Raw genomic sequence first — 55040 nt, 5'->3', positions numbered from 1 at the left:
GATGTGGGAGGACACAGCTGATGAGTCCCATCAAGGAGCACAGAGAACAGTCCCAGGCCCAGGCTCCTTTGAGTGAATGGTCCTCACTCCGCAGTTATGTAGGGACCACAGGCCAGTCCCACAGCGCCCCCTCCTGTTGTCAGGACACACACCTCCCCGTGGCCCAGAGTCCTGAGAGCCCAGCTGCTTTGTGCAGTTCACTGTCACTGTCACTGTCACTGCTTTGTGCAGTTCACGCATCCTTGGTCTGGTCCCTAGATGCTGCGATCCTGATACACTGTGTCGATATTGTAGTTTATTACTCCCAGACTAAGCTCCATGGGACTTGCAAACATGTACATATATAACTATTTAAGGTGTCAGAGCACTTAGAGTACATTCTAGGAGAAACTAAATGACCAAGGTGTGCATCAGGTCCGGGATCAGAGCCAAAGGGACAGTTGATGTTTAGAAAGGCTTGAAGGGGCTCTCCAGGGAAATGGTATAGTAAAGAAGTTTCCAGGAAAACACGCAGTGGCATTTTCAAAAGACCATTCAGCAAATATTTCAGTCATGTCATGTGTGAGCTGTTTCATAGAGATTCCATTTGAATTAGTGCTTGGTAAAATAATAATGATGATGATGATGATGATGATGATGATAATAATAATAATGTCTTGGTCAGGCTTCACCTTTACCTGTGGAATGTGTAACACTATTTAGGAACTGACTTACAGTCTCACACTGTAGATTTCAGGATCTCTACTTCACAGATTTCTTGTCAGGATTTTGTCTTAGGTGTCATACGATTGGCTTACATTTTAAATAAACATTTTCCCTAGCTTACTCTCTTACACATTGCCTTATTTTACTAAAAAGCTAAATGTGAGATTGCGATGTGTTTGCAGATGGGGTGAATGTGTGTGAGTCGCATAAAGAAACCATCACGTCCTTTGGGAGCGAGACGACGTCTGATGCCAGCTCCCAGGACACAGAAGAGGAAGGTGACGGTGATAGCACCCCCTGTGATCAGGATACTGTGCGGTGGGGACTCTCAGAAATGACCCCAAGGTGACCTGAGAGGGCAGAGTCTCGAGGTTGAGAGCAGAAGGGACCTGGACTAAGGTGTAGGGGTCAGAGGGTCATGAGCTGGGCCTCTGGAACATTCCAAATGTATTAAATGGAAGAGAAGCACCCAGGTTGTGGGGGCACTGGCGCTACTGTGGTCTCTTGAGAATCCTTCACTCTTCTGACTCTGCCAGGGAACAGAAGACCTTGAAGATAATTTTTGCAGCTTTCTACGTGTCCTGAGACTATTCAGTTTTAGATCGATGCCCACAGATGGAAGTGGGTGCGATGTTACCTGAAATTGATCTTTTACAAGATATTAAAAAGGTCATGGACAGAGAAGTGTGGTTTTATGTGACAGGAGTCACGTGGCCAGTGTCTCCTGCTCGGGTCCCAGCATCCACAGAACAATACCCAACAAGAACTACCAGTGAGGGTGGAGGGCAGATAATGCTCATGCTGGGATGAATTAGGGAAAAAAATTGTGTCTTTCCTCTCCACCTGGACCCAGAATTCCTCAGCCATGTGGTTGGCATGCAATTGACCAATTTCCAAGTCCAGGGTCAGGGACTGTGTTGTCTAAACCAAATCAGACCATCTTGTCTCTGTTTGCCACGGTGGTATAGGGGGGACGGTGTGAGTGATCGTGTCTGGTCATCCTGAAGGCCGGGGTTCCTGACCAATGGGCCAGGGAGGGAGAGTCTCTAATTCGGGAGGGTTTGCTGAGTGGATGGATGCCTGAGACCACAAAGGCATTCTGTCCCCAAGTGAGAAATCAGGCCGGGACACCGTATTTTGGTTTGTTTGTCATCTCCTCTCCCGGACAGTGTCATCTCCATGAGTGTGGGATACTTCCTGTCTCTTCTGGAGTGTATTCTTAGCTCCTAGACTCAAGTCAGGCACATAGTAGGTGTACAGTAACTGGTGTGGATGCACATCATCTGCATAGAGACTCTCCTGAGTCAGACACAAGAGGACTCTGGGTTCTGGGTTTTGTTTTGTTTTGAACCCTTGATACAGACTCAACTGTGTCCCCTCAAAATCCTACATAGAACTCTTAACTCCCAATGTGATAGTCTCGGGAGACTAGGTCTAAAGGAGGTAACTAAGGTTAAGGAGCTCAGGCGGGTGGCGCCCAATCAGAAGGGCTGGTGTCTTTATGAGAAGAGGAGGAGAAACCAGGGGTGAGCGCACACAGAGAGAAGGCTGTGTGAGGACTCGGGGAGAATGCAGCCGTCTGCCAGCCAAGGAGCGAGGCCTCGGGAGAGACCCACCTGCCCACACGTCTGCCTTGGACTTTGAGAATGCAGAACTGTGGGAACATACGTTTCTGTTAGTTAAGGTTCCCGTCTGGGTATTGTGTTATGACAGCCCCGGCTCCAAAACACCTCTCATGGACTCTGTCCCTAGGTCCACCCGCCCCACATCCAGGAACTTCAGGTCACTTAAGAAAATCACACAATGTGGACAGATTTAGCAGACAGGTTTGCTGGCGTGGGTTTCAGACCTCAGATTTTCCAAACAGAAAAAATAACATGCTTTCCTGTAAGAAGAGTAGGGCTGCTCAGGGAAGCCCCGTTGCAGGGGGTCAGCAGGTTTTTGTCTCACTTCCCCACAGGCCTGGAGCACTGTGTGAGCACTGAGACTGCTGTCATATGTCTGGCAGTAATAATCGGCCTCGTCCTCAGCCTGGAGCCCACTGATGGTCAGGGAAGCTGAGCTGCCAGACGTGGAGCCAGAGAATCGGTCAGGGACCCCAGAGGGTCGTTTGTTATTATCATAGATGAGGGTTTTGGGGGCTGTTCCTGGGAGCTGTTGGTACCAGCCCACGTAGTTACCAATCCCGATGTTGGAGCTGCTTCCAGTGCAGGAGATGGTGACACTCTGTCCCGGGGCCCCAGACACTGAGGACGGCTGGGTCAGCACAGACTGGGCCCAGGATCCTGGAAGAGAGAGACACAGAGATGGTGATGCTGGGTCTAGAGACAAGAGGAGGGAGCAGGGTCCCGTGTGGCCTCCCTAGGTCCCCTCCACTGTCCCTGTATCCGGTCACCTGTGCAGTGAGTGAGGAGGATGAGGAGGAGAGGGGACCAGGCCATGATCACCGTGTCCTGCCCTATTTGACCCCACGGCTGAAGCAGAGCTTCCCCTAAGTCTCTCTCTCCCTTTTTCAAGCTTTGACAGAGGGAGGGTCCCCTCATGCAAATGAGACCCCCAGCTTTCTGATCCCTCACTGGGCCCTTGTTCAGACCCTTCTCACTGACGGTGTAAGGGGTAGGCAGGAGCAGGGCTGTGTGGGGCCTGTGGGGTGAGGTTGTCACAGCTGCAAGCCCTGAATAGGGGACTCTAGGGAGTGCCAGGTGGTTTGTCTCAGCTGCGGTCCCCCAGACTCCACAGAAACAGTCACTGAGAGCCCCCTGGTGCCCAGTCTGAGATGCATCACTCTGTGACATGGTGACTAGAGCCCATCAGAAACAGGTCCTGCTCCCTAAGGCTCTGTTCACCTCTCCCTGACTAAGGGCCAGGCCTTGTGTCCCCTTATGTGGCCTCCCATCCCCTGAGGGCAGTCTCTGTGCTCTACTCAGAGTCCTCAGGGTGAGTCTGACCACAGGTTCCTTAGCTGTTCGGTGGTCAGGACAGAGGTGGTGTGTCTTATACAAACTCCTCATGGATCAGGACAATACAGAGCAGTGACCGTCCCCGTGGAGGCGAGTCCCCTTCTGTGCGGGACGCGGTTCTTCCCTTCTGTGTGATTCCTCCTTGTTAGATCGAGCCGTGTGTCTCCAGCACACGAACTGCTGGTTCCGTGTCCCCCCCAGGGACTCACGGCACTTTGTTTTACACTTGCTCCTTGATCAAGCTTCACCTGGCAACCGGTCTCCTTGTTAGTGTGTGAACTGCATAAAACACGGCACACGAGTCTGTGTCGTATGTGTATGAGAGTCAGGTCTCTGCATTTCTGAATCAGGCTCACGCTGATCTCAGCCTCCAGGACACAGAAGAGGAGGGTGACCGTGACAGCACCACCTGGGACCGGGACCCCTGCCATGGGGATTCTCAGCAATGACCCTGAGGTGACCTGGGGGAGCACTTGCTTGGTGATGAGACCAGAAGGGACCAGAATCAGTATATGTGGCCAGGGGTTCACGAGCTGGGCTTCTGGGACGGTCCCCCCTGAGGGACGGGCAGATGGAAGAGAGGTGCTCAGGTGAGGGTGGACAATGGTGTCACTGCAGCTAATAAACCTGTTGCACCCATGTTGCTCCCCGTGGCAGAAGGCGGCCAGACGTGGAAGTTACGCTGCATTCGACCTTTTCTGAGACTACTGAATTTTAGATCATGGCCTCACTGATGGAAGTGTGTGGACTTTTTCGGAGGCTGATCTTTTGCAGAACAATGCAATGGTCAGGGAGGCAGATCTGGGATTTTGTGAGACAGGCGCCAGCTGGCCTGCGTGCCCTGCTCAGCTCCCAGTGTCCACAGTACCACACCCAGCATGAACTGAGGAAGAGGCTGGAGGGCAGAGCGATGCACATGGAGGGGCCAGTTAGGGAAACCGTCTTTCCTCTTCTCTCCTCTGTGGACCCATATCTCTCAGCCATGTGGTCAGCATGTGATGGACCCCGCTACAGCTACAGAGACAGACCTTGTTTTACCCAGACCATTGAGATAGTCCCTGGTCAATGACCGTGCCACGGAAGACGCTGTGAGTGACCCGGTCTGGTGCTCGTGAAGGCCAGGGCTCCAGATCAATAGGTCAGGAGGCTGAGTCTCTCTCACCTGGAAGGGTTGTTTGGGGGATGAGATGCCCATGACTGCACGGGCATTTAGTTCCCAGGAAGGAAATCACTCTGGTGACATGGGTACCATAAAGAAGGGACATCTCAAATAAAGCTCAGAGAAGAAGGGGGAAAACCCAGCAAGATCCTCTACTTGTCATCTGGAAAAGAAACATTCCTGGGTCACCACTGATCAAGAAGGGAGACTGAGGTCAAGGTTTACATCACAGACATGACCTTGGGTCCTAAACCTCACATCCTGACCCGTGAGCCTTCTTCAAGGAGGGGCAGCTACTCACCTCCCACCCTGTTCCCAAGGACCAGCTCTAAGCCTTTTCCCACCCCCCATTCTCTCCCTCTTCCCTCCAAAACCACGCAGAATGGGACCTTTCTTCTCTACCTCACCTGCACCATCCCTTACCCAGGACTCGAGCTTCATCTTTGTACCAAATCCACAGAACACTCAAGGTCCCTGACTATATTCCCACGTCCCCCTCATTCATCCTCTGCAGCAGCTGGACTTCGGAGACTTAATCAGATTCTGTATCTTTCTTGTCACATCATCTAGGTTTCCGGCCCTGACCTGAGCCCAACATGTAGCAAGTGCTCAATAAATGGTGTAGACGGGTGGGCCCCTGAATAGTCAGCTCTCCTGAGTGAGACACAGCTGGACTCTGTCCCTGGTTCTGTCCTGACTCATCATGGATTCTTCCCAGGGCAGCTGCCTCTGACATTGGGGACTGTCTACTGGGTGTGAGACAATCAGATCACGTGCTGCTGCCAAGGACAGGATTTGGTGGCCTAAACTGAGAGCACAGGGCTATATGTGCTAAATTATGTTCCCTGAAATGAGAGTGAGTTCCTGGATTTGACTAAATAAACAAACAAACAGGGATGTGTAAACTCTAAACTTCGGCATGGTCACAGATTGACCAAGTATCCGGGAGAGATTGGAGCATTTTCCATGTTGGCCTGTCCCAGAAATCTTCTCCTCTCAGACCAGACCAACCTGACCACACCCAGCACCCTGGAAGGGCCATCTGATTTTGCACGTGGATCTCTGTGATGCCACCATCCACAGCAGGAGAATGAGTAAGTCCCTCCATGGTGTTGGGGACTGAGACATTAATTGTCTCTACACAATGAATGGCCTCCTGGCTGCTAAATGTAGGATGTGATCACATTTCTTATGTTGCCAGGTGTGTCTGAATGACCTGACAGTTTGTTTTGCTTCTGCCATGACTGTGAGGTCATCGAAAGTATAGGACCATCTTAAATCAAGTTTGAGTGGAAAATACTACTGGGTACCCTGCCGGTTCATACTGACAATAATTCTACATGAATTACCTTACAGGCCGCCTTATTTTACTGCTGTTGCTGTTGTCATTGTCATGAGGGACTCCTGTTAGATCCCCACCGCCATTCCTCCCATACTGACATGGGATGTCTCTCTGGCCACTAGAATTTAACGATGTCAGAGAAAAGTGTCCTCTCCTCCTGATTACCACTCTGGGCTTTCATTTGTCTTTCATTGCTAATCTGAAGGTTCATGCTGTCATCTTTTGAATCCATGATAAGTTTTTGATTCTTTTTCCTTATTTAGTCTAATTTTAAACTTGTTTTATTCTTAGGATTGAGAACTAAGCCGTTAGTATAAACATTTTTTTCCCGTCCTAACTTAGTGGCCTCCAAGGTCTATTACTCATCCCACACTGAGCCCACAGTGATTAACTTTATTGGTAAATACACCAATATTGTCACTGAAGGAACAACCGAGCTTTCTGGAAACTTTCCTTTAATATTGGGGTTCTCAGACGTAATAAGATTTGGGTCATACAGTCTGGACTCCAGTCACTGAGATGTGTTCAAACATCTTCCTACCTGAAAAAGGGTGTGAACACAATCAGGGTCTGTGGCATTAAACTGGGGAGGGTGAGCAGGTGATGGGCGTGAGAGCCACATCCTTAATGGGAAGGGGTCCTTTCAACTCCAGGATGGAAACTCTGGAGAAAAAAAAGAAACCCCACTTAGCAAAGATTCTGGAGCTCAGGGAATGATCAGCAAAGCCTGGGTGAAGCTCATGGGAAACATAGAGGAGGAGCAGAAGGGACCCAGGTCCCTTGGGTCACACAGGCTGGACTTCCGTTCTCCATGTCATGTCCACCCAGCATTGTTGGAGATATAGAGCATGTACAGGTCCCAGGCAGGGACAGGAGAGTGATGGGTCTGACTGAGGAGTGGAGGGCAGATTTATCACATGACCCCACAAACAGGAGATCCTCGAGCATTGGAGTTGTTCTCAGCTCTGTAACCGTGATCATCAGCCTCGTCCTCAGGCTGGAGCCCAGAGTGGTCAGTGAGGTTCTGGTAACAAACCTGGGGCAGGAGATTCAGGCTCAGTCACACCCCTGGAAGGTCCCTCACTGCTGTCCGAGGTCGCAAATGTGAAGGCTCTGCCTGGGAGCCTGTGGGACCGTTGGTATGGTGACTCTCAAGATGTCTGCTTACCCCTGTGCAGGAGAAGGTGACTTCGGATCTGAGATTATCAAGAGCCTCACAGTAGGAGTGACACAGGTGGGAAGTTCCTGCTCTTGTTGTCCCAGAGGCCACCCCACACCCTATATTGTTGGAAAACTCCAGTGGGATCTGAGGATACAGGAGGGCACAGTCGGTGCCTGTGAGCTCAGGAGAACCACTCGCAGGAGTCTTCACGGTCCCCAGTGGTGTCACTGTAGGAGCACGTCATCCATGGACCAACATCACTCCATTCCCTGGAGCAGAGTAAGCAGCTGTTTCCCAGTGGCTGTGTGGCACCCCACCCACTCACGGCCCATAAAGATGGTTCCTCAGACTCCAGTTTTCCCCTTTGCTGACTCCCCACCTTGAAACCGACTCTGCATGCTCAGGTGTCGGGCCAGCTTTCTGTAAGTCAGTCCTCCTGGGCCTGGGTCCTCACCATCATCTCACATCTCAGTGCATCGTCTCTTGAACACTCTGTCCCTCGGTCAGCCCTGAACTCAGGAGCCCGGGTGGGATGGGGACATTTCTGCTGTGACCCCTGAGAGAGCAGAGTCCATGCTGTGGAAAAGGATCTATGTGCTGGGATGTTCCTGGGCTCTGATGAAAGTGAATCTTGGGACAGGTGCATCTTCCTTATTTCAGGATAGAAGGGCAGCTCCTCAGGCCCTACTTTTGTCACATGAACAACTGGCTAACCTTTCTGTGTCATCACAGATTATTTTGGTTTTATTTTTCCTGAAAAATCAGAAATGTTGAAATGGATAGTAAAACATTATGACCAGGAAGGGTTCCTGAAAAATCAGAAATGAAAAATGGATAGTAAAACATTATGACCAGGAAAGGTTCAAAGTAGAGGCTACAAAGGCCCGAGTTTTTAAAAGACTTTTAATTGTTCAGAACAAAGGCCTGAGCAGCCTGAGGTTTTTGTCCCACTTCCCCATCTGCACGTGTCATGGTGCGAGCACCACTGTGCCAGACTGAACAGTAATAGTCGGCCTCGTCCTCAGGCTGGGCCCCCGTGATGGTGAGGGCGGCTTTGTTCCCAGAGATGGATCCCGAGAGGCGACCAGGGATCCCAGAGGGGCGGCTGTTTGTGTCGTAGATAAGTGTGCGGGGAGCCCGGCCTGGGGTCTGCTGGTACCAACCGGGATAGTTACTGGTGGAGACTGAGCCAGAGCTAAGGCCACAGGTGAGTGTGACCGTCCCTCCTGTAGACACTGAGAGTGATGGCTCCTGGGTCACCACAGTCTGAGAATTCGCCCCTAAAAACAACAGGAGAGACGCGATCAGCCTCAGACCCTCCTTTTATGTGCCCCCCGAGGAAACAGAGTCTATTCTCCTGACCTGAGCTATACGCGAGGAGCCCCAGCAGAAGCAACATCCAGGCCATGGTGGGGACACTCACAGGTCACGGGCTCCTCAGGCTCCTGGGCTGGAGTGTGGTGTCCTCGGGCCTTTTTATGTTTCCCAGACCCATTAGGAGGAGAAGGTGCCTCATGCAAATCAGCTTCTTCTGTCTTCCTGAATGATGCCTGAGACACTGAGAAAGATCGGTTGAGGTTTTTCACCAAATCAGCATCCTCATGTCCCTGGTGACAGCAGTCCCAAATTTCATCTCTGGAAATGCCAGGGCTCAACGATGAGATGGGTCTGTTCACATTCTGGCCCCATCGATCTAGCTCATGCCAAATCGAACCACATTTCTGGGAACATTTCATCCTCCTCCGTGAAATTCCTTCTCATCTTCTTTGACAGAGATTTGCAGTCACTCCTCCCTCCAGCAGTGAGTCCACTGGGAAATCACAGAGTTTATGTCCCGGTGTGAAGATACAGGGTCTTTCCACCCCCGGTGTTAGTTTTATGGGGACCAGAGTTCAGTGTGCTGTCACCAAGAGCTGCAGTGTCAGGCTTAAAAATGTAAGCTCTAAAAAAAACCATCTATGCTATGGATGAACTTGAAAATAAAGAGTTTTTGAGGAGAATGGCTCAACTGTCATCATAAAATTATGATTTTCTTCACAACATTAGCTGTAACAAAATAGGAACACATATCCCATTATGAGAAATGGAAACAGCGCTGCGTGTAAACGAGGTGCTGAGAACACCATGGAACATTCTAAAACTCCCTTTCTCTTCACCTCCTGCTGTGGAGCAGAAGGAATGGGAAGGGTGAGAAGGGGTTTGGGGTGTCAGGGGGACGGGCAGGAGGATAAAATGTCTGTAGTCTTTGGTGACAATGAGACACGCAATTGGTGTTTTTCAAACTGTGAAATAAAGCTGCGATTTATGATATTCATTTTGGAATCGCTAGTAAATTGTCTGTGTATTAAACTTGCGTTGTTATTTTCCTTTCTCTTCATATGGGTTCGAAAGTCACAACTCATATCATAGAACAATATTCACAATAAATTACTTTTCCTATTATACAAATACATAATCTGATAGTGTAGATAAATACAGGTATTTTCACATGTCTCAAATATGGAGATGAGGACTAACTATGAACACACAAGGAAAAGAAATAAATGGAAAACTGAAAACCAACAATATCAGTTTAGGGTGGTCCATCTAAAATATGAAATCAATGACAACTTACAGAAGAGGAAGAAATAACAACTGAAATGGGGACACAGACAGGACTAACACACTCATGACACATCTCGCCATGAATCCACTGGGAGTCCTGTGAGCAGCAGGGCTCCCTGAGGTTTGCTACGTACACACTGTCTCAGGCGTTCTCTAGGCACCGTGGGTCCCATTAGTTTCCCCCCTGGGGCAGATCTGGGTGAGGATTAGGAGCCAGTGTGGAATGGAGGGGTTGACAGGCTGGATAAGGGAGACACAGCCAGGGCCCCAGGAGCCCCTCACATGCAGGAAGGAGACAGAGCAGCGCCCCCTGGGGGTCCTGAGTGACACTGCCTGACTCAGGGAGGAGCTTCCTCTGGGAGGAGCTTTTCTCTCTGAGGGAACATGCTGATGCGGGCTGACCACCACCTCTTCACGTCTGCTGTCCCCCAGAATGCAGGCGCATGGACCCTAGTCTCAGCCCAAATCCTCCCTGAGGGCTAAGGTGAATTTTTCTTCTGATACAATGGATTCTTCTTGTTCTTATGTCGAGTCCTTTGTGCAATGATCAGCTATGAATATAATGTGTTTAGACTATAATTTTTAATCCTGATATTCTTCATAATAAATTGGATTCCACGTTTTTTCTAAAATAAGAAAAGGAGTTCAGGCTTCATGCCTGCTAATTTGATATGTATTTTAAATCATTTTTAACCAAAGACTTAGGCACTGCTGATGGCAGAGCCAGCACCCTCTGACCCAGGACCCGGTTGGGAATTAGCCTCTGGTAGAGAATAGATAACAACCACCTGTGCCCAGATGCCAGGAGTAAAAGGCCGTGCAAATGCCCTTCCTCCCCAGTGTCCTTTCCCTGTCCCCTAAAGAAAACTCCTGTCCAATGAGTGAGGAGGAGAAGAGAGGAATCTGGGCCATGGGGGAGAAACCCCAGAGCTCTGTTTGCTGAGGCCTAATTTTTGGCATTGAGACACCCCCTCCCCAGGCGTCTCCTATCCTGTGTCCAGGTAGCACTGTAGGTCAAGTTTCTCAAGCAAATTTATTTCCGTTGTGCGACTGTGCATTGACCTTTGCCTGTAAATCAGGTCTGGACAATGACTTCATGTGAGGAGGATGATACATGAGGAAAATGTGTGTGTCAGAGCCGAGTGCTCATGTGGTTCCCAGTGGCCCAGGTGCAGGAAAGTCACACTTCAGCGGGGACAATGCCTGCTCAAGTGTGTAGAACCAGTGGAGCATTCTCCCAGCCTGCCTGGCCCAGACCCTGAGCGCTCAGGACCGGTCCACCTGCGCCCCCTGCTGGTCTCCAAACTCAGTCCTCAGCCCATTCCATCCACCTGGCTCTCCTGGAAGGGCTTATGAATTCTGCAGGTGCATCTTCCTCATGTCGCTTCCCAGAGCAGTAGAAAGAGACGACGACCGTGTGCAGTCTGGGGCGAAGACGTTCCGTTCTCAGGTCCCTAACGACCTGCAGACAGATAAGTGGATGCATCTGTTACCAGATGTTTCAGGATTTCCTGATACTTGATTATGCTTCTGCCTTGGCCCTGATTCATTATGAGCGCATGAGGACCTTGAACTAAGAGCCAGGCTTAAAGTTCTCCAGGAACCCCGCTTGCTCCTACCTGGTCATAATTCTCCTTGGGTGACCCTTGCAGGGGGAAATATTTGATGGCGGTGGTGGTTGTTGTTTTGTTGTTATTGTTGTAGTCGTTGTTGTAAGGGGCACCTGACAGGTTCCCACTCACATTACACGTGTGTTTGTAATGAGAGCAAAATGTCCTCAGGGAAAATGTGTCTTTTTCTTTGATTACTTCTGTAGGTTCTCAGGTGCCCTTGGAAATGACCCTGACAGTACGTTTTATTTTGACTCTGATATATTTAAGCTTCTTTTACTCTAGGTCTGTAATTTTTCCCATCTGCGGATTGAGAGGGAGAGAACATTACTGTGAACATAACTCCTATTCTTTATAGCGGTTCTTCCTCCATTTCTGGCCTAGGAAACTCTCAGGATGTGTCCCAGTCTGCCTCGGGCCTGCTCATGTCCATTTGTTAAGAAATCTATGGATTTAATGGAGGTGGGATTGATAAGGATTAGGTCTAAAATACTGACAGCTACTAAATCTCATCCCAGACAGAGAACCGGAGAGGTTGCAAAACTACGAGAAGTCCCGGGTTGAAGTGGGGAGAGTGAGCCGCTGAGGGTCTGAGAGTCGCGCCCTTAATGGGGGGCGTCTCCCGGGGCCTAGGGGACAGGATCCCCTCAGAGGGTGATCTCAAGAGAGAGACTCTGCCTTTCCTGACATTTCGTGGCTCAGGGAATGAGCAGCAAAGCCTGGCCAGGAGCAGGGAGGAACATGCACGGGCTGGACAGGAGGACACAGGGGGCTCCTAGGTTATAGATGCTCACATTCTGCTTTCCTTGTCACTCAATCCAACAATTCTAAAGGAAATTTTGGACTCAGGGGGACAAGAAGAGGACCACCAGGCATGGGTGGAGTGCAGACATGGAAAAGTAATCATCGCTTTCAGTTCTTGACAAAGACCTGAGATTGAATTACATGGGTTCCTTGTGGTCAGATCCTGAGCTGGGTTTTGGCATCAGCCTCCTATTGACCCTTCCATTGATTATCCAGAAGAAATCTGTGCCATCAGGCGAAAGGTTCCACCTGTGGATAGGTGACCAGGCTGAGAACATGCTGTGAAATATAGTTCATCCTTCCTCAAAGCCTCAGACCCTTGGAAACTCTTTAGATCCTCAAAGCCTGGTGACCATTTTAGCAGGAGAGTCAGCCCTGATGTGAAGTTAGATGCAGGAAGGGACCAGAGTGTGAAGATCCCACAGGAGGAGAGGGAGGACGGAGACTCCATTCCTCTGGGGTCTGGAGCACTGTGCCAGGATCACCCACGTCTGGTCCTAATGAACAGCCTCTTCTTAGGACAGGATCGAGGGCCCCTCAGAATCAATTTCTTGCCAGCGAATTTTTTCACGTGGCTCTAAGACAGAACTCAAGGTATCACGTCTCTGGGGCTCCTCCCTGGATGTGCTGTTGCTGGGCCGTACTGTGCTTCTCCATGAAGCTGCTTTTTGTGCAGTTGACGATGTTATTCCTGAGACCCAACCCCACACCATGGATGGATGTGTCAGCACACCCTGGGTGCAGGAGGCTAAACAATCTAAAATATCCAGGGAGGAGAGATTTTGGGTCTCTGCTCATTTTATCCTCAGCCTAACAGACTTGAGCATCCAGAGCATAGAATGTGGGTTTGCCAGAGAAGTTGGTAAATGAAGAGGAATTGCAAAAGAATAAAGCCACCAAGTATGGGAGCCCCGGCATCTGAACACAAACTGAGAAGGAAGCCCCTCTATCCTCGTGTGAGGTGAGGTGATAAACTATTAGGAAACGAGCTACACACCCATTTCTCACATCCGCACTTGATCACATGAGCAGACACTCGGTGCTCCCGTGAGCACTGCTGCAGGGGAGACGACTGTGGGTCTGGGGTGCTGACTCTCATCTCCCGGGCCTGGTGCAGTGAGGAGGACGGGGACCTCGCATGGTGGTGGTCAGTGATGTTTGGCTCCATCCTCAGGTTGTAACGAGGAGCTTCTACTGTAGGTGACAACAAAGAGAAGCAAAGTTCCAGAGGACATCGCTGTTTCAATGTGTGCAGAGCTTTGATGATGTGAAGAGACTCTGATTCTGATGTGTCAGAATCACACTGTTCTAGCCACCGTCATAGCTATTCCCAGGGCAGTAGTTGTTCTCTTTCTGTCCTAGGTTCCAGTCCCCTAAAGAAGGTGAATCTGCAAGGAGAGAGACAAGGACCTATGAGGACAGGACAGTGTCCACTCAGCAGGAGGTGGCAGAGCTGGGGAAGGATGCTGCATGAGCATGAACGTCAGGAGCCTTCACCTGTGTGGCTAAGATCACAGAAGAAAGGGGCGTCCAGCACGTGGTGTGGACAACCCACAGCCCTGTTCCCTGGGCCCCAGAACTGAGGCCCAGATGCCTCACATCTCTTTCTCTGCTCCAACCACATCGGCCTCTTTGTCTTTCTGTCCCCTTTCTCGGTCCTGTCCTGTGGAATAATCTATGGTAAGTTTTGGAGGAGGGAGAGTCTATGTCCTGGATACACCAAGGCCCTGAGAGAGAAGTAGAGGTCAGGGAATTCGAGATTGCTCAGCAGGCATGGCTTCCCACGATATCCACACTCACAAGATCAGGCAAGGGACACCCCGTGTGTGGCAGGGACATTACCAAGGGCTTTCTGAGACAGACTGAGGCAGCTATCGGAGGACACTCGTTTACTGAGAAGGGTCTTCACATTGTCTTCCCAGGAATTACGGACACAGTTTCCATTTCTAATACAGTCGGAGTCAGAGCCCCTGAAATCATATCGTACACTTTTCCATACAGAGCTTTTGGGGTCTTCATTCTCCTTGAACAGGGTGCAAGTCACAGGGTCCTTCACTGGGATGAGGTTACATTCACAGACATGTCACCGCAGTGCACATTACAGGTGACAGCACACACTCAGCACTCAGGAATACTCAGCCCAGGCCGGCTGCACCCACACTCTGCCCGTCACCCCTCAGGGCAGCGTCTCCCCTCCTGCTCTGTGCCCCTCAGTGACCAAAGCTGCTGTCTCTGCTGCACCTTGATGTGTCTCCTGTGACTTCTCATCTCCCTCCTTCCCCTCCCTGTCCTCAGACTCAGACAGGTCATGTGGACACGGCTGAAATTCCTATCACAGATTTTCTTAGATTTTCTCATATTATATTCTGAAATCCAAGACCAGTTCAAGTATATTACACCCAGAGTCACTGCAATGATCATAATGATCAGTTCGAGGAGAACTCATCTTAACCACACTGAATGTTTCGGCTCAAAAGCTTGAATTCTTTGTGCATTTATTTAAATATTTAATTTGTCTCAAAAGTTTCATAGTTTTCAGTGCATAAAAATTTTAAAACCTGTCAGATTTTTCCTAAACTATTACATATGTGTGATGCTATCGTAAATGTATTATTTTTAACTCAGGTTTAGGGGGCCCATCACGTCGCCACCCCAGGTGGAAGCACTCAGACCTGGAGCAGCACCGAGTCACCCCTTCTGCTCCCTCAGGAGGGCAGGGCCTGACCCAAGCCCCTCAGGCTCCTCCCGTGTCCCCTCTGAGGGCTGTTGACCTCGGACACGGGGTTACTGCGAGTGGACACGGTGACAGGGGGAGGATATACTAGCAACGGATAAACGTGAATTTAAAGTGAAGAGAAACATGTGATATTGTCAGATCAAGCGGTCTGAGGAAAATCGGGTGTTAACAGAAGGAATGAAAAACAAAGTCACCTCCTGTCTGACTTGGTCAGAGCCCCTCCCATGAGTGCTGGCACCAGGCCAGGAAAGTGAGGGAGAGGTTTGTGTCTCGCTTCCCCATAGGTCTGGAGCAGTGTGTGAGTGTTAGATTTGCCATCCCAGGTGTTACAGTAATAGTCGGCCTCGTCCTCAGGCTGGAGCCCGGAGATGAGCAGAAGCCCTGCGTTGGCCGAGGCGTCTTTGAATCCAGAGAAGCGGCTGGGGACCCCGGAGCCCTGGTGCTTATCGGAGTCTGAGTAGAAACTCAGGAGATACCGGGGAGGGCTCCCTGTTTTCTGCTGGAACCAGTTTATCCTGTACTCACCAACACTGAATCCACTGCTCAGGGTGCAAGTGAGTCTGGCTGATGCTCCCGGAGATGCAGAGAGGGAGGGCGGCTGAGTCACCACAGGCTGGGAGAGGGAACCTGCAAACACAGACAATTGTCAGGGTTGGGTTAGGGACCAAGAAAAAGTTTCTGGGGAGACTGAGCATGAAGGGAATGAAATTCGAACCGAGATCTGGTCCTGAGGCCTGTCTGTACCTGTGCACTGAGAGAGGAGCACGAGGAGGACGGGGGTCCAGGCCATGGTGCACGCAGCCCCTGAGCCCACAGTGGGGCTGGGCTGCCCCAGGCCTCCTTTTCTTCTCCACCCTGCGCCAGAGGAGGGGCTGTTCATGCAAATGTGTGTCCATCCAGTGACCACCCAGCCCCTCCCTGAGCCCTGGTGCAGGAGCTCAGCTCACACCCAGACTGAGGAGGTGGAGGTTGGCTTCACCCTCTGAGAGAGTCCTGGGAGGAAACACCTGCTGAGACCACGCAAAGGTCCCTGCTCAGGGGACTCTGCCAGGCCAGAGAGGACACAGCTGCTGAGTCCCATGTATGAGCACAGGGCCCAGTCCCCAGGCCCAGATCCTCTGAGTGAATAGTCCTCACTCAGCAGTTGTGTAGGTAGGATACGGCAGCCCCACAGCTCCCCCTGCTGGTCATACATGTCAAAAGTGAAAAGAAAATATAACGAGATCAACTCTTGCAAAAATTGATAAAACACATACTTTCCTAAGAAGATACTAAATTAGCTCCAGTACAAATAAAATAATTAAAGAGAACAATTTTAGTAGAAAAACTAGAAATGTTATAGAACTATTCCTCCACATAGCATAAGAAATAAGATGATTCCAATTTCTTTGTTTTATATTTTTTCATAATATGTAAAAGTAAGGAGAATTTCATAGTTCTTAATTGTAATTTTGATAAAGATACCTTACAAATAAATTACTCATAAAGGAAAATTACAGAGTAAATAGATTATATATTTATACTAATAATTATAATGAAATCTTCACAAATAGAGCCTAATAGCAGATACATAATTTCACACACTGTTAGGAAGTGATTTATTTCAAAGATACAAGTTATAGTTCAAATAAAGTAAAATTTTTATATATCACAACATATTAACACAGCAATAGATGTCATCATAGTATCTCAATAGATCCAGAAATAACCTTTGAGCAGACTTAACACCAAATTCTAACACATAGCAGCAATTTTTAAAACAAAATATACAAACCCACATATTTATAATGTGGGAAGAAACCCTCGCTGTCTCACACGTGCATAACTCAGAACTTAAGCCAGCTCCTTAGCCATGGGATGGGGTAGGGCGCGTTTCCACAAAGAGCAGGAACAGGCAAAGGTAATATTTATCTTCATCATTAATCACACAATTCTGCATTAGATAATGCAATTAAAAGTAGAAAATCGAGATTAGGTCTTAGCTTTGGAGAAAACAGCAAAGTGAAAACATCAACATCCGAATGTGTGATGCGGCTTCAGAAACTCCGGTGCTGGTGCAGAAGTGACACTGGACGCCTCACTGGGACCAGTACCGGTAATAATTAGTGACAGGAGTGACAGGAGGAACAGGAGGAGCAGAGGGGAGGTGTTGGCGCACTGCCCAGGGCTGAGGACCACCTGTGAACTCTGCAGCCTCACCCCAGGTGGGAAGTCACACTCTGCCTCTCGCTCAAGCTGCATCACATTTTTGGGGCTTCTGTCTCGGACCCAGAATAACTCCTCTCGAGTCTGTGTACCTGCTGGCTCGAGCATGAGGCACGGCAGGCAGAGGCGACATGCCGGGGAGGGCTTGGCCTGGCTACTTGGTGTGGATGTGCTCCCTGGGCATTCCAGGAGCCTCAGGTACCAAACACGTGGGCAGGGCTTAGATCCAGGTCCAGATTGTTTATGGTGGTGACAGCAGCAGCTGCAGCCTCAGGTATGAGGAAGGGACACTGCATGGGGCAGTGTGGTGACCTGCAGTGGGAAACCATGAGAGATGAGCCCTCTCTGATTTAAGATGTGAGGAATGGGACTCATTCCTTTTTTTTTTTTTTTCTTGGTAGCCGGGCTGGAAGTTTATCAATTTTATTGTTCTTTTCAAGGCTTTTGCTTTTTATTAATTTTATAGTTGATTTCCTCTATTGAGTGTCATGCATTTTTGCAATAGTTTTTATTGTTTAGTTTTTTTCTACTTGCTGTTCACTATACTATACAATTTCTCTAGTTTACTATTATGGAAGCTTAGATTAGTAAATTTTGATATATTTTTATTTTCCTTTGTATTACACAGATTGCTAAAAATTTCTCTCTAAGCACAACTTGAACCAAATCTCATGCATTTTGATAAGTTGTATTTTCTCTTCATATAATTCAAAATGTTTTTAATTTTTCTTTGACCCTTGTGTTATGGACAAGTATGTTGTTTAATCTCCAAATGTTGGGCATTTTCTGCTCTTTGTGTGGTTGATTTCTAGTCCAATGGTGTTCTGAGGACATCCTAGTCTTTTAAGTGTGTTCAGTTGGGTTTTATGGCCCAGAATGTGGTCTGTCTTGATGAACGTTCCATGTGGGTTTGAGAAGAACGTGTACTCTGCTGCTGTTCTTTGAAGTCTTCTGTAAATGTTCATTGGATCCATCTGACCTGTGGTGTTTGTATTCAGACTCTCTCCTGCTCCAGAACTTGTTCTTTGTCAGTGACTTTTCTGAACAAATCCACTAAACGCTATCTTCTTTTTCGTGTCTGGATACTGCAGTCCCTTCTCAGCTACCTGTGTGGTCAGCTTTGGGCGGATGGAGATTCTAGGAAATTCCGGGATCGATAGGTCTCTCAGTCTCTGCAGAGGGTCTCTGAGGACACGGGGACGGTGCTGTCCACATTTAGCTGGCCGGGCGAGCACTCTGCGAGAGTCCTCACAGTCTGCTCGTGCAGAGGCTCAAATTCAGAGATGTGTAGTTTTAAACTGTACTCTGTGTGTGTGTGTGTGTGTGTGTTTTGGTATCTTTAAACTGGAGAAAGGGTCACTGTTGTCTACTCTCGTGGATTGTTTACATCAATGCTCCTGAGATTGTTTACATCAATGTTTAGATCGTGGATTGTTTACATCAATGCTTCCTTTCATAGGATTAATCGTTGCTCATTTTGGTATTAAGATCATATGCTCTCATGGAATTAATTAAAATGTAGCTGCTTATATCTGTGTGCGTGTGTGTGAAAGACACAGAGAGACAGAGAAACACAGAGATTATTTCTCAAATACTGATGCAATTTATAGAATTGTTAGTGAAGTACTTATGGTTTTTAATATTTAATAAATCTGGGAAGAATTTTTTTTCTAAAATTTGTCAATTTCTACACATTTTCAAATGCATTGGCATAAATGTATTCAGTATATGGTCTTGTCTTGTGTTTATATCTGCCGCCTTGGAATTATGTCTTCCTCTAATTTCCAGTAAAAGCTGATGTGATTTCTGTTTTCTCTTGATGAATCTCACTAAAGGTTTGTTCATTGCCTTTCCTTCCAAGAACCAGTTTGGCCTTTGTTACTTCTCCTTATTATTTTCCTATTTTCTATTTCATTAATTTCTTACTCGTACACCCTTCTACTTACATCACTTGGGTTTATTGCGTTTTTGGTAACTGAAGTACACTATTTACCTCATAATATCCAGTCGTTCTACTGTTAAATATAAATAACTAGGCTCTACATTTCTCTGAATATAATGGCTTTTGCTGCATCTCACGATTTTTATTTGCACAACTGTTATCATTTGTTACTAAATATTGCCTAATTTTAATGATGATATTATAGACCTTTGCATATAAAAGTGTATTCTAAATTTTCTAATATTGTAATAAATAGCTTTGTGCATACTTCTTTGCATATGGGTGCGATTCTCTCTATGGGACAGATTTCAAGATACTGAATTTTGGAGTCTACAGTAAATGCTGACACAACTTAACTAGAGATTGTCAATTCCTCTCCAGAGGTGCTGAGTGCTGCTTTCCTAAGCAAAAGTGTGAGCACAGCCACACGAGCACAGTGTACGTGAAACTGTTCAAGTTTTACCACTGCTACATGTAAAGTGATAAATCGATGGAATTATTTCTTTTTCCATTAAAGTGGTATATCAGTGTAATTTTAAGATTTTTTGACAGAGATCAAACACCATTTGTCTTGTTTCTTTGAACTGTATCATGTCTCCAGCAGTTTGACATGACTTGCCAATAGTCTTTTTTTCTCTGCAGAGACATTTAATATATCGAGTTCATTAAAATTTAGTGACATAATAGGCACCTGGTTTCCAGTTTGATACCTATAAATGACAATAAAATATATTAAAAGGAAATTACAAACCAGTACTAAAAAATATTGATGCAGATCTTCTCAATAAAATATTAACAGAGATATGCCAGTATCAGATTACTAAGTGGATGCAACATTACCACATGTGATTTATTCTAGGCATACACGTTGGGCTCCATATTCATCAACCTTTAATATCACACATCATTTCAATAGATCTTAGGTTAAATTATGTGATCTTGATGGATCCTGAAAGAGTCTTTCACCAAATTAAAAAAAAAATCCCTAATAAACACACACAAATAGACACAGAGAGGTACATTTATGATACGATATTTCACACTGTCTCCCACATACACATGACTTCATCCTACATCCAGCACCTGAGCTAATGGGGCAGGGAGGAGGCCATGTCCACAGAGACCAGGAGTAGGTCACTGTGAATTTACCTCATTATTATTCACCATCTATCTGCAAGTATCAAACTGTGCAAGTGAATAAGAAGAAATGGACGGTTAGGTCTTCACATCAATGGACATGGACACGTGCTCATTCCCAAAGCCCCAAATGGATGCTGGAGCCTGAGACACTCCGGGGCTGGGGCAGCAGGGACAGAAGACACCTCCCCATGAGCAGAAAGAACAGGCATTGACACTGAGGACTCATGAGAGGGCGACTTAGCTCTGGAAACTTCTGGAAATAGGTAAATGAACAATGATGAAGATGCAGGATTCCACAGTCACAGTTCAGGACTGAGATGACCATGGCTGGAACCCAACCTCAGCCCCTGAACATCAGTGTGGAGTCTCTGTATCCCCAAATGATGGGGAGCTGGCCTTTGTCTCCTTGAGACCCTTTGCTTCTGTGATGACTTTGAGGACACAAGGGAGATGAGGAGCCTTCACTCCCAGGCACTGGGCCCATTGAGGCAGCAGCAGAATCAGAAGGAGCAGAAGCCACATACGCAGCCTGAGCGGGCACTGCTGGGCGTTCCCACTCCTAGCAGATGATAAAGTGGTTCTGGTCTCAGTTCTCCACAGGCCTGGAGCTCTGTGTGAACACCGAGGCTGCTGTCACAGAGGTGCACTGAGTATCAGCATCGTCCTAAGACCTCAGCCCAGTGATGATTAAGGAGCTGGAGGTGCCAGATCTGAATCAGGTAATCAGACAGGACCCTGAAGGTCGACTCCTATAATGATAAACGCAGGATTAGGAGCCCATTCCTGGCAGTACTTGCTACAGGGACCCGTACTTGACATGATTGATATTTCCTGATTCAGATGGGGCTGGATTCTGTGTACCTAGTTGTGCCCTAACCTGTCACAGAATCTGTCCCTAGAGCAGCCAAACCTTGATACCCAGAAATTGCTCAACTTGAGAAAATTACTCAATCTGTTGCCAACAAGGACAGACTTGGGGGCAGAATTCACAGGATGTGGACACATTCTCTAGACAACATTTCCCTGGGGTGGATCTCAACCTTCACTTTTAGGTCGAACACTCAAAGAAGGCGTATGGCTGTCTGGTCAGAGCAGTGGGGTCGGCTCAGGGAAGCCCCACTGCACAGGAAACAGCAGGTTCTTGTCTCACTTCCCCACAGGCCTGGAGCATTGTGGGAGCACTGAGACTGCTGTCCCATACTGAGCAGTAATAATCGGCCTCGTCCTCAGCCTGGAGCCCACTGATGGTGAGGGAGGCCGAGTTGCCAGATCTGGAGCCAGAGAATCGGTCAGGGACCCCTGAGGGTCGTTTGTTATTATCATAGATGAGGGTTTTGGGGGCTGTTCCTGGGAGCTGTTGGTACCAGCCCACGTAGTAACCCCCGATGTTGGAGCTGCTTCCAGTGCAGGAGATGGTGACACTCTGTCCCGGGGCCCCAGACACTGAGGACGGCTGGGTCAGCACAGACTGGGCCCAGGAGCCTGGAAGAGGGAGAGACACAGAGATGGTGATGCTGGCGCTAGAGACATGAGGAGCGAGTAGGGTCCCATGTTTCCTCCCAGACTCCCCTCCACTATCCCTGTATCCAGTCACCTGTGCAGTGAGCGAGGAGGGTGAGCAGGAGAGGGGACCAGGCCATGGTGGAGATGATCACCGCGTCCTGTCCTCTGTGTCCCCACAGCTGAAGCAGAGCTTCCCCCAAGTCTCTCCCTCCCCTCTTCAAGCTCTGACAGAGGGAGGATCCACTCATGCAAATGAGACTCTCAGCTTTCTCATCCCACACTGGCCCGGGGTCAGGCCCCTCTGCCTGGGAGTTAAGGGGTGGGCAAAGGCGGAACTGTGTGGGACGTGGGGGTTGGGGAGGTCACAGCTGTGAGGCCTATGTAGAGGGCACCAAACAGTGCCATGTGGCTGGTCCCAGCTCTATTAACTCCCAGACCTTCAGAAACAGATCCTGTGTGCCCCCTGCTGTTCAAGTACAGACACACCATGCTGTGACTTGTTGACCAGAGCTCATCTGAAATAACTCCTGCCTCCCCTTTAATCTGTTCACTGCCTTTTCATAGGGCCAGGACCCGTGTCCCCTTATGTGGCCTCCGCATCACTTCGGAGCACCTTTAGGCTTCAGTCGGACTCCTCAGGGTGACTGTCCCTGACTACCTTGGCTGTTCAGTGGTCAGGACTGGAGTCGTGTCTCACACAAAGTCCTCTCAGATCAAGATCAAGTCCAGAGCAGTGACCGTCCCCACGGAGGCATGTCCCCTTCTGTGCAGGATGCAGGTTCAGTCACCGCGTGTCCCCCTCCCATGTGCCCAGAGCTCTCTGACCTGTGGATCGCCCACCGCCCTGAGGAGCAGGGGCTCTTCTCTCCGGGGCTGGGAGGGGTTGGGGAGGACGCCCTTCCGTGCATCCCTCGTAGACGATGCTGTGTAAGTCTTTGTCGTCTGTATTTCCTCCCGCTCAACATGTTCTCCACGTCCTGGGAGCAGAGATTCCCACCTAGGAGTCTGTCCTCAAGCACCAAGTCACACGTCTGCAGGGGCCACGGCTGAGTGACATTGTTTGTGACATTTACCTAAGTCCATTAAGGACAAATGTGCAGAAAGTTCTAGGATGTAATGACTTAAATATTAAATTTGCTGTGATAGATATTGATTAAAGAATTCACATACTAGTCACTTTGTGCCCACCTGTGCACTAAAATAGGATGTATGTCGTTTTACATAAAATTCACCTCAATAAAATAGATTTTAAAAAGAAATGATAATGTCATTCTGAAGATGAAGGTACAATCAGAAGTGCATTTTTTTTAAAAAAAATCTGTGCTTATTGCAGAGAGACGTTGATGGAAATTCTGGTAAGAAATATGGCTGGAAAAGCAGTGGTGAAAACCACCTTTCTTCTCAGGTGAATAGCGGCATATACAGTTTTCCCTAAAACACTTGCTTGTTTATTTATTCGTATTATTTAGTCATCAGTGTTGTATCATGGGACTGGTCCTGCCCAGTGAAACCCACGAGGGGCATCCTGATCACAGGTGCTGCTGTCACACCTTCCTCTTTTAGATCTGAGAAGCTGATTGTCTGCAAAAATTTCCAGAGTCCTGGATCATTCATTTAAACAACAAGTGTCTCATAAACACTTTTCCAGGAGTAGGATGTACGTTAGGCAGTGAGGACTCATTTTGGAGCAGGCCTGTTAACAATCCATTGAATCAGAAGTCCAGGGCCTGTGGAGTGACAGAAATCTGTCCTTTCTCATCCTGCAAGCATGGGAGCCACAGTTGTGCAGCCTTCTGGTTCTAGAAAACGCAGGGGCAGGGGGTGACCACACGGCCCCCCTTCATGCTCCTGACACCACAGCTATGTCCCACCAACCTCCTGTGGTCCCCAGATGTCTACCTGGGGGTGACCAGGAGATAATACTCACTTTTTGTGCATAAAAAGCTAATGCATGGGATTCAGGGACCTGAGGGAAATGATGTCATGGTGGATACACTGTCCCGAAAGTTCTTAGGAAAAAGAGATTCTGCAGCATGAGAGAAACGGTGACGTATCCTGAAACATGCAGCTGATCCTTTCTCTGTGGATGACCTTGAGACTCACCTTGTGTCGGGCGTCAGTTATGTCTGGAGAAGGAAAAAGATATCAAGAGATTCCATGTGCAAATACCTAGAGGCTGGATGAGCGCATCATTTTTAGGGAAATGTAATAACGTCATTTTCGTATTAAACAGTTTGACTGAGCGTTGGGGACAGGAACGCGGAGCATGGTGATGAGACGGAGCCCTGGGGAGTGGAATCTACAGCAAGGACTTGTCCGTTTTCTCTGAAAACCTAACGTGGACGTGGAGTTACGTCCTGAAGAGCCAGAGGGGGAGACCAGGCAGGTGAGGGAGGCAGCAGCAGAGGAGAGAGAAGGACGGACGGTGTGGGGGGCGTTGGCAGTGAGAGTCTGCGGTAGCCGCGACCTACTGTCTTGGCCTCTGGTTCAGAGAAGGAGAAAACTGTGTCTAATCCAGGGTGAGTGTTAACGTATCAGCTGAGGCTGTGTCATTATGACACAAGTTCACAATTACGGTAGTAATTTGTGGATGAACTTGGTTGACTGGATCATAATCTTTAGCGGCAGACACAGTGTTTGCAGACAATAGAAAATATGTCTCTACCCTCGGTTCCTGATACAGAGCTCCAAGTGCCAGGGTGACAGGAGTGTCTTCTGTTCTTACAAAAAAAAAAGTAAGAAGAAGAAGAATATCTAGTTAAACATATCAACATGGAATAAACTGTAAATGTCTTTAGTTGTAGCTAAAGATTAAGAAAAATGGAAAGACAGGTGTTTGTCAGTGTGTTCAAAGATTATCAAGATATTCTAGGAGGAGATAATGAAAGCCATTTGTAGACTAGGTTACTGCATTTTCATTACATTCTAAATAAAACGAAGTCAGTAATTGGAATAGTTTGTCAGTGCTGCATAGGATAAAATTCATGAAGAACAATTTAAGTTACCAATCAATTATACTGTTAAAAGTGGGTGGGAGTCCAAACACAAGCACCATAAGCCTGGAAAGGGCAGGGAAATTTGAGAGAGATTGCAAGTAAAGAATTTAGCAGAATTTGAAACTTACTTGGCCTAGAGGATGGGAGTGAGGCAGGGAGAGTCTAAGAAGCCAGAGTTTGAAGGATAGAGGTGAATAAAATGTCCTTCAATAACATTTAAAATTAGGGGATAGAGTGATAGTTGAGGTAGAGGGTGGATTCGAAAATACCCTGAGTCCTATTTGGATTGATTGAGTTTGAAATGCTTGAAAGACTTCCAGGACATCGACGGGAAAATGTTTAACGTGCTTTTCGAAATGCAGGTCTTAAGTTCCAAAATGAGATGAGGTCCAGAGGCACAGGTTTTGGCATTAACTAGCTAAAGGTGGTATTTCAAGTCTTGAAAGTGAAAGCGCTTTCAATGAAGGGAGGCCTCCATTCGAAAGCTGGGAAGAGGACAATAAAGCAAGGACGAAAGGGTGAACAAAGATGCCTGACAGACAGGAGAACCAGGGGAGTCCAATGTTACTGAAGCCAAAGGAAAAGAAAACTTCAGGAAGGTCGAAGTAGCTTAGTGCAAAAAGCAAATTTACACGGAAACTTTAAGATGACCACGAAATTCAACAAATAAACTTAGAAAAGAAGTGAATTTTAGAGGGTGACCCCATCACGAAACCAGCAAATATACTGAAAAGAGAGTAAATACATTTGAGAATGTACAGAGCAAAACTGGCAGAGGAAGAGATCACCTTTTGTATTGATTTCAACTACCAGAAAAGCCACAAGTTTAGCGACACTATAAAAAGATCTGAACGAAGGAAAAGAGGGATCTAGGGTAGCTGGGCTGGACGGATGCTCCAAGAACAAGGAAGAAGATGAGATAAGGTTTCATCCTATATTATTGTAGATTTACCGTGAATACAGCTATAAAATTACACCCTTCCTTAAGCAAAAACAATAAGTGAATTTTCTGAAAGATTATTGTCTCGTAATAAATGTTAGGTATTATTTTATTGGAAGTATCTTTCTGGAAAGGTTGCATGTATCATCTCATTTAATCATCGCACAAAGCTCGAGGAGAGTATGAATGTCATCTCAATGTAATGGTTGAGAAAACTGAGGCTTGGGGAATTTAGTATGGTCCAGTAGTTGATAATGGCAGCATTCGAGAAACAAGGCTTGAACTATTAGTGGCTAATTCTCTGCTAAATTCCTGATATATACTTTGAAGAGTTCATTCAGCCTCTGAGAAAAGTTATATCAGTAAACCCTTTCTTAAGAAAAAATAATGTTTCTCTAGTTCAATCCTTATTTTATCGATGGAGAAACCAAGGCCTAGAGTGGCTTTAACTTACCCGGGGCCACGAACACCTAGCCTGGGAGTACAGGCTGCTTGTCCCAATTTGCTTCTCTTTAACAACTTGAACTTCTGGGAAATTAGTTCTAAAGTCTGAATCTTAGTTGAGATTCTACTGCTTCATAGAAGGTGAGGATACATTATATGACTAATAATGCTATAATATATGTAGCTTATAATTTCTCATAATATTTCATTTTGCAATTTAGATTTATCTGTTTTATTGCTTACTGTCTTCATCTATTTTTATTGTTTCTAGAGTTTGTGCATATGCTTTACCTATGCCAACAGTGGCATTCAGAGCCTTAAATTTAAATTTCCAGAAAACAGGGACTACACAGAGTAATGAATTTTGTGCTATTATTTCTTTAGCTCCAAGTTTAGAGAAAGTGCACTAATACACTTTGAAGATTTAAAACCAATGATGTGAATTCAACACTGTGTTCTATTTCTGCTATTAACTGGTAAAGTTTAGATAATTTACCTCACATTTTGATTGCCTTATTTCTATAAGAAGAATGATATAATAATTACAATAATAATATAAAAAAAAGAAAATATGTCTCTACGTTCGTTTCCTGGCACCGAGCTCTATGTGTCAGGGTGACAGGAGCATCTTCTGTTGTGATGATGAGACTCTGGGTGGCCTTCTAATGCCAGAGCTCCTCATTTTTGTATAAAACTTAGGTCCAAAGACCATTAAGAATAAACCCTAAAACAAAGAATATTTATTGACTATTCACGGTGAAAGCAGATTTAGTTAAAACAAAACATAACAAAAAAACATGTAAAAGACTAAACTTTAATAGGAGATGATAAAAGACGATTTTGGTTATGCCGAATCTGGGAGATTGGCCCCTAAATTAGGTAGTTAACATTGGGACAAGTGGATTGTCTGGAGCATTCCTGTGCACAGGTGTCGGGAACCTAAAATGAAATGAACCACATGAAGTCATGGTCAGCCACAACGCTGTGAACCACTCGAGGGGTCTCCCCTGTACAAAAAGTCAGCTGGTCCAAACTTACAAAACCCTAGATTTAGGAGGGGTGGCTATCCTCATTTGCACCACCTCCAGGTGGTGTCCCCACCCATCAGGTTAATTGAAAACATTTACAAGAATGATCCCAGCACATCCACAATAATTTGACCCTCTCCTGAGCCTCATGGGAAGGGGATATGGGTTCAGCCAGGAACAGTGCGATGGACCTGGGGTCATGCTCCTGGAGAAGCAGCCCCAGCTGAGACACTCAGTCTGTAATAATAAAGTGGGCGAGAGGCCGCACAGGGAGACGTGACGGAGGAGTGTCAGCCATGGCTCAGCAGAGAAGCACAGCCGTGACAAGAATCGCGTTCTTGGCACCTGGAGACTCAGAGGAGTTAGGTCACTGCAGGAAGCACAGATGGCTGTCCAGTCCACCTCAGGCCAGGTCACCCTGAGAGAGACTTTGGCATCACCTACAGATGGCTGCTTCCTCCTAAATTGGATTCGACAGCAGTACGAAGGGCCGACCCAGTGCTAGGGGATGGGAAAGAGAAACAAGGACAGTGCTCCCGATGAGACGCCTTCAGAAACCCCTCAGCCCCTCGCTGTGCAGAGGGAAGGATTAGGACAGGAGCACCGTGGGCCAGGCATGGAGTGTCCCCGGAGCTGGGTTTCTGAGACACTAGGATGGGGACGGAACTCCGGCACAACACGGCGATTCTCCTCCAATGCTCTTGTGGGATGGATGTTCCCCATCTGAGTGTCTCTAAAATCTGAGTGTTCCCAGCCTCCAGGACAATGTGGCATGAGCCTAAGATCACCACGGATGAGAAGGAGGTGGCTCTTACAGAACCAGCCTCAGTGCTGAGGGAGCCTGACCATGATGTCCCAATGGTCACAGGGAGGTCACACTCAGTCACATCTCACTGTGAAGAACAGTCCATTGGCTCAGCATTGCTGGAGCCACAGAGAGCTGCTTCCTCTGAGCCCCAGGAGACAAAGAGCAGTCCCCAGAGACAGGCCACATGAGCAGGTGTGGAGGGAAGATGCCTTCACTCTTGGAGCTCGTCCCTGGGACAACGGCCTGACGTGCTGGACCCAGTGAACAACTAGAAGCTCTCGGATGACCCACAGCTCTGAGTCAGGCCTAGACCCTGGGCTGGGAGTGGGTGGGGTCAACCACCTCCTTCCTCGGTGATGAACCCCTAGGCAGGGGACGTGGCCCGAAGACCTGACGTGTGCCTTTGTACACGTGACCAGATTGAGAGGACAGTAGCGGTGGATCAGATGAGCTGTTTAACAAAGGAGAATGAGAGACATCTGCACACACATGGGTCCCAGGGAAAATGATGCTGAATGAAGACGTGACAACGACTGCCACCTCTGAGTTAGACACGGCCCCAGGCAAGGCAGAGACGACCGACACAGGCAGGGAGAGCACAGGGAGGTTTCAGTATCATTTCCCTGTGACTCTACAGCACTGTGTAACTTTTAGTGTTCTCGTGCCATGTAGCACAGTAATAGTCAGCCTCGTCCTCAGGCTGCAGCCCGGAGATGAGCAGAAGCCCTGCGTTGGCCGAGGCATCACTGGATCCAGAGAAGCGGCTGGGGACCTCATTGCCCTGGTGCTTCTGTGAGTCTGACTTAAACCACAGGAGATACCGGGGAGGGCTCCCTGACTTCTGCTGGTACCAGCTGATGACATAGTTGCCAACATCGAAGCCACTGATCAGAGTGCAGGTGAGTCTGGCTGTTGATCCCGGAGATGTGGACAGTGACGGTGGCTGACTCAGCACAGCCTGGGAGAAGCAACCTGCAAACACAGAAAATTGTGGTCAGGGAACGGGGTAAAGTTTCTTTGAAAAAGAAATGGCAAAAGCAAGCCGTGGACTCCCCTGTATTCGCCTGTCCCCACCTGTGCACTGAGAGAGGAGCACGAGGAGGACGGGGGTCCAGGCCATGGTGCACGCAGCCCCTGAGCCCACAGTGGGGCTGGGCTGCCCCAGGCCTCCTTTTCTTCCCCACCCTCCGCCAGAGGAGGGGCTGTGCATGCAAATGTGTGTCCATCCAGTGACCGCCCAGCCCCTCCCTGAGCCCTGGTGCTGGAGCTCAGCTCACACCCAGACTGAGGAGGGTGGAGGTTGGCCTCACCCCCTGGGAGATCCCTGGGAGGAAGCACCTACAGACACCATGCAAAGGTCCCTGCTCAGGGAAATCTGCCAGACGAAGGAGGACACAGCTATCGGGTTCCATCAGGGAGCACAGAGAACAGTCCCAGGCTCCGGCTCCTTTGAGAGAATGGTCCTCACTGAGCAGTTGTGTAGGGACCACAGGGCAGTCCCACAGCGCCCCCTGCTGGTGGCAGAACACACACCTCCCCATGGCTCAGAGTCCTGAGAGTCCACCTGGTTTGTGCAGCACATATCATTGCCTCTGTTCACGCATGCTTGGTCTGGTCCCTAGATGCTGCGATCCTGGTACACTGTGTTGATATTGTAGTTTATTACTCCCAGAGTAAGGTCCATGGAAGTAAGGTACATATATAACTATTTAAGGTGTCAGAGCACTTAGAGTACAGTCTAGAAGAAGCTAAATGACCCAGGTGTGCATCAGGTCCGGTGCCGGAGCCGAGGGGACAGTTGATGGTTTGAAAGGATTGAAGGGGCTCTCCAGGGAAATGACATAGAAGGGAATTTTCTAGGAAAACACTCAGTGGCATTTTCAAAAGTAGACTGTTCAGTAAACATTGCAGAATCATGTCATGTGTGAACTGTTTCATAGGGATTCTATTTGAATTAGTGCTTGGTAAAATAATAATGATAATAATAATAATAATAATAATAATAATAATAATAATAATGACGACGACTTGCTTAGGTTTCACCTTTGTCTGTGGAATGTATAACACTCTTCTTTATTTTCGGAACTGACTTTACAGTCTCACATTGTAGTTTTCAGTATTTCTACTTCACAGGTTTCTTGTCAGGATCTTGTCTTAGGTGTGATACAATTGGCTTACAATTTAAATAAATATTTCCAGCTCTCGTCCCCGCCCAGACCTTCAGAAATAGGACCGAGCGCCCCCTGGTGTCCAGGTGCCTACACTCTATTGTGTGACATGGTGACCAGAGCCCTTCAGACACAGCTCCTGCCTCCCAACTGCTCTGTCCTTAGGGCCAGGACATGGGTTTCCTCTTGTGGTCTCCCCATCACCTCAGGGTGTCTCTGTGCTCCACTCAGACTCCTCAGGGTCACTCTGTCCACGGCTCCTTTGGCTGTTCAGTGGTCAGGACTGAGGTGGTGCCTCCTGTACAAATTCCTCTTGTCCCAGGATGAAGTTCAGAACAGTGTCCATCCCGGGAGGCATGTCCCCTTCTGTGCAGGACACTTGGCTCTTTCCCATTATGTGATTCCTTGCTCGTTAGGGTCCATGTGTCCTGATATCTGGTGACTGTCTTCATGCCGTTCTCTCATCCTGATGATTGTCCGGTAAACAGTGACGCTGATATGGTTTATTGCAATGTGACTGTATCTGTGGTGTAACTGCTGCCTGTCTAGACATCACGACATCTAAATCCACAAGGCCAAGACTTAGGGGGAATGGAGTCATCAATCTCCCAAATAGTTCACTTGGTGCCATGGAGATTCCTCCACTCACCCCTGTAACACCAGTGCCCGTATAGCTGTGCAATTCAGGACAGATCGTGCATCCTAGTTGTGACTCAGGGCACATGCCACAGTCTCAGGGGTGGCTCTCCCTTCCTGCCAGGTGTCACCTTGTGTCGGTATCTCTGGGGCCCTTTCCACCAACCTGATCTTTATACCCTCCTGTCTCTCAGTGGACACGGGCTCGTCTGGGACACACATGTCTGGTTGAGGCCGCTCTCTGCAGCTGAGGATCACCCTTTAGTTGCTGACAGCTTGAGACTGTTCACTGAGACTTGCTGTCAACAGGGCCATTATGTCTTTTTTGAAGGATCCTGAGTGGCACTACCCCGTGTCCTCCACTTGTGTGTGGGAAGCATGATCACTAGAATTTATAATCTGGGTATGGAATACCACGATTTGATTGCTGTGTATAATCTCCTCATCAGGGACCCCGTGTACTTATGAATTTCACATGACCCACTGGACCTCTGTTCTCCTCTGAGAAGCTGCAGGGGACACTGGGTCTCAGCTCATGGACACCCCCATGGACACGTATGGAGATTTCAAAATTTCTTCTCGGCTTAGTTATGATGAATTGAGAATGTAGCTTATCTCTCTGCAACATTTAGTATATTCTGAAATCCTCATTCTGCAATTTTGTTTTCTTAACCACACACTTAGACATTTTTCCTTCTCAATTTTTGATATTCCTTTGAAGCACTTCTAGAGGTTTGTTGTTGTTGCTGTTTTGAGAAACAAATAGACACAAGCTGCGTGAAATAGGCTGATTAGAGAGTTGTGACTCTTGTCTCTCTGACACATCCTCCCTGCAGACTCGTGTTCTCTGTCGAGCCCCCTCCCAGCCCCCTGCGTGCCCGTCACCCCTGCAGGGAACACTGGGGAGTCACGAGGAGTCTCTGTAGGGAACACGCTCTGAGGACAGAGGGACCAGTGCTGTTCTGCTTCTGTGACTCTGAGCTTTTCCTCAGGGACACACACAGGGAGGCTCCCTCTGGTCCATGGGGTTGAGACGCAGGAAGAGAACGCCCTCTTCTGCAGGGTGGAGAGTCTGACACGCACGCAATGTTCCCTGGACTGTTAGGTGTGGTAACCAATCCTGGTCCTTTTGGATTCTCTTTTCCCATTTTACTTTCATTTAAGTTTTTCTCCATAGTCAGCAAATGAGAGACATGATTTTTTCTATTTCTTCTATGTTACTGTAAGTTTCATTTAAATATAATTTCTTCTACATTTATCTTTACACATAAAATCAAGCTGTCTCATATCAATGTTACTAAATTTTGTCTTGGTTACTAAATGCCGGCCAAATTGAACTTAGACTTGAATATCTGGGGTGGGGGGAAGAGTTACTTTTCCTTTGCCAATCTTGTCCATTTTCTGTGTGATTGCTGATTATATTAGCTCTTCTTTTTAAGATCACTTTGTTTTCATTAAGTGGTATGTTAAAAATAAATCTTTTTGGGTCTGACAACAATGCACTTGACCACCTCCTCTGGGGCCGTGGACAGCAAGCCCCTGAGGCCACCCCCGCCGCTGAGAACACAAAGATGTTAGAGGCCAGGGAAAACTCAACCCCACAGCCCCTCGAGATGACACCACAGCCGTGAGGGTTCCTGATCTGAAATCTAAGTAGAGGCAGCCACGTCCCAGGACTATCAATTTAGCTAAGTGGTAAAAATGCAGCAAACAGATGATGCCACCAAAGTATGCTGCCTGTGCCCTTAGGAGGGGTGGCCACGAGCCCCACAGCACCAGGCCTGCCAGACCCACACCTGCAGAAGCCAGGTGCACAGAGCAGCTGGGCAGGCACAGAGAATGTGATGTGAGGTGGCCCTGAGTGGGAAGCACCCAGGTCCCCTGTGTGCTGAAAGCGCCCCATTGAAACCTCTCTGCCTCCTCCCAGCCCTCGCCTCTGGGCCTTGATGCCAGTGGGAGCTCTGATGATCTCTGAATCTCCTCCCAGGGAATTCTTCCATCGGCTTGGAGACTAGCTCCTGGCTACCGGGCAGATGGCCGATGGGCACTCAGCTCCTGGTCAGCTGGTCCCTTGGTCACACTCTTTGAGTCCTAACTGCATACAATTGGATCAAGCTTAAAATGTTAAGTATCTTTAAGTGCTAATTCCTTTTTCTTTATGATTCTGTGTTTAAGACTTTCTCCACTCCCATTTTACTATAAGCAGTCAGGAAGAGCCAAGCCCCTTCCACTCTTGGCTTAGAAATCACTTTAGCCAAATATCCAATTCTATTGCTCACAAGGTCGTCCTTCCACAAAACCCTAGAACGGGAGCAGCGTTCAGCCATGATCTTGCAGCTTTACAGCAAGGAGGCCTTTTAGGGAATTCTGACGGCATCACCCCTACTTCTCAGGATCCATTTCTGTCTTGCTCTGTTGCCACTCTCTGACGAACGACCTTATACTGGGTGTTTGATAAACAACAGAAACTTATCTTTTACTGCTCTTGAGGCTGGAAGTCCAAACTTTGGAGCACAGGACCCAGCTCACTCCGAAAGCTGCAGGAAAGCCGCCCTCGCCTCTTCCTGGCTGCTGGTGGATGGCCGGCCACCTCCGGCGTTCCTTGGCTTTCAGCCGTGTGAGCTCAGTGTCGGCCTCCATCCTCACACCGTGTTCTCCCTGCATCTCTCCATCTCCACACGGGCCTCTTCTTAAAGGGACAGCGGTCATATGGCATCAGGAGGCCGCCCTACCCAAGTATGGCCTCATCTTTACATCTGCAGTGACCCCATTTTCCAATAACTTCCTTAGTTCTTCAGTTAGAACTTCAAAAGACAGTCTCTTTGGGGACACCATTCAATTCATTAGGAAAGAAGAAAACCTTCAACCAGAATTATAAATTTTAAGGCTGTTAAAATGTTAAGAATACACTTGGTTTGCATTAAAATGAACCCTAAGAAACATCTATAATGTACAGAAGGTGATTTCTTTGCTTTCAGCTGACAACAAAATCATAGCAGGTGATTCTTTTGGAGTAAACACATTTGGTCTCAAACCTTAGATCGGACACAGACGTTACTATTAGTTTTGGAACGTAAAGTATTTGAATTGTACTTTTTCTGGACCAGTTTCTCCCAACTCATTCATCAATTTCCTTCACATGAGAACTCCTCACGGAGCATGGAAAGCAATTCAGACCCTTTCCTTCATCTTTCTCGCTAAGGGTGGTCAACGTTAGGCCAACCTGAGGGCTCAGTGGTCTGGTCATCGGATCCCCATATCGACTGATGACATTTGTGCCCAGGATCATTGCAGACAAGGGTTATGTCCTGGTTCGTCATCTGGGTCTCTCATCATGTCATGTTCCACTGTAGTACAATGAGCAGACATACTCAGCCTCAGCGTCAGGCGGGGCCCGAGACGGTCAGAGCAGTTTTACCTCCAAGGATGGAGTCCGAGAACGATGCAGGGTCCAGGAGACTTCATTGCTTGTATCATAAATCAGTATCCCGGGGGCCTGGCCATTCTTCTGATGGAACCAATGTTGACGATGACCATCGGCAACGGCTCCTGTGCTGGAGCCAAAGGTGAGAGTGACCATCATGCCAGGGGACATGGTCTGTTAGGGCTCCTGAGTCACCACAGCCTGAGAACAGAGGAGCTCAGGTCACAGTGAGGGCTTTCAACGTCCACAGGCCTCAGGCTGGTGCTGGTCTCTGGGGTGTCCCTTCCTCTCCTCCTCAGCTCCCTGGGTGGAGGCTGTGTTTGGTGGGGCAACATGCACATATGAGTGCAGAGCACCATCTAGTTCTGTGTTTGAGCCCAGCGTGTAGCTTCAGTCCCAGGAGGACGCTCGGGTGCTTGTGAACTGAGTCTGTCCGTTGAGAGGAAGCACCTGCTGTCATCTGTAACTCAGGCCATGACCATGGGCACAGGGCCCATTCAGTTACAACCCTGTGAATGGGTTTCAAACCTCACAGCTCAGGACAGACCCACAGCGCCCCCTGGCGACGTCCTCAAGAGGATGTTAATGGTAGGAATTAAGCATCGCAAATGGTCAGCAACACAAGATTTTCGGGGAGTCTCTGTTTTCTGGTTCTTCATTTCTTTATTTTGTTCTTTCATTTGTTCTTTTTCTCTGTCTATATATCTATTATCTATCTAACTATCTGTCTATCATCATCATAATCTACCTATTTATCTACCTGTCTATTCCTCTCGTTGTTGGTTCACGGTCCCATGTCCCTGTCTCATCCCACCTTGACTGTAGGGAGGTAATAAGGTCCCAAGGACATGACATCCTGTCATCCCTCCACTTCTGAGGATGTGCGAAGTCTACCTTCTTTTCACCTTCTAGAGTCAACTATGCTTTTTGCCGTAGGATGTCCGGTTCCTGTACTCATAAGACAGCGGTTCTAGGAAGAATGGGACACTTCGTATTATCCAAACTGGAAATCTCCTGGTAACAGCTTTAAATGGTTTCCTCCAATAACTGGACAGACAAGAGATCACACTTATCTCATCCTAGGGAGATTATTTATAGGATCATCAAGCTAGTAAATGGCAAGTAGGATTACTACTTTAAAAATATGTTTTTTTTTAGAGAAGATGTCATCAAAAATATAGCACACGGCCCTGGGTTGAGTTTGAAAAGTTTTATCAGCTGCTCTGGCACCTCGTACAGCACAGCAGTTATGGTTTAGACCCTTATCCTCAGGGGAAGGAATAGAGAATATTTTCATCTGTGTGTGTTATAAAAGTTTTAATATTGTAATAACATATCAATTACAGAAAGCTTGAAGAGTTAATATAGAAACATCCGCACAATGCTATAATCTTGGAAAACCACAGTCATTTCTTTAAAAAAAGAACATCGGAGTAACAATATTTACTCCGCTGCAGGCTTTATTCAGACTTCATAATTTTCCCCCAATATCCTTTTTCTCTTCCTTGAGCCAATCCTGGAATCCAATTGTGCAAAAAGCCATACAGATCGCCTGCCTTAGAGAACGCATTCTTCCTTTAAATTTATTTTGCATTGCCTCAACACAATATTTTTCTAACAAGATGTTTCTTATTGAAGAAGAAAATAAACAATTCATAATTTCGCTCTCTCCTGTCACGGCCCAGTGCCGGACGCCTTAGGGGGAGCTCACATAGTGACACAACCTGCAGCCCTGCTCCTCCTGTCCTGACGTCAGGGGAGTCAGCTCAGGTATAAGCTTCCGGAAGCCACTTCTACTCTAGACGCCTTCTAACAGCATACGTGTTCCCATGAGCCACAAAATGCATCCTTAGAGAACACGTGCTTGTGGAAATTCCTTCCAATTTCTGGTTAACTTGAAATAAATCGCAGTTTTCAGACATGTCCTGAGATTTTAATTTTGTTTCCCAGTGTCCCTGATTTTTGAATGGGAGAGATTTTGTCCTACCTTGTTAAAATAATTGAATTTTAAACAGAAATTTTCAAGAATAAGTTCAGAATTATAGAAGTAGAGGTACTTCTTAAACTTTAATGTTCATAAAAACCTCCTGGAGAGATTGTTAAAACAGATTCCTGCAGAAGAACACACGATTCTCACACAGTTGGCCTAGTTTGAGGAACTGCAATCCCAGCAAGTGCAGTGAGACTCCCATTTTAACGCTAAGTGAACTATCCAGGTGGTCTGCAGGGACAAGCAATGAATGAGAGTGTATCTGCTCATACTCTTTGCATCAGAGGAGACTCAGAGGGAACAGTGGGGTCTCTGAGTCTCACTGTCGTTGACATATTTTGGAGCTGAGAACCTCCCCATTATTACAAGCAGACAGGGAGAGTGGAATCCAGTCTTGTGGAGTCACCCTGGAGAGAATGGAGGACACATGGCGATGAACCACTGGGCAAGAGAACATGGCCTTGGAGCCCCCGCCCCATGGCGTGCTGGCCATTTCCACCCTCTCTCTTCCCTTCTGCCTCTGAGGCTGAGCCATTCTGAGCACGTGAGGAGGTTTTGGTTGCACTTCCCCGTGGGTTCGCATCACTGTGTAAATGTTGCTACCCATATACAGATTACAGTAATAGTCGGCCTCGTCCTCAGGCTGGGCCCCCGTGATGGTGAGGGCGGCTTTGTTCCCAGAGATGGATCCGGAGAAGCGACCAGGGATGTCAGAGGGGCGGCTGTTTGTGTTGTAGATAAGCATGCGGGGAGCCCGGCCTGGGGTCTGCTGGTACCAGCTGGGGTAGTTACTGGTAGAGACTGACCCAGAGCTAAGGCCACAGGTGAGTGTGACCGTCCCTCCAGGAGACACTGACAGCGATGGCTCCTGAGTCACCACAGTCTGAGAATTCGCCCCTGAAACCAAAGGAGACACACAGTTGTCATGAAACAAGGTCACCCAGAAAACCTGTCTTTATGAACCCCCAATATGTAGAGTCCCTTTCCCTGACCTGAGCCATAAGCGAGGAGCCCCAGCAGAAGTACCGTCCAGGCCATGGTGGGGACACTCACAGGTCGCGGACTCCTCAGGCTCCTGGGCTGTAGTGTGGTGTCCTCAGGCCTTTTTAAGTTTCACAGACTCATTAGGAGGAGAAGGTGCCTCATGCAAATCAGCTTTCTCTCTCTTCCTGACCCAGAGTCACCCTGATGTCCCTGGGCGAGGTCTTGAAAGAGGCAGATGCTGGGACCTCACACAGACCAGATGGCGTGGTGACTGAGACATGGATGAAGAGACTTCAGGCCTTTCACCAGAATGGTCTCTCCTGTGTCTGGTGACCTCAGTTCCAAATTCCCCCTCTGGAAAGGCTGAGAGTTGGGTGATGAGATGCTGCTTTCTCCATATTCTGGCACCGACAATCTAGTGCACCCCAACACTCACCCCTGCCCCTGAGCGGTTTCTCCTCCCCAGTCCAGTCCCTTCCTGTCTCCCTGGAGGACGAGTAGCGGGCATCCCTCCCACAGCAGCAGCCTCAGTGGGAAATCTCAGTCACATGTGGTGTGTGAAGGGACAGGGGTCTCCCACTGCCACCGTCCTGTCAATGGTCCCCAGTTCAGCAGTGAGAGCCCAGGGCTGGGCGCCCACACATGGAGCCGCACTGCCAGCCTTGGCGGGGGAGGGGAAGCTCTCCTCTGCTGTGAGGAGCCATGGACCCCCTGGAGCGGCCTCAATGCCCTGCAGGGTTTGCCAAGCAGGGAGATGATGTCACCACAACAGTATGAGCTTCCTCCCAACATGAAATTTAAAAGAGAAAGGAAACATGTAACTTGTAACCGGAAATGAAAATTATACTCCTTCTGAACAAGTTGGTGCAAACATCATGAGAATTTTAAAACTCCCTCTCCTCTTAACAGTCTCCCAGGAGCAGAAAGAACTGAGAAGAACAGACGAGGGGATTTGGGGTCAAGGGGAACAGCAGGGAAATAAAATTTCTCGTTAATTTTTGAAAGATAGCTACAGAGATCATGTTTCTGCAGTGGGAAATAAAATATCATCGTATATTTGTTTCAGAATCGTTAGTACCTGGTCTGCTTCATGAAATGCGCATTCTTTTCGTTCTCATTTCTCATGAGCCGTATCTGGGACCTGAACAGATTTCAGACAAAGATTCGTACCAAATTACGGTGCCTTTTAAAAGAAGGATTCTTCAATAGTGGAGAACAATGTGTAATTTGATGTGCACCACATTCAAGATGAAGATGACTTCGATCTTAGGAGGATAAGAAAGATTTAGAAAGAGTAATATAAATATCTGAGAAACAGAAGCGATATGGGCTTCCACAGTCACTCTAAAAGACAGAAATAAACGACCAGGACCATGCCGCTGACAAATAACTAAAATTACGACAGTTTTAGAGCTAATACATTTATTATATATTTCATCATGAATATACGGGAAGTCACGGTAATTAGCCAGGATTCCCGACCTCTGAAGGGAGCCCTGAGCCACCCCTGGAACGTGTCTCAGACACTCTCAAGGCACCGTGGGCCAGAATAACTCTTTCCTACTTGGCAGGTCTGGAGCTGGTGTGTCTATAAATAACATATATACAACATGAAACAGGATATAAACTATGTGTTATAATGTGTTATAATGTTAACTTACATCATGATTGTTTATGTATTCTATATCATATTTATATATTACCTAATATAATTTTATATTGCTAATTGTAATATAATGTGATATATATACTATTTATATATGTATATGTTATGTTTATATGTTATATAATATAATCCTATCATTAATTAATGAGTTTATTTGTAAGCAGAGACCCAGACATTGTGAGCGGCAGCGGCAGCACAGTCTGACTCCACAGCCTAGAAGGAGAGACGGAGGGTCTCGAGGTGACAATAATGGACGGTCAACCACCTGTGCGCAGACGATGGGAGCAGCGCAGTGCCAACCCCACGCCCCGTCTTTCCTCCTCATGCGAAAGGAAACCCCGTGTCCTACGAGAGAGGAGGGTGCGGTGAGGAATGACGACCACGACACAGAAGCCCGGAGCTCTGCTTGCTGAAGTCTCATTGCTGGATTTCGGACCCTCGCCTCCCCAGGTGTCTCTTTACCTATGTCCAGGTAGCAGTGTAGGTGATTTGTTTTCTTGCAAATTGGTTCTAGATGTGGGATTGTCTATCCTGCCTGAACCGCAGCAGGGGCTGTGACTCCAGGAGCGGTGGAGGATGGAGGAGGAGGCCAGGGTGTGAGCCAGAGCCATTGCTTATCCTCACCCTTCAGTGAGGACACTGCTGCCCAAGTGTGCAAGAGCCAGTGGAGCATTTTCCCAGCCTGTGGCCCAGACCCGGAGCTCTCAGGACCCCTCCCACAGCACCCCCTGCTGGTCCCAGAACCCACAGCCTCCAGCCCATTTCACACCACCCAGCTCTCCTGGAAGGGCTTCTGATATTTGCAGGTGGATCTTTCTGATGTCACTACCCAGGGCAGTAGAATGAGAAGCTTCCCTCCGCAGTGTGGGGTGGAGCCATTAATTTTTCCAAATCACCAATTACCTCCAGATATCCAAATGAAGGGCTCTGTTTTTGGAAATTTTGAGATTGCATGATGGTTGAGTTGGCTTTGCCTGGTTCATTACCAGCACATGATGTTGATGAACCTAGATCCTCTAAAGTTCCCAGAGAACCCCGTTAGTTCATATGTGGTCATAATTCCACGTGGGTCACCCTGACATTTGGAAATATGTGGTTGATGCTGTTGCTGTTGTCAGGGGCCCGGTTAGGGTCCTGAGTCCCAACTGCAAGCATCTTGGCTTTTTGGGTCTGTCTTTTCCATGACATTATAACACTGTCCGGGCAAAAAGATGTCGTGTGTTCTCGATAACATCTGTGGGGTCTCCTCTGTCTTTGAATGTCTTCTTGGCAGTACTTATTTTCTTAGGATTCTCTGACACATTAAATCTATATTTTACTCGAGTTTTGCCATTTCTCTCAACACGAGGATTGACACAAAAAGAACATTCCTGTGAATGAAGCTGTCACCCACTTTCAGAGGTTGCTCCTTCATTCCTGGCCTGAGGACCCCTCGTGATCTGTTACCAAATCTGCATTGGGCCTGATCAAGTTCCTGTGTTACGAGCTCCATGCATTTAATGGCGGTTGGGTTGATAAGGTCTCTGTGCAAAAGAATTGATTTTTTATCCAATATCATCCCCAACAGAGAACCAGTGAGGGAAAAGATTTGGAAGTCGTGGGGATTCACTGGAGAAAGTGAGGACGTGGTGGGTCTGAAGCCATGTCCATCATGGGGAGGGGTCTTCAAGTACAAGGAAGACAGGACCTCCCCAAGAGTGACATCTCACGAGAGACATGAGAGAGAAACCCAGCTTCCTTAGGGTGTCAGGGCTCAGGGAAGAAGGAGGGTAACTTGGGCCGAGAGCAGGGGACATGCCAGGGCTTGGTAGAGGGCCACCTGGTTCTCCCGGGTCACTTGTGCTGGACTTCTGCTTTCCTCGCCAGCTTTGCCGGCAACTCTGAGGAGTCTCGTGTTTCTGGTACAAAACGATTCTGTTTGCACTGGAGACCAGTAGGAATAGGAAGTGTTTTCATTGACCTCATAAACATAGACCAAGGTGAGAACACGAAGCCACCAGGTTTAATAGCACATTTGACAGCAGAATCTTTAACCTGAGCTGGTGTTGTACACAGTCGGGGACAGAGTTGTGATTGGACAGACAGAGGTGTGCAGGGCAGAAGTTCACCTCACTTCCTGCTGGGACGGGAGTTCTATGTGGCAGTGGTTCCATTTAGTCATCTGACAGTGATAATCAGCCTCCTCATCAGGCTGGGGCCCAGAGTTGGTCAATAGGCTGTGTGTACAAAGCAGGAATCAGACATGAGGGCTGAACCCCTAAGAGTCAATCATCTCTGTCCTAGATCACAGAGTAGGGGCTCTGTCTCGGGGCCCTTGAGACCATTGCCATGGTGACCCCAAAGTGTCTGCGGCATCTTGTGCAGGAGAAGGTGACCTCGGATCTGGGCACATCGAGAACTTCAAAAGGGGGCGACATGGGCACCTAATGGGGACTTCCCATCCTGTTGTCCCACAGCCTGCCTCAAGCCTGGTTGGTTGGAAAGCTCCAGTGAGGTCTGCAGGGACAGGAGGACACAGTCAGTGCCTGTGGGGTCAGGAGATCCACTCAAGGGAGTCTCCATGGTCTGAACTGGTGTCACTGTAAGGACCTGTCATCCATGGGCCAAGTTTATCCCCTTCCCTGGAGTGGACTCAGCATTTCCCAGCTGCAGTGAGGCACCCCGACACTTTCATATCCCATGAAGAAGGTTCTTGGCCTCAGGTCCCAAATCCCTTTTGTCAATCCTCCCTCTTCTGACATCATATCCAAAGTCTCAGGTCCCCAGTGAGGGTCCCAGGCCAGCTCTGTGCCTGGAGTACCTTCCGGGCCTCCATCCTCACATAGCACCCCACATCTCAGTGCCTCGTCGCTGGGACACTGGGATCCTCGACCCGCCGTGATCACAGGAGCCTGGGAGGGATGGGAAGGTGTGTGCTGTGACCCCTGGAAGAGCAGAGTCCGTGCTGTGCAGGACGGTCCACCTTCTGGGGTGGTCCCCGCTCTGACGACCATGAAAGCGAGGAAAGGCTCATTTTCCTCATTGAGGAGAAAAGGGGCAGCTGCATAGACTCTGGTTATCTGTCCCCAGAGCAGCCCGCCCCACGTCTAAGAACTTGTGTTCTGTTTGAGAAAATCAGTCAATGTGTTGCCAACAAGGACAGATTTAGAGAGATGAGGACACTATCTAGACAAAGCTCCCTGGGGTGAGTCTCAGCCCTCACTTTTCGGTCAAACTCACAAAGACGGCAGCTGTCTGGTCAGAGCAGTGGAGTCTGCCCAGGGAAGCCCCATTGCTGTAGGGAGCTAAAGCTCCCCAAATTCAAAAGAGTGCATGGTTTATCTCAGGAGGCCTGCTTGCATAAAAAAGAAAAGGCTGGTTCTGTTGAATTTCAGGAAGAAGAAGGTTAAGTATAGCCTAAGGGAGTGTCGAAGGGAGTGTCAATTGCACCTGGATCTTCAGGATGTTACTTTTGTGTTGTTTTGGAATGCACAAAGAAACAGACTGTGTTTAAAAGGAGGTTAAGAAATAAACTCGGAGAGACAGTTGTGAGATCTGCTCTCCCTCCTGCACCCTGTCTGTCTCCTCTTTTTTCTCAGTCCCCGCTCCCCCATTCAGGTACCCGGTTTGACTTGGTTGGCTGGCTTCCGACAGAGTGGCGCCCGAACAGGGACCTGAAAACGGGGGGAAAAAGCAAGGACCCACCACAAGAAGAGTGCACTCGAGATTGGCCAAAGAAGCCGTGGGCGGTGAAGGTGAGTACGCAGGAGTTTTTGTAAATATAGAAACTGTAAGAGAAAATATAATGGGCCAAGGAAATAGTCGACTGCTATTTGTACATATGTTTAACAATATGCTTAGAGTTAGAGGAGCTAAAGTAGCTCAGCAGTTAATGAAGTTTTTGCAATTTATAGAAGAAGTTTGTCCCTGGTTCCCTGAGGAAGGGACAATTGATTTAGAGACATGGTTAAGAGTGGGTAAAAAGTTACGGGATTACTATGATGACCACGGACCTACTAAGGTTCCGGCAGATACTTTTGGGCTTTGGACTTTGATTAGAGATTCTTTAGACCCTAGGCATGAAAGAGATCAGATTAAAGAACAAATGTCACCTGTACTTAAAACAGAAAGTGTTCATGAGTATGACGAATCTGAGGCTGCTGGGGTTGTGCCTTCTGCTCCTCCGATGCCTCCCCCTCCTTTCAACTCCATTTTTACTGATGAACAAACTTTTACAGTTTGCTAATATGCAGTCATTTATCTTTCCTCGTGTAATTAAGACCACCCCGATACAGAATGCTTCTTAATATATTTACTGATGGTTCCTCTAATGGAAAAGCCATGTATGCTGTTGACAACCAAAATCCTATTGTCATACAAACATCCCCTGCATCTGCTCAGATTGTAGAATTGCGGGCAGTTGCTGCAATTTTTCAAATATTCGCTCAACAACCCCTTAACCTATATACTGATAGTCAATACATTGCTAAAGCTTTAATTATATTGGAGACTGTACTTTATATTGCTACCCACAATTCTGAGGTGCATTCGTTATTGGCGCAAATTCAATTGGCTATGCACAACAGAAAAGAATTCTGCTATGTGACTCATATTCGAGCTCATACAAATCTCCCTGGTCCTTTGTCTAAGGCTAATGCACTTGTTGATGCAGCCACCCACCTATGTCTGCTTGCTAGTAATGTTGAACAAGCACGACAATCTCATGCTATACATCATCAAAATAGTTCTTATCTAAGAAAGCAATTTCATCTCACCAGAGAAGTAGCAAGACAAATTATAAAAAGTTGTCCCACTTGCCCTCAGTTTTTTCATGTTCCTCATTATGGTATTAATCCCCGTGGTTTGATACCGAATCAAATTTGGCAGATGGATGTAACCCACATTCCTGAATTTGGTAGATTAAAATATGTACATGTTACTGTAGATACATTTTCTGGATTCATTTTCGCTTCTGCTTTGACTGGTGAAGCCACTAAACATGTTATTAATCACTGCTTACGCTGCTTTGCAGCTATTGGATGTCCTCAAATTCTTAAGACAGACAATGGCTCTGGTTATACTAGTGCCGCTTTTAAAACATTTTTCTCTCAGTTACATATTGAACATAAAACTGGTATTCCTTACAACCCACAAGGTCAAGCAAAATATGGGAAAGGAAGAGGGATTAATGCTGGTGTGTGCTTTGGATGTAGAAAATCAGGCCATCAGATTCGACAGTGTCCCACTAGGGGCAATGTCCCAAGGATGCCTGGAGTGTGTCCAAAATGTAAAAAAGGAAAGCATTGGGCACGAGATTGTAAGTCTAAGACCAATGTAGCAGGCCAATTTATTCAGGGAAACGGATGGAGGGGCCCGCCCCGGGCCCCTGCACAATGTTACGGGGCAACGCAAACTTTCATCCCTCAGCAGGGAAATCCCCAGGGAGGTCTGTTACAGAACTTTTCCGAGCAACCTCAGGCAGCGCAGGACTGGACCTCAGTTCCTCCACCTACGCAGTTTTAACCCCTGAAATGGGAATTCAAGCCCTACCTACAGGAGTGTGGGGGCCTCTCCCATCAGGAACATTAGGATTGCTGTTAGGAAGAAGTAGTACTACCATGCAAGGAATTATTGTTCATCCTGGCATAATTAATGCTGATTACACAGGAGAAATAAAAATTATGACTGGGTCCCCTTCTAAAATTTCTGCAATTCAAGCGGGACAACGAATAGCACAGCTTATTATCCTGCCAGCAAATCCAATTGGTCATGCTAAGAGTAGTAAACTAAGGGGTACACAAGGTTTTGGCTCATCTGATCTCTATTGGACCCAAGCTATTGGGCAAAAGAGACCCGAACTCAAATTAAAAATTAAAGGAAAAGAATTCATAGGGTTACTAGGTACAGGAGCTGATGTATCTGTTATAGCTCTGCAGCTGAGCGCTTATGGCATCCCACTACTACTTTTAATTATGCCACTGTAAGATGGAAAGATCCGTTAACTGGACAATGGAATGGATCAGATCCTGTACTAATATGGGGGCGAGGGCATGTTTGTGTTTTTCCGCAGGGAGCTGACGGAGCACGCTGGTTGCCTGAACGACTAGTGCAGCATGCCGAAAATGAACATCGAGATTATTCTTCTGATGGGAATACTGATTAATCCAACAGCTTATGCTGCAGTGCATTGGGCTTACATCCCGGATCCTCCGGTACTACATCCAACTGTTTGGTCTGGGCCACAGATCCAGGTTTTTTCTAATAACTCTAAACTTTTAGGATTGCCATCAGCCATGGAACAGCAATATGTATATGATAATTTTAATTTTTCCGGATCAGCAATAGGACTACCTATTTGTTTTCTATTCAATTCTACTTCCCAACCTGGGTGTTTGAATATCACGGAGCAGCCTTAGAATAAGAAAGGAGGAGCTGTTATGCTTGGGGCTCCTGATGGCGAAGCTGTAAGCAACAATGATACAATTCCGTTTGAACTTTGTCACTCGAAGAGGCATGTGCAAAAAGATTCAGTATGGTGGCATCGTTGTCATCAAGAGAATGTCACTTTGTATCCAGTAACAGGATTTAATGAAACTGTTTGGGACTTCTCTCGGCCTTATAACACTGAGACTGCTTTATCTGCTGGACTCTGGAAAACAAGCTCAGGCGCTTGGCAGACTCATATTTGGAAACTGGCTGCCGGACTTGTGTTAATAATTGTCAGCTGTCTAATTGTGTTACTCCTGTTAACATTTCTGTTCTTGTGCTTAGATAACCACCATTTATAATGGTTCCTGTTAACCTTACAGGCCCTTGGTTTGATGAATATAGGTTACAGGTTTTACAAAAAATTAACACGGCCTTAGGAAGATCTATAAGGGCTGTGGCTGTTGTTGTGGCAGGTATTCTTATAGCCTTAAAAGAAGCTCCCGAACTACAAATAAATACTGGTCAAACAGTGTAAGAATTTATAAAGGGTTTAAAAGGTTTAGTCCCTACTTGGGGACCATTTACTCATTTATTAGGATTTGTTATCGTTCTAGCCTGTTTCGTGTTAGTCATCTTGTGTTTATTGCCATATCTGTTGAAATGCGTAATACAAGCAGTGCAAGATGTTGGTTCCGAGATACATGCAATAAAGTTAAGAAATAAAAATACCCAAATATAGTGGCTGGTAGTCAAAGACGGGTAAGGACTTCTTGGAAACTGGACAACCTAAGACAGGGCATGTATGATGGAATACATGTTCCAATGACGGGTAAGCTCCATGTTTCACAGGAAGCCACCTAAGACAGGCACAGTCTACTATAAAGTAAAAAAGGGGGAATTGTAGGGAGCTAAAGCTCCCCAAATTCAAAAGAGTGCATGGTTTATCTCAGGAGGCCTGCTTGCATAAAAAAGAAAAGGCTGGTTCTGTTGAATTTCAGGAAGAAGAAGGTTAAGTATAGCCTAAGGGAGTGTTGAAGGGAGTGTCAATTGCACCTGGATCTTCAGGATGTTACTTTTGTGTTGTTTTGGAATGCAAAAAGAAACAGATTGTGTTTAAAAGGAGGTTAAGAAATAAACTCGGAGAGACAGTTGTGAGATCTGCTCTCCCTCCTGCACCCTGTCTGTCTTCTCTTTTTTCTCAGTCCCCGCTCCCCCATTCAGGTACCCGGTTTGACTTGGTCGGCTGGCTTCCGACACATTGCACTGGGAACAGCCGGTTTTTGTCTCACTTCCCCATGGGCTTAGAGCACTGTGTGACCACTGAGACTGCTGTCCCATGCTGAGCAGTAATAATCAGCCTCGTCCGCAGCCTGGAGCCCACTGATGGTCAGGGAGGCTGAGCTGCCAGACTTAGTGCCAGAGAATCGGTCAGGGACGCCCGATGCTCGATTGCTATTACGATAGATGAGGAGTTTGGGGGCTGTTTCTGGGAGCTGCTGGTACCACTGCACATAACTACCCCTAATGTTGGAGCAGGAGATGGTGACACTCTGTCCTGGGGCCCCAGACACTGAGGACGGCTGGGTCAGCACAGACTGGGCCCAGGAGCCTGGAAGAGGGAGAGACACAGAGATGGTGATGCTGGGGCTAGAGACATGAGGAGCGAGTAGGGCCCCATGTTTCCTCCCAGACTCCCCTCCACTATCCCTGTATCCGGTCACCTGTGCAATAAGTGAGGAGGGTGAAGAGGAGAGGGGACCAGGCCATGGTGGAGATGATTACCGCGTCCTGTCCTGTGTGTCTCTGCAGCTGAAGCAGAGCTTCCCCCAAGTCTCTCCCTCCCTTCTTCAAGCTCTGACAGAGGGAGGGTCCACTCATGCAAATGAGACCCCCAGCTTTCTGAACCCTCACTGGGACCCTGGTCAGGCCCCTCTGCCTGAGGGAATTAGGGCGTGGGCCAGAGCGGCCCTGTGTGGGGTGGGGAGGTCACAGCTGTGAGACCTGAACAGAAGGCACAGGCAGTGCCAGGTGGCTGGTCCCAGCTCTGAATATACTTAGTTCAAGAGCAGGCCTTGACCGCCCCCTGGTGTCCAGATCCAACACACTATTGTGTGACTTGGTGCCCAGAGCCCTTCAGAGACAGTTCCTGCCTCCCCACTGCTCTGTTCCTTGTCCCCCTGCCTGAGGTCCACGATAGCTGTCACTTCATGTGGCCTCCCCACCATCTCAGCAAGTCTTCATGCTCTACTCAGGCTACAGGGTTTGTCTGTCTCCAGCTCCCTTGACTGTGAAGTTTGTTTTTTCTCGTTACTTCATTTGGAGCATATTCTCAAGTCTTCTCATTAATTTGACTACCTATATTTTGTCCTAAGAATTAGATGAAATAGTTTCTCTCCCGATCTTGAAAATGTGGATGTGTTTAGAAGCGACCTCCGTGTGGACTGTGCTGGGTGGTGTGACAGGCTGATTGGGGTCAGGGCAGACATTGTGTCCCCTGGGGTGCCAGCTGCCCTGCAGGAGTGGGCTGAGGGCAGATGTGTGCGCATGCATGGTGGAGCTGTATGTTCCTGCTGGAGTGAATCCACGTGGGGTGTCCTGCAACGTGCCACGGATGCTGTACATGCTGGAGAGAGCACCTGGGTAGAGCGCCCACCTGTGCTTTCCAGTGGAGAGGAGATGAAACAATGGCCTCCCCTCCTCGTCTGACCCTGGAGCCCTCCCTCCACGCCCAGAGCTTCCCCAGCCCCACCTTCTCTGTGTGGGCCTCTCCTGCGCTGTGCAGAAGCTGTGCAGTCGGCCCTCAGCGTCTCTCAGGAAACTTGTCCTCAGTGTCGCTGAGCATTCACTGTGTCCTGGGAGGGGGTGAGCTCAGCGTCTTCCTGTGCCGCCATCCTGGACCCGTCCCTGTTAATAGGTTGTTTAATAACATTTGCATGATTATTTAATTTCTCATCATCTGTATTTGAGAGGCTCAATGCATGTCAGACAGAATGATCCGTGTTAATTTCTGCTCTAATAACCAAATGCACCTCTGACAGGTTAGATGAAAAATATTCTATGTTTAAAGTATGGACACCAATTCCAATGTGTGAAGGGTGGAGGTTTTGAGAAATTCGACCCCTACGATTCAACTGGATTCTGCGGCCATCTACCTGGCGATGGCATCCGGTTCCACAGTTAAAGAGTTCAGTCCCACCAGACTGCCCTCATCCCCCACAAGCCCACCCTCAACTTCAGAAGCCAGTCACAAGTTCAGGTTATTACATTTGCTCCTGACCGACCAACTGTAGATGGAAGGTCCAATGATCTCTGCTCACTACCTTGGATCTGAGTCATTTGTTAGAGGAGCTCACGGAACTCAGAGAAACATTTTACTTGCTATCAGTTGATTATGAAAAAGATACATAAGGTGGGGAAGGGGTGTGGACCTCTCTAGGCACCAGACTCTCCAGCATTACTTGGGCATGGTTGTTGTACACTGGCTGTGGAAAGCCATTGATCTGTAGCCCCTCTATCCTCCCCCATGGTCAGGGGACCATGACTGAGACTTCCAACCATCTAAGCACACAGTTGGCCCTCCTGGCCACCTGCTCCTTCCCTCTGGTGAGTCCCAAAGTCACCTTATTAACAAACAAAAGACTCCTTTCTAGCTCTGGTCACTTTGGGAATTCGTGGATTTCAGGAGCTCTGTTCCAAAAATGGGATGAAGACCAAATATATATTTATTATGGTAAATCATAGTATCACATATGTGTATATGCTACATGTACATTTTTATATATTTATGCATATGCATATAAATACACATGGAAGACACATATATATGCATTTAGGTAATTTTTGAGATGGATGGGAGGGACTAAAATTTCTTAGAAAAGAAAATAGAAAAAGGATCATTAAAAAATCCAAAAACACCAAAGCATTACCTTTTGTAGATCACTATAAGTATTCATACTTGTTAGAAATGCAGTCTAAAGTATGACAAAGGACATAGCATTTGTTACATATTTCATCATGAATATGCCGAGAGGTCATAGAATTAGCAAGGCCCTTGACGTCTGTCGTCCCTACACATTGTCTCTTGGCATTCTTGAGGCGCCAAAGGTCACAATGCCTATTGTCCTGAAGAAGGTCCGGGTGGCAGTTAGGACCCAGTGGTGAAGTGAGGATCGGGAAGCTGCACGTGGCAGAAGAACCAGGGATGGCGAGGAGCAGAGAGTGTCTCCCCTCCGCGTCGTGAGTGACCTGCTTGTCCCAGATGAGAGCTTCTTCGGCTGTGCTTTGATCCCCGAAGGCCCGCGCTGGCACCTGCTGCCCACCTGGGCTAGGGGCGGGTGAGGCCCATCGCGGGAACTCACCCATTTCACCCGTCGTGTGTCAGGGCTGCAGTGCTGAGCGCTCAGAGGTTCCTTCCGTGACGGTGGCATCTGACTGACGGCTCAGTACCGCTCACATCTGCTGTCCTCCAAGTCCACGTTCATGAACCCCACAGGCCCCGCAGAGGTCGCGTTCTCAGCCCAAATCCTCCGTTGTGGTGAGCAAATCTTCCTTCATCTCAAATGGGTGCTATTTGCTCACATGCTGAGAACTTCAAGATTTGAGTCGATTTCATAATTGGTCTGGTATCTGATTGATATAAAAAGATCATTTCGCTAAAGAGACTCCCTCTCGTTCGGGTTCTTCCTCCACTACTGGTTCTGGAGCCCCCAGGGCCTGGTATTTCAAAAGTCCTTTGTCCTGATTCATTTCACTGGCAAACACTCCACGCACTGGCACCGAAGGAAAGCAGGACTTTCGGGTGATGGCTGTACGATACTAGGGGTTGGGACCACAGGCTCTAAGCCAAAATAACTGAGGTTTATCCAATGCCATTCACAACGATGGACCAGGGAGGAAAAATAACTGGAGGAAAATGACATAAACCCAGCTCCCCTGAGGATTCTGAGCTCAGAGCATGACCAGCAAAACAAGGGCAGGATGAGGGGAGCTATGGGGTCTTGCAGAGGCATCTGGATCCCGAGGGGACACAGGCTGGACTCTCCCTCTCTTGTCCAGTCCACATCATCCACACCCACCATGTGTGGGAAATTATTTTCACTTCTGAGGTCAAATTGATGGTGAGTGTATGGGGAGACCAGTAAGAAAAGGGTTATTGTTATGGATTCCATTCTCTGCTGTTAGTTATAAGTGCCAGAGAATAACACAACCTGAGCTGGTACAGGTCACAGGCAGGAACAGAGGAGGGACAGGATTGGAGGGCAGGTGTTCACCACACTTCAACATGGAGCAATAGCTTTTGGTGACATAAATGTTAAAGCCAGGTGTGTGACAGTGATCATCAACCCTCTCCTCACACTGGAGTCCAAGGGTCGTCAAGGAGAGCTGAGGATATCAGGATGGGACCCCAGAATGTCTATCAGAGCCCTCCGAAATCTCATTCCTAGAAGTTCTTTCTGGGAGTGCTTGTGATGGGAACCCCCCAATGTGTATGCTGCTCCCTCTTCAGGAGAAGGTGAATTCTGCATCTGAGCCTTCTCCACAGCTTCATGGAGTGAAGTGACTTTAATCAAACGTTCTGTTCCCTGATAGTCCTCAGGCATCCATCTACACCCTGGACTGTAGACAAGCTCCCATGGGATAGGAGACGGGGAGGGCACAGGCAGTCCCTATGGCCTCAGGAAAATCCATCATCACAGGCCCCATGGCACTGAGTGTTGTCAGCAAGGAAAGTCACATCCATGGGACCGACTTCACCCACTTTCCCTGGAGCAGGCTCTGGGTTCATCTACCACTTCAGGCCCCAGCTCCTCTCATGCCCAACCCCCCTCTCCCTGACTTCACACCTGAAAGCTTGGGCAGCTGACCCTGAGCCAGGGTAGCTCTGTGCCTGGAATTCCTCCCGGATCTCACATCTCAGATCTCGTCCCTGGGACACAGGGCTCCGTGGCCACTTCTGAGCATAGGAACCTGGAAGGGATTAGAAGTCAGTGCTCTGACCCCTGGAAGAGCTGAGTCCATGCTGTGGAGGACGGTCCACCTGCTGCGGTGGTCCACGGCTCTGACCCCGAATTCTAGACAAGGTAGCTTTGCCTTTTGAAAGGGAAAAAAAGCCAGTGCAACAGCGCTGAGTTTTAAAACTTGAATCACCAGGCAAATTTTCTGTATCTTCATGAGGATTTTTTCTTTGTTTTGTTTTTCTAGAAAGTTGAGACAACTTGACTATAAAAGTGGGAAGGACATTGTGATCCAGCATCTACTTAAATTGCAGTTAGTGCATATTGAACTTATTTTAAATGAGAGGAATGTCTTATCCCGAGGCATTAACAGGCTGAGGTTTATGTCTCACTTTCCCACCTGTGTGTGTCACTGTGAGAGTCACTAATGGACCAGATCTGACAGCAATAGTCGGCCTCGTCCTCAGGCTGGAGCCCGGAGATGAGCAGAAGCCCTGCGTTGGCCGAGGCATCTTTGGATCCAGAGAAGCGGCTGGGGACCCCGGAGCCCTGGTCCTTATAGGAGTCTGAGTAGAACCTCAGGAGATACCGGGGAGGGCTCCCTGGCTTCTGCTGGAACCAGTTTATCCAGTGGCCACCAACAGTGAAGCCACTGCTCAGGGTGCAGGTGAGTCTGGCTGTTGCTCCCGGAGAAGCAGAGAGGGAGGGCGGCTGAGTCAGCACAGGCCAGGAGAGGGAACCTGCAAACACAGACAAACCTGGTGGTTGGCACAAGAAATCAGAGAAAATTTCACAGGATTTTGAGCAAGAGGGTGGTGATGTTGGGGGTTACCCCGGATCCCCAAAACCTGTCCCCACCTGTGCACTGAGAGAGGAGCACGAGGAGGACGGGGGTCCAGGCCATGGTGCACGCAGCCCCTGAGCCCACAGTAGGACTGGGCTGCCCAGGCCTCCTTTTCTTCACTCTCTGCCAGAGGAGGGGCTGTGCATGCAAATGTGTGTCCATCCAGTGACTGCCCAGCCCCTCCCTGAGCCCTAGTGCTGGAGCTCAGCTCACACCGAGACTGAGGAGGATGGAGATTGGCTTCACCCCGTGGGAAAGCCCTGGAGGAAGCACCTGCTGAGACCACGCAAAGGTCCCTGCTCAGGGGACTCTGCCAGCCCAGAGAGGACACAGCTGCTGAGTCCCCTCAGGGAGCACAGAGAACAGTCCCCAAGCCCAGGCTCCTTTGAGTGAATGGTCCTCACTGAGCCATTGTGTAGGGACCCCAGGGACGTCCCACAGCGGCCCCTAGTGGTGGCAGGACACACACCTCCCCGTGGCCCAGAGCCCTGGGAGCCCAGCTGCTTTCTGCATCTCAGCAGGTCCCTGTCTCTAGTCACAGACCCATGGGCCGATTCCTAGTGAATGTGATTCCCATACGCTGGACATTGAGTTTATTTGTTTGTACTGTATGTTTCTGCAACAGCCTCAACATCTTTCAATTGTTTTTTTTTTAATGTTCTTAATTGCCAAACTGTATTTCTCATGTCTTTTTGTTAATTTAAAAATGTTTTAGGTGATTCTAGGACTTAACTGTTTTTATATAAATATAAATAATATTAATATTCCCCATTAGTTATGTGTGGTATTTGTAAAATTCAGTTTAAAATATCGATAAATCAAATAATCATAGTTTTCAGAGTTTTTTATATGAATATATCCTCTTTATCAACACATCTATTTCTACCATTATTCAAGTCTTCTCTTTTCCCTCTTTGGGTGGAATTTTTATTTCGTCTTACAATGTCCTCAGGCATTCCTTGGCAGGTGGCTGTCAGGAGTCCAGGTGGTGACATTGTGTGGGGTGGAGGGAGAAGGGGCTAAGGTTAAGCACCAGGCATTTCCTTGTCCCCAGTGGAGAGGCCTCTGCTGAGGCATCAGATGACACAGGCTGGGCCTATTGTTTCACTGACCCGGTGACTGAAAGAGAGATGTGGTCAGATGGAGACTCGGGATCAGCCCTAGGAAAATGTTTGGGTTCTGAGGCTGCCGTGCACGTCCCAGGCAGGTGCCACAGGACTTTCCTGTGCTGTGGTCCTTGCATGGCGATGGTGGCCTCCCACTGCCCATTCCACTGTTTCTGAGAAGAATCCTGTTTCTGAAGAAGGTTCTGCTATGTCAAGGTGAACACAGGCTGATGAGTGATTTCAGCAACAGCTCAGTTTAAAGTTTGTCAAAGTCCGTGATTCCTGAGACAGTACAGAGCCTCAGCCACTCATCACTGAGAAACACAGTACAGTGCAGAGAAGATGCTCAGTGTCACTGATCATTAGGGAACTGCAAGTCAAAACTGAAGCGAGATATCGCTTTGCCCAGACTAGAAGGGCTGTGAGAAAAATGAGAATTAAGAAGTTTCTTGTGAACATGAGGAGAAATTGGAACCATAATTTATTGTTGGCAGAAGTTTAACAGTGCAGCTATATTAGAAACTTCTGATGGGTCCTCAAGAAATTTAATGTATAGTTACCAAATGACTCAGCAATCACAATCTCAGGTGTCTATTCAAGAAATAAGAACAAATATACACAGAAACAAAGTCAAAAGCCTGTACATATAAGTTTCTAGCACATACACAAATGTTCCTAGCAGATATATGCATAACAGCCACAAGATGAAAAATAATCTAATGTCCAACAGTGGATAAATGGGTAGTGAACTGGACGGTGTCCAAATAATGGAATATTGTATGTCACACACACACACGCACAAAAATGAATGACTCGCCCATGGGCACAACAGTAGATCTCAGAAATATTTGCAAAAGAACAAACAAATAAAAGTCACAAAAGTCCACCTATTCTCTGGTTCCATCTATATGAAATGGCCAGAATAAGCAAATGTATTGAGACAGAAAGTGGATCAGTTGTTATCAAGGGTAGCGTAGAAATCTGATGAGGACTGATGCAGATGTGTGGGGACTTCCTCTGAGGGATAATGGAAATGTTCTAAAATTAGATTTGGGGGATGGTTTCCCAGCCTTGTGACTATTCTAAACACTAAGTTGCACATTTTAAATGGATGCAATTTATGGTATTCAAATTACTTCTCAATAAGTATATATATGTATATGTGTATATATATATGTGTGTGTGTATATATATATGTATATATATACATATATATGTAAATACATATATACATATACATATATATGAATATATACACACATATATATATTTGAAATAAACTATGATAGGGATCGACTCTCACTGACTCTTTAAAATGTGTCTGTGCTCAGAGAGTCAGACGCAGACACTATTGTCTGGCCACAGCCACACTCTTTATTTGTCAGAGGCAGTCGTGGGGGTGATCAGGGAAACATGGGCAGGTTTTTGTCTCAGATCCTCATGGGGCTGGAGCACTGTGTCATTGCTGATGCTATAGTCCCAAGTTGAACAGTAATACTCAGCCTCATCCTCAGGCTGGAGGCCCGCGATGCTCAGATAGGCCGTGTTGCCAGACCTGGAGCCTGAGAACCGATCTGGGACCCCTGAGGGCCGAGAAGTCCCGAGCATCACGGTTTTGGGGGCAGCACCAGGCATCTGCTGGTACCAGCCTACACTATAGGTTCCAACATTGTTGCTGTTTCCCGCGCAGGACAAGGTGACCTTCTGTCCCACAGACCCCGACACCGAGGCTTCCTGCCTCAGGCCAGACTGCGCCCAGGTCCCTGGAACA

At 47.7% G+C, this 55040-nt stretch overlaps 2 long non-coding RNA genes and 7 gene segments (V, D, J or C); 1 reads left to right on the top strand and 8 right to left on the bottom strand.

Moving 5' to 3' along the window:
* Positions 1-2655: 2655 nt before the first annotated feature.
* LOC120598283 (immunoglobulin lambda variable 1-40-like) lies at positions 2656-3146 on the bottom strand (the record flags this gene model as incomplete). The annotated part of the segment is given in 2 exon segments: positions 2656-2990; positions 3101-3146. Coding segments are annotated over 2 exon segments (381 nt in total), but the record flags the coding sequence as incomplete, so codon positions are not given.
* Positions 3147-7079: 3933 nt separating this feature from the next.
* On the bottom strand, positions 7080-8769 carry LOC120598281 (immunoglobulin lambda variable 8-61-like). The segment is given in 3 exon segments: positions 7080-7202; positions 8280-8608; positions 8691-8769. Coding segments are annotated over 3 exon segments (498 nt in total).
* A 6472-nt stretch (positions 8770-15241) lies between these two features.
* Positions 15242-15883, bottom strand: LOC120598279 (probable non-functional immunoglobulin lambda variable 5-48). The segment is given in 2 exon segments: positions 15242-15710; positions 15828-15883. Coding segments are annotated over 2 exon segments (483 nt in total).
* Positions 15884-21454: 5571 nt separating this feature from the next.
* On the bottom strand, positions 21455-22143 carry LOC120598284 (immunoglobulin lambda variable 1-40-like). The segment is given in 2 exon segments: positions 21455-21852; positions 21965-22143. Coding segments are annotated over 2 exon segments (534 nt in total).
* A 6577-nt stretch (positions 22144-28720) lies between these two features.
* On the bottom strand, positions 28721-29219 carry LOC120598280 (immunoglobulin lambda variable 5-45-like). The segment is given in 2 exon segments: positions 28721-29061; positions 29164-29219. Coding segments are annotated over 2 exon segments (387 nt in total).
* Positions 29220-36084: 6865 nt separating this feature from the next.
* LOC120598285 (immunoglobulin lambda variable 8-61-like) lies at positions 36085-37354 on the bottom strand. The segment is given in 2 exon segments: positions 36085-37204; positions 37300-37354. Coding segments are annotated over 2 exon segments (624 nt in total).
* Positions 37355-42492: 5138 nt separating this feature from the next.
* On the top strand, positions 42493-45490 carry LOC120598287 (uncharacterized). The gene is made up of 2 exons (XR_005651545.1): positions 42493-42691; positions 45007-45490. It is a non-coding gene; the product is annotated as an uncharacterized LOC120598287 (long non-coding RNA).
* Positions 43291-47144, bottom strand: LOC120598288 (uncharacterized). Its single transcript, XR_005651546.1, has 3 exons — positions 47087-47144; positions 46687-46974; positions 43291-43302 (listed from the first exon to the last, which is right to left on the bottom strand). It is a non-coding gene; the product is annotated as an uncharacterized LOC120598288 (long non-coding RNA).
* Positions 47145-51700: 4556 nt separating this feature from the next.
* LOC120598289 (probable non-functional immunoglobulin lambda variable 5-48) lies at positions 51701-52223 on the bottom strand. The segment is given in 2 exon segments: positions 51701-52059; positions 52178-52223. Coding segments are annotated over 2 exon segments (405 nt in total).
* Between the last annotated feature and the right edge of the window lie 2817 nt (positions 52224-55040).

The sequence above is a fragment of the Pteropus medius genome, unplaced genomic scaffold (assembly GCF_902729225.1).
Source record: "Pteropus medius unplaced genomic scaffold, Ma_sr-lr_union100, whole genome shotgun sequence".
NCBI lineage: Eukaryota > Metazoa > Chordata > Mammalia > Chiroptera > Pteropodidae > Pteropus > Pteropus medius.
Note: the sequence above shows the minus strand (reverse complement) of the source record. Positions and strands in the feature narration are given on the sequence as shown.